This window comes from Haliaeetus leucocephalus, unplaced genomic scaffold (genome assembly GCF_000737465.1).
Source record: "Haliaeetus leucocephalus isolate CR32 unplaced genomic scaffold, Haliaeetus_leucocephalus-4.0 Scaffold206, whole genome shotgun sequence".
NCBI lineage: Eukaryota > Metazoa > Chordata > Aves > Accipitriformes > Accipitridae > Haliaeetus > Haliaeetus leucocephalus.
Window position 1 is genome coordinate 2,164,809 of NW_010972642.1, and position 67,089 is coordinate 2,231,897.

The following is a 67,089-nucleotide window of genomic DNA, read 5'->3' on the forward strand; positions in this document are numbered from 1 at the left end:
TCTCCTGTGACTAAGGTTATGACAGCCTTTGCACAATGAATAGGGTTTAAGTTGAGTGGATTTCCATCCACCTTGTTAGTCACTAGTATATACAGTCTCTCATTCTCTGCTCCCCTCTGGTTTTTTGGAGCACCTGAAGTTTAGAAAAAAAATTCATAACAAGTTTGAGGATGAAACAAACAGCAGCAGATGAGAGACTCTCCAGCTTCCATCCTGTTGTCAAAGAGTGGTAGGATCAAACTCAGTAAAGGTCACAGATCCTGAACAGAAGCACAGGGACACACGTGTGCTCCGAAGGATGTCAGCGTTCAGAAGACTGTAATATCACTGCAGTTGGGGCTTCTGCACACTTACCAGGAGATCCACACTGACTTCTACTTGAATAACTATTTTTCTTGAAAAGCCTCTTTTGTGCATCTGAAGAATGGAATTATTGGCATGTCCTGCTAGAATGAAACAGAGGTACCATTGTCATAGAGCTGCTTAAAAAAATTCCTAGACTGAAAGAAAAACAACTGGAGTCACAGTTGGATCAAAAGCAACTGAAGCTCTTGGGCTTGCATCCATTAGCTGGAGGTGAATTGAAATAAACTCCCCATTCCACAGAGCTTTGGCAACCTCCTGGGAACTATACTCACCTCCAAAGCTATAAATAAATAAATAAAAGCAGCAAGCCCAGACCTCCCGCACCATCCTATTTGACATAATAGTCCACACTTGGGTGGTCCAATTCGTAAACCAGCCTCTTTTATGACAGTGGAAAACATTAAATCATGCTTGCGAAAACTGAATATAGTTCCCAAAAAGATAGGAAAAAGAAACAGAATATAAGCAAGAGTAAAAGCAAGTTAAGTGCTCAAGAAGGAGAAAGCTGAATGAAAGAAGCCATTTAAAATTAAACTTGCTTTGGGCACTCCACACCCCAGTGCATTTTGATTCTTTTTGCCCCCTTCCCTGCCCCCCCCCCCATTTTTTGAAACATCCAAGCCTACAATAATATTGGCTGGGACAGTCTCCTGCCCCCCACTACAGAACCTCAGTGACTCCAGATTTGCCAAGTGTCAAACGCCTGGCATCCTCTGTAAAAGAAAGATAAAATTTCATGAGACCTCTTCTTTCTCCTGCTGACACACACTTTCCAGAAAAATGGCTGTTGCTGAGGGGAGGTGCCATAACCTGCAGTGATCCCGAATTTTTACCTTATCCTCAGGCTGCAGGTAGCACTTTTGCATTTCGCCATTGCCATTATTTGAACAAGGGCTTGTAATTCTCCCTAGAACAACCTACACCTGCAATATGACAGTGCAAAGTCAAAGCATCCCCAAGGCACATACAGAACAAACATTCACACCTAAATAGCTTGCCTATGGTTGCATGCAATTCTTGTTGGAAACAATACCACATCCCCTTCCCAAAGCCTAGAACATAACCAAGGAGTCCTCACACTCAGTTCTCCACTGATGTCTCACCTATAACTGGGAATACATTAAAAAGAAATCATGCATTATTTTAGGAACAAAACCAGTAGCATCCTTCTTTTAGTTCTAATTATTGGAGCACATTTAATATTGTAGGGCTACAGGCTCACCTCCCACTACCAGAGTGTATAGCTAAAAATTGTTTGTAATATCATAAAACAAAACCAAATCTCAGTGCATTGCACAAGAGGAATTAAGTTTATTCTGATAAAAAAGGAACAACAGATTTAATGTTCAGAGCTTGACTTCGCAAATTAAGTGGGGTTTAAAACAGCAGCCCTCAGGGTTACATACAACTTCTCTCTTATATGAACTTATGTGATACTAAATACCATGAGGCTGCCAATTACTCATTTTCACCTGTACCACTGGTCTGAAGGCAACCTTTGTCTATTGACAATTAAGATTGCTTTCAGCTGCTTAATCTTACTACTTACCAGAGAGATAATGCTGATGGATCTCACTTCCACCTCCTCTTCCACATGTGCCCTTCGTTGCCTTCCACGCTCACACAATCCTCTGAAGATCCTTGTGTTCAACAGATGCTGGCCTATCCAAAGGCCTGATTTTCAGATCAGGTCTCAGCTGCCTATGAGAAAGCTTCTCCTCCACGCAAATACCCCAAAATACCTGGTTACAAGCGTGTTAGCTGCAATTAATAAAGTTACACCATTTAACAGCTTACATAAAAAGTCCCCAGTGAAGCTGCACAGAATTTGGTTGCTGGGATTTCTGTTCACATAAATTTTACTAGGAAGATCAGGACTTTCCCTTCACGCTCTTTGGGTTGGGGTTCATCTGTCCTCAAAAAAAAAAAAAAACCTCTCATAAAGTCAAACTTTTGGTACTCTACCAGAAAAAATATGCACTTTCTATCCAAGACATCACATCATGCCATCTCCTTAATTTAAAAGCATTAATCTTGCTCATTCTCATAGAACAACGGCTTTACACTTTGGCACTGAAAATAGAGAAATTGGGGAAAACATGGACTCTAACCAGTAAACGTTTTACCTAGGATGGGATTGAGCAGTCTGACACACAATTCCGTCTTGTAGCTCTACTAAAGCAACTAAGCAGATAGATGGAGAAAGGAAAACCTAATTAAATGAGGTTTTCATGCAAGAAGATTCACAACAAATTACGCAGCCATTGACTACCACTTCTGAAAACCCCATATTACCCTGTTATCTTTAATTTTATCACGCTTAGGAATAGACCTGTCCTAGCAGCACCAGCAGTACATAAGATGTTTACACTAAACAATAGTCTTAAAAAAAAACACACAAAAAACCTCTAAACCCCTAATAAATAAATGAGGAATATGAAAGAAAAGTCAAACATACATGATTTGTTTTTCCTTTGCAGCACAGCTGACCCTCCTGCAGTGTGCAGTTTTAACTGTAATTTCTCATTGGTTTTCCTAAAAATTTATCCATATTATGACATGCATAGTATACTGTTATCAATCAAAATGCCAGAGACACTGATAAGCACAGTATATACATTCTTTGTATAAAATAACGTATATATAATACATATATGGTTTGTATTATATGCAAATAAATACAGAATATCCTGTTCTCTCTTCTATCAACTACGTCATATTGCAAAATAAAGTTTAAGAGATCCATAGGCAGCTTTATCTGTTAGCAGTTTTACAGACTTATGGCTGTTTTGGAAATCCCAGTAGTATATTAAAGCACATCTGATATTCAATTTAAATAATGCATAGTCATTCCTTGGGGGATGATGAAACCCATCTACCTGAAAACACTCTCCTTACTTTAGCTCTTGACTTCAAAGGCATTGAAGTGATATCTAACTACAGCCAGCCTCATATTTTATCTGTTTCATGTAAAATCCTGTACATAGGTCTTTAAATTTTGTCTACAATAAAATGACCAGTTACAGAGCTTGATTTTTGTCATAAGGTCAGGTACACAAAATATGACTTAGCCATATGAACTGTATGTAGGCATGATTATTGTGACTAGATGTTCAAAACCGACTTCTTACTGCAGAAATTTTTCTTCAGACTAAACAAGGGAGAGCAGCAGTTGAAAGGGGAAAATATTTTTTGTTGAATCCTCAGTCTTTTAAACACTTACACTGGACAAGAAACCGAAGTTGAAGGAAAGGGTATAGGGAAGTAAATGGCAGGGCAAGTTAAGTTGTTTGATGATAGTCTGTAAGGAATTTCCATTAAGGACATGTAGTCTAACAGACACTCTGTGCCAACCCTCTGATCAGGTAGGTATGTCATGAACACAACTACACCATCGGGCATGCAGACAAGGTAAGCAGAACATGTTACTAATTAGGTCCAGGTAAGCACCAAACTCCTGGTTACAGCAAAGACTGAAGCTGTATTTTGGAGACCAGTGAATCTTGAAGGAGGGGAGGGTGGCAGAAGTTGACCCACAGAACTTACGGTCCAACACCAATGAAGACACCAAACCTCTGGTAACACTGAGGTCTCCAAAGTGTTTCTTAGCACCACTGACCCATCAGAACAAGAATCAGAAGGCAGTAGCCAGCAGAGCCAAGCAGCTAGGCTGATTTTGGTACTCAAACTAATTCCTGTAAAGGCAGAAAATGAAACTTGGGGCCTTCTGATCTGCAGCTGAGGAACTAAGCATTGTATCACCTTTTAAGAACCTAGACACAAGGAAAAGTTGTGTGCTCTGCTTGCATATATGCTTTCAGTGCAATCAAGAAGACAAGTATCATTCAGGGGGAGAGACATTTATCACAGAACTAACAGTATGTTTAAGCGTAGTTTCTGTTACAACCTGGTTTCAAACGTTATTTGACCTTGTGGTTGGCTCTTATACTACAGGGAGATGCAATTTCCAATGCCTCATATTTTATTGCTATGTTATAACCAGCAGCAGTCTGCTAATCGTTACTAAACGTACCCTTACTCATGCGTTACAGCCTACGTCTTTCATTCACACACGCACACTTCGGACTAAGACTAGTTAATCCATCGCTATCTCAAGGCTGGAAAACTAAGCCTGCACTGAAGAAAACTTACGAAATTTTTCCTTTCACGTAATCGTCTCAAAGGCAGCTGCCTGATAAAACAGTATTAACACAGCGAAAACTTTGTTAATTTAGAAATACTAGTACAGCTAAGTCAAGCATCAGTCCTAGACACGCTGTACTCTTTGCTGCTAAAACAGGACTTTCCGATAACTTGTGTTTACCGAAAGACTCGCTTAATGCATCAGCCCCTGTATTTCTCATGGAACCTTGCTAATAATAGTGAACAGGTCCAGAAGACTGGAGTCATTTGGGGTCATTTATCTAACAGTATTAAACAGACCAGGAATGTAGCAAAACGACTGATGATGCCAGAACCCAGAAGTTCACACAAAGGTAACTAAGAGTCCCCTGACCAGTAGGGCAACCGAGAGGCAGATTAAGGCATTAATAGGAAAATAGGTTGCCATTTTAATATGGTTTGTGGGTGCTTTTCCCCCCTCAGTGATGATACAGAGACTTCTTCAGGTTCTAGCCCTTTTCTGTTTCCCCCTTACCTCTAGAAGTGTCCTTCCTTTTTTAAAAAATTTACAGCGTCTGGACTCACAGACATCAAATATTGTATGGTTTAATACATTTGAACTATAAGCTGCGTTTACACTGAGAAAACAAAAGTTTTACCAGTACAACGCACCAATACAAGTTAAACTCACCTACCAATGTAGGCGCAAAGGCATATTTATCCCAGTCACTTTTCAGTCTGGCTTGACGTCCTTTCTCACATACATCTAGCTGAAGAAAACCCCTGGTGCCACTGCAGAAAAGTGACTACAAGGAATTCATGTCTTACATCAGTGTAAGCTTTTGGGCAAATTCACTCTTCCAGATCCAGATGCACTAGCAAAAGAGGTCCATCTTTAGAGACTACCATTCCAGCCATTTATCACAAAGCATTCAGGGGATTACACATTAATTCTCTTCAGGTAGGATTAGGTTAACCTGAACAGTTAGGATAGTTGATCTCATGTAACAAAGAGGAGGCATTTTATTCCTCTGTCTGTGAATAACATGGAAGTTTCTCTAGTCACTCCTTGATAAAACTGGTTTGAAACAGTACAAAAACCCTGCCCTCTTTTGTGGGAGGCTTAGACTAAATGGGTTCTCCTTCATCGAAACATTTTAGAAAATTAACGTGGAAAAAGCTGTGTATGCTAATCAATAAAGATATAAATTATCAGATGTAGACCATCTGAACATTACTGAAGTGTTGGGTCTCAATTTATTTTAAAGATGGATTTCTGAGGTCAATTGTGCATCAGTGAAGAAATTTCTCACACACAAATCCACTACATCACACTTCTGTTGTATTTCAACACTTGTAAGTGTAGCTCCTTCTTGGTAACACTTCTAAAAATAAAGCAGGGACCCTTTCTGATTTTTGTAGTGTAAAACTTGTGCTAGAATGAAACAACAGCAAAATAATTTTGGATGCTTGAAAACACATTTTTATATCCACTGTTAATGAGCAAGATTAATGTTTCAAGCAGCTGTGGATATAAGAAGGTTGTAAGAAGCATATTCCTTCACTCTTCCCTTCCCCTCATTTTTACTTTGCAATGTCGATCTCGAGACCAAATCTTCACGCTTTTGCTCAGTCATCATTTGGACAGAAATCCTATCAACTTTGGCAAACGTGCCATGCTTAGGTGAGGTGCCCCTATAATTGCCAAAGCAGGGAAGGGTAAGCAACCATTGCCAGCAAGTTTCCTAAACCAAGCAGAAACAGAACCTAGGTCTTCTGCCTCCAAACCCCTTGCTGTCACTGGTGTCTTGGGAAGCCACAGCACAGCTGAGCCAGAGAAGAGGAGTCTGAGGAAACACGGAGGACTGCAGCAGCAGTGAAACATACGGAAGAATTTGGAGTAGCGATATTGTGAGTTATGACAGTCTATGAAGAAGAAACTGCTGGACACCAATGGAGGGTGCATATTGTTTTCACTCTATTCCTCCCCCAACCAGATGTGCCCTGAAAAGCCTCCAGGTAGGGATGATGCTTTAGCACTGGAAATCTAATGAAGGTCAGCTTGAAAGGTCAGCTTGGAAGTAAACTGGCAATATCAGGCCACCTTTTATGCTTCTTACCTGTGAACCATTTGTTCCTTTCCTGTGGGTGCCCCTTTTCAGTGACAAAACAGCACAGCTTCTTTCATGGTAAGAGAGCAAAAAAGCCCCCAAACTGAAACCAAGTGATCTACAAAGGGGGAAAGAGGAAGAAAGCGCACACAAGAACAGAAGGACATGCTGACTTTTGGATTTTTACTTTGAAAATATACAATCACTCAAAAGACACATCATCTGTATGACTGACAGCTAAAACTTTGTCCCTTATTATAAAAGGAACGGATGAAGTGCAGATGGCAGCTTGTGTATTGAGTTGGCTGCTTCATAAACTCTAATTATGGTGGATGCAAAATGGATCACCTCATCCATCTGGAATAAAAATGGGATTATCATTTGGCAATTTTGTTCATATAGGACTGCAAAATATCTTGCCCATCTCTACTCTTCGGCATTGCAGGGGTTTAACAAAGAAATATAGAATAACACAGAGCCCGGACTGTCTTTTATTTACAGAGGTGATAAATTAACCACTGGAAAGATAAAACCTGCCCAAGCAATCATTTCTCCTCACTGACCTCATGCTTAGGCACTGCTTGGAATGAAATCAGCTTTGGAAAAAGTCATCCATAATTGAAAACAAATGGTGACAGTGCACAAGAAAGATACACCAATAACTGACTTGTAGCTCCAAGACAGTTTCCTAAGCTCCATGAAAGCTTGAACCTTTCCTAAATAGGCAGCCAGTATCTAGTGACATACTCGCCACCACTTGCCAGATTCCTGTCACGCGTACATCACACATCAACCAGTGGATTTGTTTGTTAAAACAAAAAAATTAGGAATACTGTGCTCCTTTTAGCTATGCAACTACAACAAAATAGATCTCGCTATGAAGTCCACAGTACATCATACAAAACACATAGTTAAGGACCATGGAAACACACATAATTATGACTCAAATCACCACTTACATGAAATGACATTAGGCTTTGTGACACACATGCAAGTAATGACTTAGTTACTCAGCATTTGCTTGGGTACTTACAGTCAGGAGGTACTTCAGGGATAAACAATGAATAGCTACCCAAGTTATAAAACTAGTGCTTTAAAACCTAAAGATTATTTGTTGATGACACTACTGTTGGGGACAGGGAGGGGAACCACGCAGTGTAAATGCACCTTATGCTTTGGCAAGGAGGCTGACTAGACAGTTTGTAGAAATAGAAAAAACAACTTGCATCATGGATTCCAACCAAAAGACAACCTGATTTCTTCTGTAACTTCTGATGAGCACCTTTCTAACACAAACATGAACTCAAAACCACATGGATCATTAGAAAACAACTTACTTCACACAGACAGACGTGGCCAAGAAAAAAAAAAAAGCTTTAAATCATTGGAAAAAAATCCCCCAAAGCATCTAAATCCAATTTTTAACTGTGACTCATTTACCGCTATCCCATTATTATTTCTAATTTCATTCAGTTAATCATCTGTTGCCTTTCACATCATGGCAGAACAAGTACAGAAATTCTATACTTCTGCTTTGGCAGTATTTTGCATCCATTTTGGATGACTACCGAGTTGAACAGCAACACTGAATTTGGCTCAACAAATTCTTACATAGCTGAGATGTTTGCCAAAAAAATGCAAACTCATGTTTACTCACCATCAAATAAAGAACTGGATCTACAGAAACAGAGAAAAGAGGCTAGGTAAGAAATTGCCATCTTACCACCTTCCCCTTGCAAGTTCTTGCCATAGCAGTAGTGAGAGTTAAGCCTAGGTCAAGGGATTGCCTTCACGTCAGACTTACCTGCCATTAATCTACTCGTATATTTTTAGCCTTCATTGTTGTGACTAGAAACTGGAAAGCATGACCCAACTGTACCCAATGTACTGATCTCTACCTGAGATTGCAAAGAGCCTAACACTATAACCATGTGTACAGTGCACCAGAAGCTTGACAATGGCATTATCAGAATCCCTGGAAAGCTACAGAGAGAGTGATAAGAAGCTGGTCGCTTTCCAGGCAACCACCAAATGAAGGAAAGAGGGCTGCAACCAAAAGATCTGGTATGAAATAAGGCTCAGGTTCTACAATTCCTGGGCTAGGTGTGGAGCACAGCCCATCCACTGCTATGTTCTTCCACATCTGGCCATGCAAGATAGTTTCTGAGATGCCAGCTTAAAATTTCAGGCTTGAAGCACGAGCAAGCAAGACAGTGTATGTCAACAGCTCTGCGTTTACTGCATTATCTTGCACCACTCTTGGATAGATGCAAAGCAATTCCCTTTCCTGCTGGGAACAGAACTATGTTGCATCATCTTTCATTTACTAGAGAATAAAGGTTATGTAGGTGATTACTGCAAAACAGTAGATGCATAGTGAAGTTTGGGGGCATCCAAACAAGAAATACAGTAGAAAGCAAACTGACTAATACCACTTTTTGTAAAAAGGGTTTTCTTCAGAGAAGTTCTATAACTACCAGCACAAAAGGTTTGGTGCATCTTGCTGCCATCATTTCAATGCTGCTATTGGACAATTCTGAGAGCAACTGCAGCTCCGAGTTTAGCAAGTTTGCTTTAATCCTGCCTTGTACATGGCTACTCATTTTATAGACAAAAATTTCATTTTCCCTCTGAAACGACTACTCAGATACAAAAGAAACTGTGATCCTGATTCTAGCAGCATTCTTCTCTCATCTCCTAAGGTGAATAATAATCTGAAAGGTTTTGCAATTGGCAGGAATTGAAAGTTGTTTTGTTTTTAAATCCATGCTGAAATTGCCAGATTTTTTACTTAGGGGAGGGGGAAAAACAAACAAATAAACAAAAAAACCCCCGATCTGACTACCTAAACAAGAAAGTTTGATATGCAACTTACTTGGACAATAAATACAGAATTCCATAAACATCTTGTCGTGTCCCTTTAGGAAGATAATCAGGTGGTCAAAAGTACAATGTTGGGCATCACTGGCAAAGAAAAGGTAATTAAGAGAAGGTGACCAAGCACCATAACTACCCAGCCACATTTTACAGAATTTGATAATGTTCAAACTTTTCAGGTCTTGGATAATGAAATAAAACCTTTCATTAAAGTATTTTCACTTTTACTAGTCAGTTTTATTAAAAGAGAAGGCAGTTTCTGTTCTCTGCAATATCTGAGATACACAACAACCAGTAAGACAGTTAGGAGAGCTGTTAAAACAATAATACATAATTCCACCCTATATCAACACAGGCAACAAACTGCATGAGACTGGTTTAGAAAAGCAACTGAACACCTTTAAGTAATATCACTTCATAAAGTGATGTATTTATGCGTAGTCATAGTGTGGTAGATTGCTGCCACCTTTCGGCTACAGATTGCTATGAAATTAAATTTGTACCTAAAACGCACAGTTAATGGAAATGCATACTGCGACGTGTGGGTTCCTAGCATCTCGGAGAACAGTGGGGTGGGACAGCAACATCGTTTATACTTTCCTTAAACGGCACAGCATGTGGCTGCATCTCTTGACAACTACTTACCATCTTCCAGCTTAGAGTATCTTCTATTGCTGAAATCGGCACCCATTGAAATGCACGTAATGGTTACTAAATTATGAAATACCTTCTAAGATTAAAATTAACAAATATATTAGCCAAGAAAAAAAAAAAGGAAGAGGACTCCAAGGAGAAAAATACATCAGAAACGACAATGTGCAGTTTGCACAGCTTCTAGTAGATTACCCGGATGAGGCATTAACCAAGACAAAGCTTTTGTTTTGCACTTTTCCTCCACAATAATTCACTGCTGAACAACAATAAATGCAGTTTAAGGTAGCGACCACCTTTCACCCCAAAACCAGCTCTTTGGAATTTTTACAGCATACATTCAACTTTATCCTCATCTGTTCATTTTAAAAGCTATTACTAACTAGTCAATGAGAAGTAAAACATGAAAAAAAAAAAATTCCAGCCACCATAGAATTGACCTATGCAGCCTATGTTACAACTTGAGAGACTATGTATATAATGCGTGAGCAAAGAAATCCAGAACTTTACATGAGTCAGATATCAGACTCCAAGATCTAACTGGAACATAAATCCTCAGACTTCAAGTCAATGGCAAACTCTCAACAACTGTAGAGGGAACAGCTACAATGAAACTAACAGATGAGCACAAGACTATTAAAAAAAATCTTCGTATCTATTATCCTCCTTTCTTAAGGGTATACAAGCCAATCAAATGTTATTTGAATGAGGCAGCACATGTATCTGGTCAGTGAGGACATGAAATTCATACGTGACTGCACAGCACAATGAAAAGGCAGCAATACTGCACGATGGCTCGAGTATGGAGGCAGAGCAAAATATTTAATAAGTCATTACACATGAACTTGCTCACTGTCAGCAGAATGTCTCTTGACATCCTTTTATGTTATCCCACCTCCCCACTTGTTTAAAAAGAAAGAATCCAGCTGCAGGCAACTGCTAATTAAATACTTTGGCTTTCAGCTACAGTTGCTGTATGCACACATCTGCTGTGCAATAAACAGTTTTAAGTGTAACTGACATATTTTCAATGCTCTAGGAGAGAATATTTATGACATGAAGAAAGAAAAAGCAAGCAGGGTCCAAGCCTCTGCCTCATATTCACTAGAAAGTAAAAGCTGCAAAGTGTTTAAAATTAAAACGGTTTAGAATACCTTTATTGCTTAAGGGCAGTCTTAAATCTCACATTTCAATGCCTTTCTCCCAAAACAACCTATTTACTAATTTTTTGGCCTTGAAATTATGTAAATCCAAATATATGTTTCAGTGCCTTGACGTGTTTAGAGTGGCTCATGTTGAGCATTTGGCTTAAATGAATCGTAAGTGACATCATATTCCATTTTCCCTGATTTCACAATCTGCGTTTCAGACAACAGATTTGAACAGAGGTAGACAAGTCAAATATCCGTAATGAAGTCCTTCTAAAGTGAAGAGGCATTGGTCAGACTCCGTATGCCTGTACAAATCTCACTGAGCTATGTCAGCTTAGACACAACATGGACGGAACAAGCCAAAAACCACGACTGAGCAATGACATTCAGACAAAGGAGATCTCTGAGTTTGGTCAGTGGCATTAAACGTCTAGTACTATTACAGAATTAGCTTTTGACTGTAAAGTTGTGTGTTACTAGTATTCAAGTATTTCATAAGTCCCTTTGGAACTTATGGTGAAACATCTTTCATGCCTTTTTTGCTGGATATTGTTGAAAGCAGCTGTTCTCACAAACAAGTATTACAGAAGGAGGAACATTTCCATGTAGATACACCTATCTCTCTAATACAGTAAACATCCTCCTTAAATACAATGCAACTATACACTTTCAAGTTAAAAAAAAAAGAAAACAAACAGCAAAACAACACAAAAAACCCCACTGAACAAACCATCACTGACTAAATTTTCTTACCTCCCTTTGTTAGTCAGAAGGGCTACCGACTGTCTCAAATCAGAGGCAGTTCTTCACAGTAAATATATGAGGGGATCTTATATCCTCCACGGAAACTACAAACACAGGCGAAATACTAAGATGAAAGGATATTAAAATTTGACAAAACTTTTGAACAGTATCCAGTAGACAGTACTCAACTCTTCTGTAAGCAAGCCAACCCAAGGGTATGCTGATCAGCAATTATCTCTCCTCTGGGATGAAGTAAACAGATTTATCATATTACTTATTATTTGTTACTCTACTACCAAGGAGGATTTACACAAGTGAAAAGGGGCCATTTTTAGAATTAGTAAAAACAAATAATGTAGCATGAATCACAGCACATTAATCTTCACAAACAACTGCAAGAGTTGAATTTACCCGTACCTGGCTGTCAACCAACAGCCCACTTTTAGTATGCGATCAACACCATTTTATTCTCTTTACACTTCAAACTACATTTCTTTATTCTGCTCTAAGGTACATTGTGACATTGAAGACATCTTGATTTTAACTCTTCTCTAGAAAAGAATTAGAGCATTAAGAGGCAGACAACAGCTTTCCAACTATACATTTCATTAAAATGAAGAAAAATACAAAGCAGTTATTACACAGGATTTTGATAAAGCTACACCAAACCCCAAACACGCATACTCTGTAGATTACCATACAGAGTACTCTATACTGTAGTATAAAAATTAAGACACATGGACGTATAGTCTGGGGAGACTTTTTCACTGTAAGGACAGCTGCTGTTACACAGTAGAAAAACAAATTCTCAGCATTGCCATTTCCAGTCAAAATCCAAAACCCCAAGTTGCAACACTGGTCTATGCTCATCACCAGTTTCTTACCTGGAAGGAGTAAATTCACAGCTCCTGTCTCCTGGAACCAACGTTCTGCTTTAAACACAAAAAAAATAATCTGGCTTTTTTATCCCCCTCCAGGAGATAACCGAAGATTTGACAGCATATCTAGATCTATTTGTTTTTTCTACTTTGTCAGCTATATTCAGGGAAACTTAACAGAACAGACGGCTGAAAAAAAATTTTAATCTTCCAGGAGTATCAGGTTTTATTGTTGGTCAGATTTTAGTTCATCCTACGTTATTAAAAATATTATAATAGAGATTACAAAAGTGAAGCCCTTCAGCACTGTAACAATTCTTCTCATAAATATATTTAGAGAGATTCACCTCTAGTTTTTATACCCAATTCTTCTCATTGTAAGCACTAGGAGACTACAGCTGTATTAATGAGTATTCATTCTTTTAGTCTTGATTTATATAATTGCATGCACACAGTATTTTAGAAAAAGGGGTCTTACTGAAAAGGCATGAAAAAATGGATATTCTTTATTTTAAAATATTTTTTCCCTCGTATTGCTCAAAACAGTAGTGCAGGTGGGGCTTTTTTCCCCCCAAAATGCGTTAATTCAGAAATTTTTATTAAAAGTTGAAGCAACATAGTTTACCAAAGAGTATTCTTTGGTTGGAATAAGTAAACACCAGGATAACTAACAGATCTAAGGGCATCTTTTAACTGACTAAGAAAATCCATGTGATGTTAAGGCCATCTTCTGCTGCTGGAATGTTTTGTTTAGAGTATCTTGTTTCAGGGATCAAGCTGTTTATTTTACTTTTACAGCCTTGTGCATATAGGAGCCATTCACAGAATGTCTGCTTAACAACTTATAGAAAATGACTGAAAGAAACCATAGATTCAGCTGCTTTTTTAAAAGCCAACTTTCCTGATGAGATGATTTTTTTTTTGTTGTACTTGTCATACATTAATGTGACAAGAGAAATGATAGGTTCATACGCAAGTTTAAAATGTCAAGGCAAGAAAGAATTAAGTGAGAATATATCATCTATTTCAGACTGAAGTATTAAATAAGACTGGTCTTCTACGATAACCAATTCACATGCTGCATTGAAAAGCTGAAATCAACCACTTAAATTCCTATTATTAAAACCAATGCAGATTTAAACATAATTAACCTATTTGTTCCCAAATGAAGCTAGGCCAGTTTTAATATGTAAATCGGAAACTACTGATATAATTACTTAATAGAATATAGAAGTAAAGGAAAAAATATACAGTGTTGCATATTATGCAATTTGGCCCCAAACTGAAAAATCACAGTAACTTCAGAGAAACTTATATGCAATATGAGTATTAGAAAAAAACTGATGTGTTTCTGCTCCATCTATTAAAGTGCTTTAGTAGACAGAACGAGACCTAGTTTAAAAAAGTCAGCTGTATACTATGCTCAAATGCTAGCAAGTCTTCCCAGACAAAAATTTCCATCCACTTAAGCAAAAGGCAGACATGTTCTTCAGTCCCAAAACAGCACTCCTCACTCAAAAATCCTGTTATTCAGCTGTAGAAAACTGTAAAATTCAAGCCAACACATTCCAAAAGGACGGGTGATTTTGGGCACAGCTACTTGGGTGCACTGCAACTCCTGAAAAGTGTGACTTTCAAAGAGCTTCATTCAGTACTTCCTCTTTAAATGTGTCCCAGAAATAAGATAACCCAAGACATCCACAAACACATTTGAGATTTCTGAAAATGGTGTCACCTGACAGCGAAGGAATAAACATTCCATCCCACACCCTTTTCTGACCCACATCCTCAAGCATCATCATCTACCTTAAGACGATAGTGCCAGTGTAGTTCAAACATATCGTAGGCCAAACCAAACACAGACTAAAGCCCCAGATCCAAGTTACTGCCACAGCTGATCAGTTTTCAATTCAAACAGCTCCAACTCTAGCCATGATCTACAAACATATGAACAGCTTGCTAATGTGATCTAAACATAGCTGATGTCTTCCTGAGCATGCGGGCTGGAAGAGAAAGCCTGCTTAGTTCTGAATCACAGCAACACAGAACAATTCATGTCGGGAGGGACCTCCAAGGGAGGTCCACTCCTGCTCAGTGCAACACCAACAACACTGAATCCAGAACATGTTGGTCAGGGCTTTAGCTGGATCTTGAAAGCCGTCAAGGACAGAGATTTCTGGGATCCCTTGGAGTAATCTGTTTCAATGCTTTACTATCCTCAGAGCGAAAAAAATCTCCCATTTCAATTTATGACCACTGACTCTCACCCTCGGGCTGTGTAGTTTTAAGTGAGCTGGCTCCACCTTCCTGGTAACATCTTAGGTACTGAAAGGCTGCTGTTCGGTTCCCCCAAAGATTTCTCTTTTGCAGGCTGAGCTTGTCCAGGTCCCTCAGCCTCTCCTCGTGGAGTACACACTCCAGTGTATTTTGCCAGGGTTTAACTTCAACTGTAAAATCAGCCATTTTCTTTTGCTCACCTTCTATAATGTGTTAAAGATAATAAAGAACCTCTAAGCAAAAAAGTATAAATTTACGATATTTATATAGTTACTCATTAGAGCAGTCCAGAAAGACTGCAGCAAAGGGTAAAATAACTACAGGTTTTTCTTGGTGACATTTCTCTACAAAGAAAAACACTCCAGCTGGGAGGGAATGCATTCTGTAGGTTTTTGGAAAATCTATTAAAAAAAAAAAAAAAAAGGTCTTGAGAGACAGGAGGAAACCTCTACATGTTACATGCCGAAAGAAAGCACATGGAACTACTCAAAAGAGGAAGGGCCAATTATTTCATTAACACTTTTCAAGAAGGACAATAAGAGCAGTAAGATATTTTTCAGAATAAAGTGATCAATGCCTCCCAGCAAGCTGTGCCAGTTCCATGTATCTGGTACTCTAACAAAACTGAAATTCATCCAGCGACACATACAAAAACTGAAGTGGAGCTTTAGAGAGGCATGACTGTCATTTGAAACATAAAACACCACCAAATAATTACATAATTTGTAGAACAGAAACAACTTTCAAGCATAAACAGTTTTAGCAATTCACTTTGATAACTTCAAGGTATAAACCAGCCAAAAGTCCACTTACCTTTTACTACTATGGAAAGTTTAATTAATTCCAACATATCCATTTGTTCACAGATATTTTGAATTTAAACTGATTTTTCCTTCCAAGACAGAAGCTGTACCATGAGAACACCAGATAATACGTTTCTCAAACCCAAGAAAAGAAATTCAGTTTCCATGAACAATACATGACTTGAATCCATGAATTCCCCGTTTTGTAAAGGTACGTGTGTTATAGAGGAAATAGATAGTGACAATTTTATATCTATCTTTGAAAACTTCATTCAAATCTTACAATTTTGAAGCTAATGAGGTTTGTTTGCTTTGTTTTATTAGAAAAAATACTCAGGCAAGGTCTACAATCATCTGTCAATTATAAATGACTTACAAGAAACTCATGAAGCAATAAAATTAAAAAAATACAAATACAAACTATATCTGAAACACTTCTATTTGGCAATTTTATAACAAATTCAAAAAAAGAAACAAAGATTACGGATTACTTTATAGGTACAGAAAAAGCAGTAGGTGAAGTGCTCAAGCAAAAAAAAAAACCAAAACACTGCATTTTTTCAAAAATAAAGTCACATCACTACAGATTTTATGAATAATACCCTTATTAAACAACCATTCCAGAACATCTTATATTAGTGGTGCTTTTAATCTGCACTTCATTTCGTTTGATAAGATTTTTTTTTTTTTTTTTTGTGTATATAAGTAACATTTTTAACCCACTGGAGCTAAGCAAGACTCTCGTGTCAGTACCAATGCAGAATGCATTTGTATTATATTAGGATATGCTCACTTCTGCAACCAAAGGGTTACTTTAAGTTTTATTCTATTTAATAAAAATTTAGTGTAAAAACTGCTGGTTATTAGTTTCACTGTAGTAAATTCCTCCCAAATAAGGAGGACTAACTCTGCAGTTTGACTGCATATATCCGTACAAATTTTACATATTAGTTCCTTCCAATAGTAAGGAAAAAACTAATTTCACGTTCACTATTAGAAAGGAGTGCCATGAATTAATTATGGGTACTATTCATCCCTCTAAGATTTCTGGGAAGGATGTTCAATGTATTTTTGTTCTTACAACAGATATTAACAGTAGTATATAGTCCCTTAGGTATGTAAAAGAAGGGGGTTTTTTATTGTTAAGGAAGGTGCTTTTTTTTAAACAATTCTTCTGGCAGCACTAGTGAATTACAATATCCTTCAATATTATTTCTACCGTAATATATACATTTTAACTTTCATGCCTCTAGAAAAACATCTACAGTACATTTCATAATATAAAAATATATTACAAATCTGCTGAAATATTTACAAGCAATGTCCTATTATCTATATGCAACATTTTTGTCTCCATACAAAGACTAACAGGTTAGACACATCTCTATTTGTCAGTTAAAAAAAATCCACGGCTTCTTGCTTATTAAGCAAGAAAATGATTTTACTTTCCTTTTCAAAGCCAACTTTGGTGCATAAAGGATTGAATTTCTAGATTTATTTTTTTTAAAAAATACCATTTTCTTTACATCTAGAAAACATTAGGCCAAATAAAAAAGTATACTTTACAAGTGAATGGGGATTCTAAAGGGTCAAAAAAGTAAAATAAAACACCAATAACACTAACTGCTTAAGTACAGGTTTTTCAAAAACCGTCCATTGATACGGATCACATAAAAGCAGATCTCATTAACATACTATACTACTCCTGAAAAGGGGGTCAGACGTACTGCAACACTCTTAACATCTTTAAACCGTACTATATGTACTCATAGTTGATTGGAAAAGACAAGCATTCCATCAACATTTGTTTAAACATTATAATCCAACATATTTTAGGGATCTGCAAAAGGACACGAGATTACAAATGACAAATGATTACTATCCACCATACTCAAAGGGCAACAGGATAATCCCTTGGTAGCTGTTTTATTGTCTGGCATATGTTATATTTAGTTAACATTGACAAAAAGACTAATAGCTTGTTAACAGTTCTCCTGGGAATTGTGAATAAATGGTGATGGTTACTTTTTCTTTTCATCAAATATAAACTACTGTATTCACTAAAGAAAAAAGCAGCTTAAAGAAGCAAGCATGCAAAGCCTTTTAGTTGTTCCACTAAGTTGCCAGAAGAGTGTTTGCTCAGTCTCCCACTGTACCATTCCATGAAAATGTGGATATACAGTAATATATTAATATATTCCACGGAAGCATCAACTTCATTCACAGAATGTTTACACTAAGCATAAATACTTATCTAAGAAAAAAAAAAAAAAAGGATGGGATTTGACTAATGTGCAACTTTATTTCTAAATCCATTGTCAGTGACTAAGACTGCAGGTGTCCCCACTTGCTTGGTTTTTACCTCTTCAACCTCTTCTGGGGCATTGTTCTGTAAAAGAAAATAGTACAGTTTTACATAAAGACCCTGAGATGTAAATTTGATCAGCTAGTGTATGCTATGAATTTATGACTATTTAAAATCTACTTTCATTTAATTTGATTAAAACTGAAAGCCATTTTAAATGATCCCATATTAGCATACGTTTCAGAGAATTATTTCAAACTTTCTATTGGAGTCATCATTTTAGCATGACATTATAGCTGTCACTGAATTCCCTTAACCACTTTTTTCCCCTTGCAAAGTTTTGGTCTTCAACTTTATTTCTTTAATCTCCCACAGTTGGTCCCAAAGCTCTTTTTAATCACACACTGATCTATACTGCTAAAAATCTGTACAACATTATGTGAGGGGACCTTAATTTTATTTGGGAGAGGTAGAAGGGCTTGCTCATTTTTCTCCAGGGGCTTAATCCCAAAGTCCATTACATTTTTATTTTAAAGGGTTATTTTTTCCTTTTCAAATCAAAATAATTGTCAAGTTCTGCAAAGGTAATCAATATATAAATAATTAACACTTAAATAAGATTATAAAACAGTCACTGTGTTAAGCAGTTTTAAAAAACACAATCCAATTTCCTCATAACTTTTTTATGATTTAATGTTAACATCAGTAATTCATATACTAAAAGTAAGTATTTTAAATACTTACATTTACAAAGATAGCAGATATAGTATGATGATTTATTTTCATATTGTAAACCAAGTTCTCATTAATTTGATTAGTGAAATACACTGAATATTAAAGGTGAACTGAAAGGCTTATTACATATCAAGACCTCAGATAAGTGTTCTAGTTACTCCTTTAGACACTAGGTCACTAGATGTTAAAGAAGAAACGTAGGAACACTGAATTTCTGTTTATGGCAGAAAAAACTTCTTTTTTTCCCCAAACCCACTTTCATGGATTTTTAGTATAAGTCCATAAATATGTATCTTTGGACGTTCAAAAACTTGAAGAGTGAATTAAGCATTTCAGATTACCTTTAAAAACTGTACACACACAGAACTGTGGGTACTGACAATTATGTGAGCACACTAATAAAGGGGGGGAGGAAAATCAGGAGATTATTAGAAACAAGATGGATTAGAAGCCAATCTGAAGTCCTAAAAACACAAATGTGAATGCAGCTTAAAGACAAGTAACATGTACTGTCCCCTTCTGTCCCCCTCTAAAGAATCTCGTATTAAAAAATAACAGTACTTGTATACAAGTACAGATTTCAAGGTAATACTGCATGTATTACAGTTGAATATAAAATATGTAAAGATAAATTTGGACTTTAAAAAAATTGGTATACAAACCAGTATGTGATCTTAACAGAAGTGATCTTTCAGGATTCCACTGTATGTACCTCCTTTACTAGAATTTCTGTACACCAAGCACAAAAAAGTAAAATACACTTGGTAAATACAAACATTCCCCGTTTCTCAGTAACTAGAGTTCAGTTCAAGAAGTTAAGTAATTCTGAAACAACTTAAGACCTCAGAACTTAACTCCTGGACGCTGACAGGATTGAAGCTCCCTGGTCTGGTGTATAATATATTAGCAATCCTGATTTTCCAACGTCAAAAAGTTAAGTGAGGCTTAAGACTATATTTAAGTAAGGAAAGTTTCAAAATTAGGACATTACCTGTATATGTTTGGGTCCAGAAGCAAGGCAGTATCTTTTGGTAGTTTTGATAAATGTACTACTTTAGTTTTTAACTGATGTCGCTCACTTTCATTTACCCACACATCAGGCAGACTATGAATAAATAAATAAAATAAAAATATTCAAAAAAGATCAACCGTTTTTCTTACCATAAAATTATGCGGTAAACTAGTACATATGAAGTTTTTTAAAGTAATCTTCACATTTCACTGGTTAAAAAGCATCTTCACTGGAGTGAGGAAAAGACAGCCAATCTTTACATATTATACTTCAAAGTTTTTCTCTCAGTGTGAGAAAGATACATAACAGATTTTAGATTATTCCAGAAGAATACTAAACTAAACATACAATGATAATGGCACTACATTCTCTATTTTAACAATTTAATGTGAAAATGGGTAGCAGGTAAAACAACAGATCTTTGAAAATACATTATTTAACTGGACATAAAATTCTTTGACACTGTTAAAAAAGCAAGTAAAGGCCACCATATACTGCAGGCACTGAGCTTCAAGTTATACTAAATTGCTTGCTCCAAGTTCAAAGCTTTCAATGTCAAAATGTTCCCACTTTACTGAAGTTAATTGTTTGATTATCTTCTCAGGAAATCCAGACAATCACCACAAAATATTTTGGCTATGTCACCGTTCTCATTGTGAGATGGAATAAAACTCAGTCTTTACACATTAAAGGGAATTGTTGTTTCAGTGCCACTTGCAGTGAAACTTGGGGAAGAGGGCTGGAGATAACATACACAATTGATCCACGTTTCGTACTTCAAGTCTTTGAAACAAAATATGCCTACTTCAGAGTGCCTTATTGCATTATTGCTTCTTTTACTGAAACCACATTGTGTTTTTAAGGCCCTGCTGAGGTTTTCAGGTAACACATTCTTATGAGAGGCACTGGGCTTGCAGAGGTCATGAATGTCTTACTGAAAACACGCTTTCCTGCCTCCTTCCAAAAGTTAGCATTGATCAAGGCTGTGCAGAACAAACAAGTGATCCATTTTGCTTCCACTATTGGAAAAAAAAAAAAAAAAAGAAAAAAAAACAACCCCCCAAGAAAGAAAATAAAAAACAAACCCAAACCAAAAACCCCTTAAGATTATTTTCAGCCCACAAAAAGACTTTTTTTTTTTTTTTTGTAAACGTGACCTAGGAGCCAAAAATTAATTTCAGGTTGGGGAAGAAGTTTAAGTTTGTAGTTAAGAATTCTAATGTTTTAAAACAAGTTTCAAATTGAGAAACTCAATATTTAAGACCCTCTAAATGAAACAGTTCTTTCTCTGACCAAAGTTATATGCAATTTTACAGACTTTCGTGAATTATTAAACTGAATCTCTATTTTTCAGCAAATGAAAGTTAGCTGTAAGTCAAATTCAATTTTTTGGGTAAACCATCCAAAAAATGCAATGAAACAGAGAACTTCTATCCCAGTAGGTAAAGGAGGGGGGGACTACCCAGGAGGCAATCCATATATCTACTAAGGTTTAATATGGATCATGAAAGGTGAAAAAACATCATAAGACTTTTTTTTTTTAAATAAACCCAAAATATTTTTTTTTTGACAAGCAATATTTGGAAGACATTTTTAGTAGAAGCTATATGCTGAAGATGCAAAGCGATACAAACAGCAAATAAGAAAACTTTTCACTTGCAAAGACTATTTGAAATATAAAGACAACAACTCAGTAAGCTAAGAAGTACTGGCACAAAGAATGAACTCCTGCTCTAAAAGTTATTTCCCTCTTGTATAGGAAACAGGTTAAAGACCAGTATTAACTTTTCCTGAAAAACTACTTAATGTACAGATGACCTGGAGCAGTTTAACAGTTTCTCAAGACAACTCAGAGTAGAAAAAGTTAAATCATTATTACCAGTTCCATCTGAAAGGCTGATGAACAGCTCAGCACAATGGAAAGTAATCATCATGACTGTATCCAACTTTTCTAAAGTGTATGTATGTGCAAGTGTCTTACACATTCACTGTGTAAGACAGATGGATGACATGAGCAATGATACCTTGCATTTGCTGTTCTTAACTGTAATAACCAAGATGAAATTGAATCTACTCAACACTCAATAATTCAAAACTACATCATTCGGTACAGGAAATATACCGTCTACCTAACCCAATCAAGAGGCAAGAAATATAAATATAAAACACGTTATTCCTTTGACCTGACAACCAAATCTACATTCTATCAGGGATGTCTTAACATTAGTGAATAACTTGTCTTCTCCAATGCAGAGATTCTAATATTGTATTCATCTGCATGAGCAAAAAACTCATTAGACTCTGTATTAGGAAAAAAGTACTGTGATTTTTTATTTACTTTTCATTTTCCCAGAGTGTTATATGCTTTTTAAAAATGCTTTTTATCTTAAAATGCCATTAACTGTCTTTATCTGTAATATTTTAATAAGAACAATTTTAGAAAGCTGTTACATGCAGTATTACCAGCTGTCCTAAAAGGAAGCAAGAAACTACACTTTTTACTAGAATATTTTAGTTATTCTCTCCCAAACTGAATCGAAACTTGTAGTCTACAAGTGCTGCAACGAGCAGCAAAAGCTAAAGACACTTTAAAATTGCAACAAAATGCCAAATGTTGCTGTGGATAACTTATGAGCAACCCTAGTCCTCTGCAAATAAAAGTTATAATAGATTCACACTGCCAAGTCCACACTACTGCACACAGCTAATTCGGGACACTACAAAATTGAGTTAATTTAAACCACCAAAGCAAAGGTAAATTTCTGTTATGCTAAGGCTTAGGATCACCATCCCACTCACTCACTTAAAAGCAGCACTGAATCTAAAAGATCCCCCTGTTCTAAAATTTAATTGCATGAACTATGACTATTTCATCTGAAGCTTAGATATCCTTACCTAAACAATTCTACCAATTTAGAGATATCTTCCTGGTAAAACTCAAGTTCCTTTTAAGAAAGAGCCTCTAAACCTGCAGGTCCTACCTAATTATGCAGCTATTCACCTCAGCGTGAGCTAAACGTCTCAGTAACTTCCATCTTAATGTGAACTAAACATCCTAGTAACTTCATCTGTATGGAGGACCATGGATCCAGGAATCGGTATGCAGGATTATGGATCCAAGAAATAAGTTCCATTATAATTATTCTTACCTTTAAAAGGAAAGTAGTTAATCACCTTAAAACTTGTGGAAGACATGGAGCATACACCTACTGCCTCTCCTAAAACTACTCTGCCTACTGCTCTCCTACAGCATAGTGGAAACAAAACATTCATTCTACTTTTCCATATAATTAAGATCAAAGTATTTACATAAAAATTCTTTTCTGTGTCAGAAGAAAGATACGAGATCTCAGCTATTTCAAAGAAATAGATAAATTATTTCTAAAGTACATTTACTACTTCACATGTCCCAAGCCTACCCAAGGGAAGTACCTTCATCCTGTATTACACACAAGGCTACCCATTTGGAACGAGGCAGAACTTTGAGGGAGGTGGGCTGGAAGAGAAAAAAAGCAGCCAAACATGCTGGAAGAGTATTCCAAGCTTCCATGGGAGAATCCAAAGAAGCAGCAATATGAGATGGATACCTTAAAGGGCCAACTGTGGTTATTACACTGTTAAATTGTGGCAGCTAGGCAAAGATTCTTGTAGTATTACTGTTACACTGATGATTGTACATTTTTCAGTATCTAAAAGTATTTCAGGATCATGATGAATCAGCGGGTAAAACAAAGTTGTCTCAGTGATAAATTTCCTTATGTATACGGCTGGAAAAACCAACCTGAACTCTTCACTGAATAATTAGAGGACTTTGTTATTAACACCCATAGTGACAAAATGCATCAAAAATACAGCTTCAAATTTACCCGAACTGGTATCAGAGTCTAAAGACTTGAAAGCTAAAGTAAAAATCAATTGAAGCATTGCTTATTATTTTTTAAACTTCTAGATTACTTTCTAAAACCCATTTTTTACAACATGAACTTTAATTTAAATACTCAAAGGTGTAACATAATTTAGTAACAGACAGTTCATTTACCCCACTGTAAATCCTTCCCCATTTAAGTCCTGTATCACTAGCAATATACTCACATGTCCTCTGGTGTCCAATGAAGCAAGAGTTTTATTTTTCCAGAATCTTCTTTTCTTTTAGCTATTACCTGATAATAATTACATAAATCATAATTAAAACCAAATATGCAGATTTGTTCTCAAAAACTGTTGTTCTTCATGTTCAACTGGACATTCATAAAAGCCAAACTGTTTTACTCTTTGAAAGTTCTATTAATTCTATATATAAGTAGAAAGTATATTTCACTACTGAAGCCATTCTTGGCAAGGTTTAATATTTTCCTTTAACATTTGTCTACTGAGTGATCCCTGAAAAAAAAAAACCAAAACCCACAAAACGCATCCTGTAAGTAGTCTTCTTTCTTTTAAAATAGTTCAAATTTTTAAGCAGCTACTCCAAAAGCTTTGAAGAACATACATTCTTCTACAAATATGCTCATGTAGTTCCACAAGACATCTATAGAAGGTGTGAGAAACTGATGCGGCTTATAGTTTAATTATAGCATGGCATAAGGATAAAATTTTCTCTCACAAATGCTTTAACATCTGGACACGTCATACGTATAACTTTCTAATTAACCTTTACTCATTGCTTTTCAATACCTAAACGAAGAACTGAATGAGGCAAAGGCTGACAGATTGTTTAATGCATACATAACAGGGACCCTTAACACTGTAGAGAGTACAATTGCTACTGTTGTTATATGAATGACAAATCAAATGACATGTCAAAAACCTGTGAACAATTGATAGAGTGTAAGCAGAACATACGTACTCCCCTGGTAAGGTCCTGGACAAGAAGTGAGAACTCCTTTCTCAGTTTCTCATACTAGCTCACAGTAGACCAGCACATAAGATACTCTCACAGAGAATAGTTTTCAGGTGAAGGACCCTGAAGCTATACTCCCACCTTTAGCCATGATAAAGTTAGAAATCCACACAGAGAAAGTATAAAAAAGATATTGTTCATTCAGGTACAAATATATTCTTTAACACCAGCATTCAGAAGGTACCCCAATAATTTACAGTATCCAGAAACACAGGGAAAAGCCATTTGCTTCCTCTTCTACTGATTTACCCTCACCTTCTCCTTTACTACGTCACAATACTTCATACAGATTTTCCCTATTTGCTTCAAACACCAATTCTCCCACTTTCCGCACCTCTGAGCATAAAAAGCTTACTAAATCTTTCAACTACACAGTCACTGCAGATACTGTAAACTCCAAAAGTTTACTAGAGAACCTTTAAAGCACAGAAATACAGAAGGGTGGCAAGTGATCTTTACGAAAAAGGCTAAAGTAAAATGCATACAGAACTTAAATACTGAAGTCCATAATCTGCATCAACCAAACCAATTTCCCACAACTAAATATCATGGTATATTAAACTTAGTCATTACATTTCAAGGAATTCACAAATGTGTTTAAAGTTTTATTTTTACAACTATGCAGTGATCCTCTAAACAAAAATGATGCCGAGAAAAGTGACCATGGATTTAACAGCCAGATTATTAATACAGATATATGATATCTGAAGGTATCAATATGCTTGTAGATGAGAACTGGAATATTGGGTTTGCATGGCAAGGCTGGAGCAGGGCAGGGGGTGGGGGAGAGACACCTACAAGGGTGGCGTCTGTGAGAAGCTGCTAGAAGCTTCCCCTGTGTCCGACAGAGCCAATGCCAGCCGGCTCTGAGACGGACCCACCGCTGGCCCAAGCCCGTCAGTGACGGTGGTAGTGCCTCTGGGATAACTATTTAAAAAGGGTGGAAAAAAAAAAAAAGAACAACAGCAGCAGAGAGAGGAGCGAGAACATGTGAGAGCACCAGCCCTCCAGACCCCAGGTCAGTGCAGAAGGAGGGGCAGGAGGTGCTCCAGGCGCCGGAGCAGAGATTCCCCTGCAACCTGTAGTGAAGACCATGGTGAGGCAGGCTGTCCCTCTGTCCCCCTGCAGCCCAGGGAGGTCCACGGTGGAGCAGATCTCCACCTGCAGCCCATGGAGGACCCCACGCCGGAGCAGGTGGGTGCCTGAAGGAGGCTGTGACCCCGTGGGAAGCCTGCGCTGGAGCAGGGTCCCGACAGGACCTGTGGCCCCATGGAGAGAGGACCCCACGCTGGAGCAGGTTTTCTGGCAGGACTTGTGGCCCTGCGGGGGACCCACGCAAGACACAGATGCATATTACATCTAAGTACTAGTTAAAGCTGGGGTTGCTGTCCCTCTATCATATGATCAATAGCACTGCTTCTACAGGGATTTACAATATAATTCATGGTGGTTCCAGAACACCATAGATCTCTGTGAGAACCACCCAATATCGCCACCCGCATTCTCCAACCGGGAGAAAAAAAAAAAAGTACAAACTGACATTAACAATTTCTCATTTTCAGTACAAAATTTAGGAGTCTCCTGTCTTACCATCAACACACTGAAAAGAGAGATATTTGTAAAAACTCAAAAAAAATGAAACACTGATGTGCAAAAGAAATTCAAGGTACAAAATTTAGGGCAATTCAAGTACTGCCTGAATTGTACCACTGCAAGTACCATTTTCTTATTCTAGAGCCCTAGTAACATCTTCAAGCAATCAGTGCTTAAACTAAGGGCTTGAACCAGCTTTCTCACACACACAGAAGTTTGACAGGAGGATAAAGTAACTTTCAGCAGTAGAAAATAAAAAAAAAAAAACCTTTTTCATAACAGAAGAGCTAATCATATATAATACATGAAAACTATGAAAGTTATAGCTAGGATGCTTTCACAGAGAGAGATATACTTGTATCCAATGTGAATTTTGCAGACATTTTCCCCATATCATTGGCTTCTCTTGTCCCTACTAAATTATCAATATTCAAAATCTGAGCAATTCACTTGTTTTTGACTGGGATGGAAGATCCTCTTTCCATATATGGAACAAGCCTATCTTTGTTTAATATTAAAGTAGTATGCTAGCTTTCTGTTAGGCGACAACAGAAATCTGGCATCTATAGCTGTCATTGCTTTTTCCCACATATATTTTGAAATTGTAAAATTTTAAAAAGTTTTAATATAAAAAGTATTCAATTTTATCACAATTAGTGCAATGAAAATTTTACCATACGCTAGGCAGGCTAGAGTCAGAAACACAGCTCTGATGCAGACAAATGCAAAATTGCAAAAGTTTTGCAAAAAGCAATTGAAAAAATTATTTGCTATTTTGACACTAGTAATCAGAGCTTTATAGTCAAGTCTGCAAGAGTTACAAATGAAATGGAAGAAGTCTAGCATGTCTGCAATAATGATGCTTTGAAGACTTAAAAATATTTTGTAAAGAACTCAAGTCCATTTAAGTTTTTCATTTAAAAATTTAATTCAGCCACTAGATGTATGCTCAGTACAGCTTTATTTGAAAAAGACTCTTACTATATTCTTTAAATTTCATGCACTGTCCCAGAAACAAAAGGGAAATTTAATTTGAATTTATCTCTGTGAAGGAAACGTGCATCAGAGTTGTCTCAAATCAGAAATGGAGTTCTGCTGACCTCTTCTGGAAGATGAAAAAAAATTCACCCTATAAATTGGTATGCGTCTTACTTTACTCACTTATTGTGTTTGAAAGTTTCAAGATTTCAAAACACATAAAACTAGTATCAATACATGTGATTGCTGAACTGAAATATCTGAAAAAGCTAAAAACAGTGAAGAACACTTTAGTATTCAAGTATTTTAGAGAATTAATTCTAGCCATTTCAAAAAACAGGGGGGGGCATGGAAGACAGGGTAACCTATAAGCTGCGGTTTTTAATCAGTATAGTATCTGCTCTTTAGGTTAAATGGAAATGCTTGACTTTCTCCATCTGACAATTCAGGGAATCAAAGTACCAAGAATTTGACTCCAATAAAAAAAGCTAAGCAGAAAAAAAACACATAAAGAAGTCAAAGATGAACCCTGGATGGCAAAAAACGTTTCTTCAAAAAGGCTTTATTGATAACTGCATTCTACAGCTTTCCACATCTATAAAGAAAAGGATGAGTTTAAAAGAAAAATATATAAAAGCAGTGCATTTTCATAGGAGACGAAATGTACCTACAGTGATTGCTTAAAAATTATTCACATTAATAATTTTTTACTAGGATATGCATCTTGTAAAATACTGCATCGTGCTGACATTATTCTTATGCTGCATAAAAAAGATAAACCTACATAATTTATGTCAGTTTTCAGACAGCAAGACAATTTTATCTTCATTTTTTTCACCTTTCAAATTAATGCCCCTCATAATTACACATTTTTTCTGAAGGTGGACCACGCAAACTTTATTATACTATTTAGCCCGTCACTATTCAAATTCAATGTCCTAATGCTTTTAAATTGTATAAAATGTGTTTGCATCAGACGTGACCACTAGCTCAGTATAACAGTGTACATCCGCAAGATTGCTTCTATTGCACCTTTTCTTTTTAAAGCAGTTTTTAGGCTCAATCTCATCAATATAGCTGATGTCCAGCACAAGCCCAACGCAACTGTAGCAGCACACGAAAATAGGGTAGCAAAGTGCAGCATAGGGCTGGAATCTTAGAACAGTTCTCCCACTGCTACAACCTCTCCCACAAATGAAGCTGAAGCAATTTCAGATCTAATCAACCCCCTACCATCTCAAGTGACGCATGCATGGATAAGCTAAAAGGATTTTCACCACTTCCTCCAAGTTAATTCGAAGCAGTTTTAGAGCACATTCCTCCCTCTAATTCCATCTCCTATGAATTATTCCAATAGCCAGAGGTGAGCTTCCACAACTGAGTGGTCTGTCTGGATAACCTTTCAGATTAAAGCAAGCTGTGAATTGGAAGAGAATCTGCTTTTCTCACAGCATTGTAAAATCCATGTTGGCCAGCAAAACTAGAATGAGATTTAAATACAGTAACAGCTCAGCCACCTGCAAACCTCCACTTGCAGCTGGTGCTCAATGCACATAAAGTTCAGGAATAATCATTTGGGAAAAATTTCTAATACAGGCCACAGATATTTATAGCAATCATCAGTCTTGTAGAACAGGACGAAATAATTTTCACGCACATAAAATCAACTTTTATTTACGGAAAGACTGACAGTTCAATAGTTTGAATCATGTGTTAACCTTAAGCCATAACTGAAGACACAGCAGTCAGCATTCCTTCTCTGGACAATTTGCAGTTCATCTTGCACTAGTCTGCCAATTTACAAAGCGTGCTCCCCCTCACCCCCCCCATTTTGTCCCATCTCTTCATTTTTTTCTTCAGCTGAGTCTCTACCTTTTATGTGCCCATATCTCCCAATTTGGTTAAGAAAACCTGAGATTACATAGCTTTTTGAACTTCTGATCCCTGTACCCCAATTCAGTGCTTTTTTTTCCCCATTATGAACTTTTCTAAATTAATCCTGATGTCTAGCCTATCCAAACACAAGTGAAATTAACAAAACAGTATGTGGAAACAGGACTAAAGGCCAGTTTCCCACCTGGTACTTCTCTCCTTCTAGCAATTCACTGACATTTTGGTAGTAAGTTTACTAAAAGAAAAGAAAAGGGGGGGGGACAATACACTTATTCAGGATTATATCTTTTAAAGTGAAAACAAGGAATAAAACCAAATTTCAGATCAGCATCTTTAAATATTCGATTATACAATTACCCTCAAAATATTCCTTGTGATAAATTAGCACTGACACTCACAACTATGGAAATGCCGTCTGAATTGCATTCTTATTTAGAAGATACAGACAAATTTTTCTGCAACACATACTTGTTGTTAGATATTTTCCCAAGTGTATCAGACAGGAAATGTTGCAAGCTATTCAATTTGTGAGCTAGAACAACTATTAACACTACTTGTAAAAAGTTAATTTACTACTAGAAATGGACAGATCAACAACGTAAAATACCCACTGTTACTTACTTCTGATTAAATGCCTACTGCAGTAAGAAGAAAACAGAAATCTTTCTGAAGTATTAGATTTTTTAGACACATAGGTAAACAAATAGAATGTATAATATATATACTTACGGTACTATGAAATACAACACTGTGGCCTTTTCCTAAACTTTCTATATGTGCCGAGAGGTTAAAGCAGATGGCTCGATGTCTTATAGCATCCAGTGTTTGCGCATCAAAGAAGTCATGAGGTCTTGCTAGAAAAAAAGGAAAAGAGACCCTTAGTGTTAAACACATTGAAAGCATTCAAACACAGTCAAGCATGTAAATAGGAGAGGTGTCATTAGTAAATCATTTATCATTATGGTAGTAGCACTACCTTGTCAATGAGTTGTAAACATTCATTTAACTGAGGAAGAAATGACTCCAAGAGGGGCACAATTCATTTAAGTTTGGTCAAAACAGACTCCTTGTAGATGAAACAGCTATTTTGACAAACTGAATTACACTCACTCATTTTTTTAAGTTTCAAGTGAATTTTATTCTTTTTTAATCTTCAAAATTAAGAATTCATTAATTTTTGTGAGTACCTCTGGGAACATCCATTGCTATAATCTCTTTAAAAAAAAAAAGTTCCAGTACAAAGAAACTAAATGCAGAACTCATTAATAAATGTGAGTTCTAATTTAATGCAAAACCAGCCCAGTTAGGTTGTGAAGTTTATGGGAACCTAACTGGCCAAGTCACCCTTTCAGCACAGTCAATAGTTTCAATATTGCTGCTGTGACTTTTTGAAAAATAGTATTCAAGTACTTCAAAACATGATAGTGCATACAATCAACATCTTAAAAGCAGAATTGTATCTATACCTTATTTCTTAACTTTACTAAAAACAATCTGGTCTGATCGAATTTACAACCACTGAAAAATCCAGCTATTTCCAGTGAGTATTGGGGTGCTGCAAAGAGATCAACAACAGTACTAAAACCAAAACTGCTTCATACTGCAGTGGAACACAAAGCAAAGTATTAAGTAAGAATTACTGTGAACATACAGAAAACACTAGCTCGTCAAGAAATCTTTTATCTCTACAAGTAATAATGCTGAAAAGTCACATGAAAAACTCCACACTGCTTGATATGTTTCTATGTACAAATTGTCATTCCACGTTCTTTGATTATTAGTAAACAGATTATTTTCTAGCCAAAAAGCACCAACTACATCACACAGTACAATTCAATTTATAATGAGTAAAGTGCAATTAACATCAATCTGATATTTTACAAGTAGTCTAAAACCAGCAGGCACTAATAAAGACCTTTTCGTTTCAGAAAAGGATTTTTATAGTTAAGTGTTTCTTGAACAGTAAAAAATTACTGAATTCTGATTAGGAGTGTAAAGAAGGTCTATCAATTCTACACTAAAAATACTTTAACTAAAAAATAACTGCTACTAGGCATATATTTGCATACTGTTAGAAATACTTCACACAAATATTTAAAAATATACCATATAGTATAGTAGTAAAATTACATCAGCAAATAAAGTATGAATGAAAGTATTCAGATTTTTTAAGCCTTGAGAGCAGTAGTTCTCTATATAACACACTAAAATTAAAATTAAGAATGAGTCATGAGTTGATATTACATTATCGACTATGTATCATCCCATAATCTGCAAAAACAGTGATTCAAAGTTCTGCTGTCTTTATTTAAAACAACATCTATATTCCTTTTCACCAAGATTATCTATCCATTATTTCAAAACAAACTACAAATTCCACTTAAAGGTAGTATTTGCTACACTCCTACGACTAATTGTTGTTAAGCATTCATCCGTACATTATGTCCTGTCCTTACTCTATCTCAGCTGGATACTGCCAATTAGGCAATCATCTCACTGAAACGTTTTCTCACTGTAAGTGGTAACATAGAAACACAGCTCATGCTGCAGGTGGTCAGTGATGCAAGCATATAAATATTTTACAAATAAATATGAGGGAAGAAGGAAGGGAGGGTAGAAAGGAAAAGACAATCCCCAATTTTTGCTTTTGGTTTCACATAGCAAATTTCTTCAGGATTTACCATTGAATAATATTCAACAGATGCAGAAGAAAGGGCATAAATTGTCAAAGGCATATGATTAGTTTTATTTATTCCTTACTGAGTGTTAATGCTGTATCTTCTATGTATCTTAAACCTATTCCCTCAAAATTATTTTCAGAGTAAGATATCTCCCTTCCTGCTTAATACAAGTTCCAAGTACACATCAATTAAGTCAAATAAATTAGAATCTTCATCCCAGTAGCATACTAAATTAAAGTCCAAGTCTTAGATAACTAACATAGTCTTACTGTCAATTCCATGAACAGTTAAGTTGCCTTATCTTGCCTACATTTCTCCAGTGAAATTAATTGTCATGCTTGTTAATAACTATAGCGTCATCTTTACTATTGGAAAAGCAAGTGACAATATTGTAAATATAATCTTAGGTTCTGAAAAATTCTTTGAGGGTAGCTTCAGAACAGCAATACTATTACCTATTTTAGAGACACACACTTTCAATATGTTTGGCTCTATACCTCTAAATGACAGAGTACATGGGGCAGTGAATGTGTATAAGGCTATCCAGAAGAAAAAGCAAGCTACTGACTGGAATCCTGAATTATTCTGGAGCATCAACATTTATATGGCAAATCAGATGGTCTCTATAGCACCATTAATGTAACCAGCTATAAGGGTGTCTATAGTAAAACATGCTTTCATCATAAGAGTACTAATTTCCAAACTTAAAAAAACCCCACATACTGTTAACAGACAGGAAAAAAGAAATCCAAAATAGTTAAGAATGGCAAGATGTTACAAAAAAAAGGAAAAAGAAGAATGAAGTAACAGTAAGAATTCTCTTTATAGTCTAAGTTAGAAGATCATGTTGTCATCACATATAAAGTCACAGTAAAGTCTCCTTTTTTTATTTATGCATTAATGTCTCTCAGAAGAGTGTTAACCTTCAGATATAAAACAGATGAAGCAAATTTATTGATTTGCTGTATTTAAACTATTAAGAATTTATACACAAGTATGCTGCAATAGCAGTATGTATTAGCAATCAATTGCCAATAAATATTTAGTAAGCCACTTTCGCCTTGCAAAAAAAAGCCTGGGTCTAATCAAACCAAGAGGAGGTAGAAAGAACACATTGATAACATTTTTTCCAGGAGAAAAATTGTTTTGTGATGCAAAACTATAATTTTTCATCAAATGATTATTTGTGAATGATTTAAACAGATTGTACACTATCAAATAGCATCTTGCTTGACATCCATTTGTCATAACTTCCTGTAACACAACTTCCAGAGAACCTGGTACGTATGTTCAATACCTCTCCTTTTGGACAATTTTAAAATATCTAAATATAAATCTATGTTCCTAGCTTTATAAACTCTAGACTGCAAATACTTAATGCTGTTATTTTGTTACTTTCTCTTCTTAGATTAAGGTCCTTCCCCTCCCCCATTCTTCTTGAAAAGGCAAAACACACAAACTTCCACTCTTCAGTCTTTAACTAAAACTAAGCTAAGAAACAGAAAGACAAGCTGAATTGTATCAGCCCTTTGTTAAGTTCACCTAATCAACAATAATCCACACAAAGTTTTAAAGAAAAGCTACCAATACTTAGCATTTTCAGAAAATGCCATCAACTCTGGATGTATTTCTGGGTCACATACCCTCTGGAGAAATACGTTACAGTAGTCAGTTCCCAACTCAGTTAGAGATGATTTTTGCCTTAAGGCAAAACTCTACAGCCAGCATTGCATTCATCTCAAGAGGCAAGATGATAAAAAAATTGCTCAAGCAGCTGTCATTTTTCTTCCTGCGCAACACTTGATCAGGACAGCAGAGCATTCAAGTACTAGTCTGGTCTTTAACATTCCCATAATATTTACTACTTACTTTTTTTTGCCATAGATTCATTCAAGAATTCTGAAGTAAATTCCTACTATGACTAGAACACCTTAGCAAATAATTTGAAGTTTTAACTATGAAGCTCTGATTTGAAACTTGTAAGTCAATAATGTTCATCAATTACTAATAAAATGCCAACCTGAAAAACTATTTCTGCATATACTGGGGGGGGGGAACTGAATTAAGGTGCGTTAAATCATCCACCTAACAAAATCAATATGGAGAAGTAAGCTAAGATGTAACTCAGAAATCTCTGAAAGTGAAAATTTTGAAATGTCCAGTCTTGGACATCTATATTTTGTTTGAGTCAACAAATCAAGATAATCTTTTAGGAACCTGCAACTATTCCAAGTAAGTCTCTCATTGAATCCAAGATGAACTAAAAAGATAAAAGCATAAAAAAAAAAACTGAAAGAAAAAAAAAACATAACCAAACTTAACAGTGACTCTTTTAGCACTGAACTGCATAGTTGTCACACAGTGTGGAAGACAGACAGAGGAAATAAACTTTTAGGTGAATTTTAGGTGATACTGTAACTGTCCAGGACAGGCGGCTTTGCATTCAAGGCAGAAACATGACCACTGCTTCACAAATTTCAGTTGCTTAAAACACAGGTGAGGTATTAAGATAAGAATAGTCACAATCAAGTGATACAGACTAATCACTTAAGACCACTAGTATGTGCATCCATTGTTGCAGTACTATTTGAATAATTGGTAACTACTTCTTCACAGGAAGAGAAAGATCAATACAGCGAAGTATTCTGCCACAGAAGAGTTCTGGAAAAATAAGATTGTAATTACTGACCCAGCAAAGTAACACAAGTTTTACAGCACCCCATCACTAAAATCCTACCACCAGCCAGGAAACAGGACTGAAATAATTGCCTGCTTATGAACAGAGCTCCATTTCTGTGGACAGTATGAAATATAACAGGTCCAGTGGTTCATAAAAAAGGTGTCTGGCACTTCTGCCCAATACTGTAAGGTTGCCTTTACACCACAGGTAAAAATTAATAGAAGTTTTTTTCTTCATCTGTTGACATAGCAGCAGGAAAAAAAAAAATCTAAATCAGTTTTTACATGTCTCTAACTGTCACTGTAACAGTTTGAAATTAGTAAATAATCAGTTCAGTACTGGAGAGTTGCATCCAAAGCAATTATAAAACAAAGGTAATGTTTTTAACAAGCCTGGTCTTTCCTAACCATTTCTGTTCTCTAAATAAATTTGACATGGTTATTTAGTCTGATGCTAGGACAACTCAGGAATCAAACAATTGGATCAAACCGGACTAAAAAATGTACTAGGTAAGTGATTATTACTTGCTAGAGGAAACAATTCTCACTTTAAATGATAAATCACACTTCTCAGCACATTGGTTCACATAAAATTAACAAATATCAACTGTGCAGAGCAAGATTTAAAAAATGTAGCAGATCAAATCTGCCCCAAATTAGATCTTGGTTATGCTCATAAAACTGTCATTAAGCTAATGAAATGTGCTCAAAAGAGAGCTTATATAATATGCATTTATCTCTAATTTATATGAATCTGCAATCTCTGTCTGCAATACTGAACTTCAGATCTCATCCTCACTAAACAGAACATTTTCCAACAGTAACATAGTTAGTAAACCAAAAGTGACTCTAAAATGAAAAGCATCTTTTGAATTGTAAATTCAAACTTGCTCACAGAAAACTGATCTTTTCTACTGAACACATAGATGCTTTACCCTAAAAAGGAACACAGAATCTGGAATTGTCTTCCTCCCATCAGAAGGGATGCCAACAATCACCAACTCTATCAGACCCACTTCTGCAGAGAAACAACCACAATGAAGAGGAACTTCCTATCTAAGACAAAACTTTCAAGAACTTCTACTTCTGGAAATACTTACGTAATGATCGTCGTCTCTTGTTCTTTAACTTTCTTCTTTTATTCATTCCAGCTTTAGATGGAGATTCTTCTTTGGCCTTTGGCTGACTGGCAACTTTTGAAGAGTTCTGCTGGCTGAAGTGTGTTGGCACATGACGGGCAAGTCCTCCCTGAGATGCAAAGCTGGCATTGCACCCACCAACTACACACTAATGAGAAAAGAACAGAACAACTGTATCAGCATGTTATATGGCACTCATTCATAGGAGTTTGATAGATCTTTCAGCTTGACTTTTCTCGCTCAACCTCCAACACACTAAAAGGAAAAGAAATTCTTAACGACCATGCAATTCTTAAAAACAGAAGCATAACCTGAAATAAATTTCTATCTGAACTTTAGAACTCTCAATAATTATTCCATGGTATAATAATTTTTTCTATGCTATATAATATTCTATAATATTGTATAGCATAAAACCAATCTCAAACAATGCACTGACAAACTCTTACCACAGAAAATAAATGCTTCTGAATAACTTTCCCCTTCACAGACCAACATCCCCTTGTCTTTCAAAATACTGCACTGTTATTCTGTATTTCTCAACAGTTCTCCAACATCCTCCTTTCTTGTGACAAGGCAGAAGTAAAGAAACCATACATCCTTACCCACCTTACTTACTCACATTAAATCTGAAACAGCTTAACGCTTTTTGTAAATGCTATACAAAGCCAATAAACAGTTATCTTACAGTTCTGTCTAAAACTTTTAACTTCAGTAACTTGAAAGTTGTATTAATTATTTATACATTTATTTTGGGATGCTACTATTACTTCAGAAGTATTTAAGAAAGTTCTCATTTAAAGAAAATGGCCTCTCCTTCTCAAACAAAAAAATAAGAAAAGGTCCAACAATAATTAAGCAGAAACACAGAAATCGCAAGATACATGCAACTAAGCTAGTACTGGCTACAATGATTATTGGTATTTTTATAAGTATTTGGTTTATATTTACAATTATTTCATTTGCAAAATGAGTATTTAAATTATACAGTTGGGGAAGGAGGCACAAACTTTTTGTTTTGTGCTCTGACCTTACAAGGGTAATAGAAAAGTGATTTTAAGATACACATTCCATCATTGGCTGCAATGAATTATGTATCCACATGATTGATTTTTCTTCTTATCCAGAGAATAGTAGTAGGGCAAATGAGTTGCCCAGCCAGCAGCACAAACCGCATCACCACTCTAAACCATTGGAAACTTTTTCCCACATCTGTTCTGCTCCTCCCCCTCCTTCCCATCTTCCTCAGCTCTTCCATCTGTACCCGTCCTGGTTTCAGCTGGGATAGAGTTAATTTTCTTTCTAGTAGCTGATATAGTGCTAGGTTTTGGGTTTAATATGAGAAGAACGGTGATAACACACTGATGTTTTCAGTTGTTGTTAAATAGTGTTTACGCTAAGTCAAGGATTTTTCAGCTTCTCATGCCCAGCCAGCAAGAAGGCTGGAGGGGCACAAGAAGTTGGGAGGAGACACAGCCAGGGCAGCTGACCCAAACTAGCCAAAGGGGTATTCCATGCCATGGGATGTCATGTCCAGTATATAAACTGGGGGGAGTTGGCCTGGGGGGAATCACTGCTCAGGAACCAACTGGGCATTGGTCAGCAAGTGGTAAGCAATTACATTGTACATCACCTCTTTTGTATATTCCAATTCTTATTATTGTCATTTTATTATTATTTTTATCATTATTATTTTCTTCCTTTCTGTTCTATTAAACTATTCTTATCTCAAACCACAAGTTCTACGGTTTTTTTTTTCCTTCCCCAATTCTCTCCCCCATCCCACTGGGTGCAGGGGGAAGCAAGTGAGCAGCTGCATGGTGCTTAGTTGCTGGCTGGGGTTAAACCACAGCAACCTCTCTTCTGTAGCAATTCCCATCAAAGCAAACTGATGAGGCAGCTCCAACAGGAGTTTGGGTACAAGTAACGTTGCAACTATGTACGCAGTGCTAAGGTTTCTCTGAAGACTAAAGATGAATTTGCAAGCTCTTACAGTCATCTGCCCCAAGGCTGCAAATTTGATTGAAAGACGAGAAAACAGCAGTAGAACACCACTCAGCATGTTTTGTCCCTAAAACCCAGCTGTGCTGTTTTGTCCCTAAAACCTGTGTTGTTTTCCAACTGTGGCTGCAGAATTGAAAAGTCTATTTTTGCCTCAGACCTAGCAAATTATTTTCCATGATCTTCATAAAACAATATAGTGTCCATGAAGAGAAAAACCTGTGTTATCCCCAAGGACTAAATACTTGCTATAGGACTAAAAATATGTACGTATATTTCAAGACTGTAAAAGACAAAAAATAGGAGGACTTTTTTCACATTTTTATTCTCTCCTCCCCCCCCCCTTCTTTTTTTAAGGGAAGTTAAGGAATGTTTTCTAAGTACTGAGCTAGCTACAAACATATAATTCCCTGGCAAAAAGCTTTAGGATCCTTCACACCGTATTTGTTCCTCCCTGTCTCCCCCACTAATAAGTATCTTAAGATTTGTGAAGATTTTTAGCAAAAACCTACCTACGCTTTTTTACCTTGCCCTATAATTTCCTATGTTCCAACAACAGCAATATTGTATACTTACACTGTAGTGACTCACCATGCTAAGAAATCCCAGCACATCTATGAAATTCAAAACATTCAAGATCCAAATCTCATTTACACTACAGTAACCTCAATGCAGTATTTATTACTTCAAATTAATAATGAAGATGGAAATTTATACTTACAGAATCATAGAATGGTTTGGGTTGGAAGGGACCTGTAAAAATCATCCTGTTCCACCCCCCCCTACCATGGGCAAGGACACCTCCTACCAGATTAGATTCCTCAAAGCCCCACCCAACCTGACCCACTTAGTTGTATTAAAGATGATCAAACTCACCATCAACAGATACAGGTAAAATACATGTGTGCATTAGTTCAAACAATTTTTTATTCTCCAGTTTTTAAGTCCTTGAAATAGCTGTCTTGCCCATAAAAGCAGTTTCATCAAACTAAACTAAGCAACTAAACCTAAACTTAGATCTGACAAACACTGACACAAAAAACATGCAAAACCCCCCATATCTTGAAGTTCAATCACACTGAGAAATTAAAATTTCAGTCTTGCCAATGCCTGCTAGAGGTCAAAAATAACCTGAAGTCTCAGTACAGTGCATGCATTACCACATTCCAAGTTTATTACAATATAATATCAAAAGGCAATACCTTCTGAAAACAACACATAAACCTTGTGTCAGGCACATTTCTAAAACTTTTTAAAACACAAGTTCATAAGGCTTAATTGTATTTCTTGTCAGATGGGAAACATTGTTTTATGACAAACTGCAGTTTGACTCAGTGTCATAACTTTTGTCTAGTTATGTACAAAGAAAACACAGATACTCTATATGGATTACCTACAGAAGCTACCACTTTTCTTGCTCTACCCAAGTTTTACTTTCAAAAGCCCCAAACCAGCATCCTTAAATCTTCAACATATGTAACTTGCAACTAGAAATGATTATTTTTCCAGAATGCCTATTTATAGTCTGCAGCCACAGTATGAATTATTTGCAGGAATCATTACATTCAGATATTGTGTAGTTTGAGACTACCTGATCACGTCATCAAATAACCAACAGCTGATATAGCAAAGATGACACAGAGTGCCTTTGTAGTAGACAGGAAATAGTAGAAGAGGAGAAAAATCTTACCTGGTTTTTTCTTTTTTTCTCTAAAATAATATATCCAGCAATCCGTTACTAATGGGTAAAGTCTCTTCTCTCCAAAGATAAAGGAGCAGTTCAGGCTGTCACTTCAGGATCTCTGGACGGTAAGTCACACCAAATCAGCTTCCCACCAGATAATTATACAGATCTAGAGGGCTTCTAATAAATCAAACTCAACTATTATGCACAACTTTAAACCAATCTCTTCATTTTTCCCCCAAAACCTAAATCTCAAAATTTTGCATTTGATTTTAAATATGACAGATTGGGTCCGGATTGGTGGATATGTTACTTCAAGAGAAAATAAGTCAACACATAAGAAGTTTAATTTCTCCAGTGTACCCATACCCACCATTATTAATGGGCAGTAATGACCAGTGACTTTAACAAACAGGATATAAAAATATCTAGCAATACAGGTTTTTTTCCTAAATTCAAAATAACCAAATCTCCTTTTTAGAATATTCAATATGCAATTTTTCCAATAAATCTAAAAGCAATATTTTAGACATCTGGATAAACCTTCTTTTTGTCTCAACATCTAAGTGTTCAGGCAGAATGCCTTTACATTTTCTATCTGCATCTGCAGTGCTCTAATGGATAGAAGATATTCTGCCAAGAGAGTTAATAGACATGAATTCCAAATGAGGACTGAAGCTGCTTGTCTGTGTTTTCTATGTTTCAACAAGTGTTACTCTGCTGAGAGTCATACCAAATACAGTCACCCCTTAATGAATTCTGGAAGTTACAGGTGGTAGAATGAGCACCAAATTTCATTATTAGTTTCTTCCCCCCTTCTAAACAAAGGATGAAGGACTCCAATGAACTTGTGTACTGTCATTCAATGTTACTGAAAGCATTTACTCCTCATGAGCAAACCTTGCATTACTAATCTTAACATTAAGAGCATACCCACTGGAATCAGTATGTGAAAGCAGTTGGTAACATACCCACATGCAGTCTTATATTTACAGAAGATTGCTATATGCAATTATTTTGCATAAAATCTCCCACTGTTTTGTGCTCACTCTACTATTTGTCCTTTCATTGTGCCTAACATCTTGTAGTGGTCACCTAGACTACATTTTAAGAGTTTATTTGATATTTCTTCAAGTAACTTCCAATGCCTTGTACAGCAACAAGGCATGGCAAGTAGTACTTCTTTTGGGGGGAGTGGGTTTTTTTTATTATTGTTGGGGTTTTTTTGATTGGGTTTTGGAGGTGTTTTTTTCCCCAGTATCAGAAACCATGCTGGAAAATACAGGTTGTCACAGCACATTAACTATTCAAATACTTATTAAGACAAGTAACATAGAATTTCTTCATTCACTTTTTCTCAGCTTGCCAAAGACCGCTACCAGCATCTGTTTTCTAACTCAGTGGATTATTCCTCTAGATTCACCTGCCTACATGCTCTGAAAGCCTGAAAGTTTTTAAGTTGCTGAAGCCTTGACAAGACCACCACTACATGTTGATGATACTCTACAATATTCCACCAGTTTCTAAAAAGCCGCAAAACTTACGCAACAGCAGAACTAAAAATGAATGATGTTTATGTTTTTCTCTCTCAACTCTGAATGCAAAATCATACACAAACATGAACATACTAAATGTCTTCAGAGAAACAATTAACATGCTCTGAGAATACCTATATTAAATGAATCTCTACAATGACAAAAAAAAAAATATTAAAGGATGGCTAGAATCAGACTGCAATAAGCAAAGAGAAAACTTCCAGCAGCACAAGAGCAATGAACTTCAGGTATTAAGAGGAGCAGAATAACTTCAGAACTACCTAACAGTGGGCCAAAGAAGGCCCGTAAGTTCTCAACCAGCACAATGTTCTGCAAGACCAGTTTGTTTGTTTGTTCCTCTTGACAAGAAAAACAAATCTAGGAAATGGTGCTTATCAAAAGTAGGATTGGAAAAGCATGCTGCTTTGCAGAAATCTTATTTGACTACAGACTGAGAACTAGCTGCAATGGTAACTATGTCTCATTTGATGGACACTTTTTCTTTGCTAGAGGGATTGGTGGGTGCCCTAGGAAAAGACACTTTATCAGTAATAAAATTTAGTGATGATGGCCTCAAAAAAACAAGCAAAAAAAACATCCATCCATGTGTTCCACAAGAAACCCAAGGCCATCAGTATTAAAAACTTAGAAAAAAAGGGAGGGGATACACAGAAAAGCAATATGATGACTAAAGGGGAACTGAGGTACTGAGCTCTGCCCAAAGATCTAAGGTATCTCCCCCCCCGCCCCCCTTAGTTCAGCAGATGACTCAGATATAAAATGTCTCCTCCTTATGAACTGGACATACGCTACCAGGAAATTGCCCCATATAAAAATGGAGATAGCATAACAAAGGTCTCAAAAACAGGTATTCATAAGGAAATTTACCTTTTCTGTGACACAGGTATTGCATGCAATATTATTGCTGAGGGGGACACACTAAACCACACAAACAGAAAAAAAAGGAGAAACTTAGAAAAATTTGAAACTTTTTGCCGTTGTAATTTAGAATTTAGTTCATTTCTGTGACAAATTAATTACACAGTCACATAGTTTATATGAATGCAAGGAAAGGGCAGGTAAACCCACAAAGACCTTTCAACATGAAAGCACAGCAGCTCATTTACAGCTGGATAAACTTTTAATCAAAGGACAACACCATGTGTATCACAAAAATAGATAATTAAACCCAAAATGGGCAACTACATAAAATGAGTCCATTTGCAAGCAAAAGGGTGACAGGACAGGGACATATCCTTCAACAGAGTAGTTACAGTGCAAAGGAAAGCTTTATGCCTGAGACAGTCCCCAACTGCCTTTCAATTTAAGAAAATACTTTTGTCTCTTATTTTAACTAGAAATATGAGAATATAGCAACCTGCCATATATTTATTACTCTTCTCTGGTCATTATACGATTATAGTGTTCTTTCACCTTCACAAAAGTAAATTTTCCATGCTTTTAATTGTCACTTTCCTAGCTAACATTCTTTGCTTTTCTTAAAAACATTCTGACCAGCAGTTCTTCAGACAACAGCATACACCCATACTATTTCCATCACTGTCTTTTATGGCTTTCCTCAAAAATCCTGACATTCATTTACTTATTTTTTAAATAAACACTGAATGAAAAGGTATTTTCAGCAAGTTCTCTAAAATGACAGATTCCTTCCTCCTATGCTAGAACTCAAGTATATTCCCACAAGGAAATAGAAATTTCATTTGTAATTTAGGTTTTGGGAGATAACTTGTCTGCAGTAATCATCAAGAGGTCCTTAATCCAACTCTGACTTGAAAAAATTTGGCTTTTCCTAAAAGGTGAGCAATTAAGATTTATGAGAACAGCTAAATGCACCAAACAGAAACATTTGCTCTGTTTTTGAATGACTGCCGTAAAACAACTAGTAATGGCTGTTCTTGGACCGATCCAAGACTAATATCCAACACTTTAAGTGTTTTTGTATCGGACTGTAGATTTCAAAAGCTTGTAAAAGAAAAGAAGCAAGTGAGGAAAGGGGGCTAGTTAATTAATAGGTTGCTATCACAGACACTTACATACTTGGCTACCTCATATGAGCCCTGAAGCCTATATTCAGCATAAATGGCAGGGGAATAAAAGAGGTTGCAAAATTCTACTCAGACCACAATTATCCTCCATTCAAAGCCCCCCAGGAACAGACTGAGAAATAAAGAGATAAAAAACAAACAGTGGGACTAAAGACAACAGTAGGAAAAAATGCTGAAGTGACACACACTGAGCCATGATGATTAGCTACTGCAATCCTAGCCTGTGTTTTGTTCTTTCCCTTAGTGTGACCAGAAAGTACAGAAAATCAGCTAGTGAAGTAACACATGTTTAACACAAGATGATTATTATCAGAACTGATTGTTTTAGATTTTAGGCCTCTAGCTGTAACCAGCCTAGCTAAAAAACTGGGATACCAACTTTTACTGACTTTGCCAGGTAACTCTAACAGACTCAAAAGTACTACTGGTATTTCTGAGCTATGCCCACCTCTTTTAAACCCAGTGTCTCTAAGACTGAGTTTCTTTGATCTAGACCAAATAAGTATACAAATTATCCTACTGAAAGACTTTCCTTCAAGACAAAAGCTTGCCATTATACTGTAAGGTAAGTAAAATATTTAATTCCAAAATGAGAAGACCTAAGGTACAAGTTTCCTCTGATAACTGTTGTTTTTATTTTATTCAGGGATTAGCATTTAAGATTAGATCAGTTGCTGGAACAATCACATCTGCGAACTTTCAGGGATCTATGATCCTTATGCTATGCTTCCAAGAGCATGCTAACCTTATTCCTTTGAACAAAGGGTATGATAACCTCAAGAACAAGTTTCCTGTTCACTCTCAGAGACTTTCAAATTAAACTACATGGTTCAGTATGGAAATTAGTCTAACCTTTATTAATAAACTTTTTCACGTGCACTGTACTATTTTTACTCTCTAGGTTTTGAGTTTAGTTTTGTTTTCTGTCATAACTACTGTTATAAGCTACACAGAAGTAACTTCTGGAAGACATCACTGTAACAGAAAAGTATTTTTTAGTAATAAAGCTGCCTTAAAAAAAAACCAAACAAAAAAACCCCAACCAAACAAAAATCCACCCACAAACCAGAAGATATTAACCTGAGAAGAAAGAGAGGAAAGGGAAGCGGAGAAACAGTGACTAAAACTTGGTGGGGTTAGGGGGTGGGGGAGAGGAAGGCATAAAATGCTACCTAAACTTAAAAACCAAACCAAAACAAAAAGCAACCAAAAAAAACCCAACCCTAATTCATTGTCATATCCTACATGGAAGGAGAACTTCAGTCTGAAGTAGTGTGGGTGGGACTTACCATCAAGTGATCCAGGACTGACAGCTATGAACTGCCCCAACTGTATCCATAAGAGGATGAAGCAACTCATTAATAACGGATTGGTGGATATGGGAATGATAAACACTACTATACCTAGAATTGCAGGTACAGATTAGGGGGAGAAAGAAAGAGAAAGTTAGAAAATACTATGCAGGAAATACAGTCAGCTCAATGGTCCTGCATTCCTGACTTCCTTATTATTCTCAGAGAGGTTAACCATAAATAGTCACTGACTGTGTTTCAAATGAATTTTCTTAACAAAATCAGCCCTTATTCAAGCACAGAATGTGCACCATCAGGCATGATCCAGAGTTTAATGTGGATGTGTAAAGCATGGGGCAAAATATCTCCCTGTTACAGAGTAAGCAGCTCAACTGGAAAATGCACAAAAAAATTGATCTTCAGCACTATTTAGTTTTACACTCCCCTACCATTTATAGATTGAAAGAAACAGGGATAGAGAAGCAATAATGGTATCTTCACCTGTTTTCATAACAGAACAGGACCTTTAGGGACTATTATTGCAAAGATGAAGGCTCAGCTCATTGGATGCTTTTTAAGAAATCCTCCTGCGATGGCATTTTTCAATTAATATATTGTATCAGGAAAAATAAATAGGATCATTTTTAAAATAAGGGATGATATATGTTACAATAAACCTTACCTTGAAAGGTTTGTCCCCACTGTGTGTCAGCATATGCCTCTGCAACCAACTTTGACTTGTTGAAGGTGTATTATATACTTTGCAACCTTTCCACAAGCAAACAAACACCTAATAGAGTAAAAATTCAGTAAGTTTACACAAGTCAAAGAAAACAGTAAAAAAAAAATTTAAAAATCTGATTAGCAAAGAAGCCTGTTTTCACAATACAAAGTACTTCAAAGAATTTTGAACAATAACCATTTATTTTGCAACACAGTTCTCATATCTCACCAAGGAAAAAATAATTGCAACCACAAGTATTCCAAAAAGCTGGTCACCGGAATAAAATACCAAAAAAAAAAAAAAAAAGATACTCCTGCAGATAAACACAATTGAGAGCTACAGCATCCACTGTAAAAAGTTTGTGTTTGTACCCAATATCTGTATCTGCCAGATATTGAGACAGAAGATTTTTAAATGACAAATTTACATTTTCTGGGTAGCAGATATAGAAATTAAATAATTTACTCTCATAAGCAATTAATAATTTTATTCTTTCAGAGTGAAAAAGTGAAAACTCTTAATTACAATACAGTTGTTTAGATACCAGAGTTTTACATTATGGAATACCAGATACCTCTAGTTAGGGACTTATACTCAATTCCTGATGAAGAAAGTTACAAGTTCTCACAGGATTCAAAACCTATGGGTGTTTTGTGTTTCCAGTGTACAGATCAGTCACATGCACTATAGTGCAATTACGGGAGTAGAACTTACTCATGCTGCTTTTCTCTCTCCTGTCCTTGTGTCTGTCTATAACCAAGAGAATGAAAAAGCTCAATGAACTTGCCTTTCATTAGAATTTCCTCAACAGGTCTGTGTGTGAAGGGAGGTGCAGTCCTAATCTGTAGCAGCAAAATACAATCCCCAGGAACAGCACTGTCGATAATACAAGTTTTCAGAACTGCAGGAAACTGATTGGATTTGAGCTTCTTGTTCTCTTTTAGAGATTAAAAAACTCAGTCTTCAAAAGATTGTATTTTCAAAACAAAAGAGCAGCCACAGGAGTGCTATGTACTTCTTATATAATATATAGGTAACCCAGCTTACTAATACAAAGCTGGAAAATCCTGCATGTTTGTATGACTGATCCAGACCTACTGACACACAAGGCTCAAGCCCCTAAACCTTTGGTGTCTGCCACTCCTCAGTTTTGAGATGCCCCGGCAGCCACAGAATTGGAATTTCCGAGATTCCTGGCTCTGCAACAGCTCTGTAACTGTCCCAATATTTCCATCAGGAACTGCAGACTGTGGGGCACTCAGCAAAGGAGTATTACTATGAAGTTACAGACTGCGGAAATGCAATCCCTCCAAAAAACAAGCACTTGGTTTTACAACAACCCATCAGAAGTCCAGGCGAGGCTTCTTGGGAACCTTGTCAGAAGGCTGAATCCGAAATATTTCTGAAAAAAAATTTTGGGGAAGTAAAACTGTTTTGTCAAAAAGTTTCCTGGGCTCTTCATGGATCTATCTGGTTTGGAGCCATTATATCAGTATTAGGTTGAAAATATACATTTTACCATACAAGGATGCTTATCACATTGCTTTCAAGTTCGCAATAAGCAGTTACTACCTTCACTTTTCTTCAAATTTATAGTCAATGTAGTTAAGCAATACCTGAAATCCAATCAAAACCACAATATAATTTCTAACACCACTTAAACACCTCACCAGCAGGTGGCAGGCAAATCCTTGAAACAAAACAGCCACGATCAGTCCCCTTCCATAGCATCAAGTTGAAGAACTTCTCAAAAAATAAACCAACTCCAGTAGGGGGATAGAAAGTGTGAACTGAATGCAACAGTTATTAGACACTTGGTGCTTCCAACAAACTCCTCTTTCAGAAAGACAAATACAGTCTAACATTTTCTAAATAAAAATATCCATAAATCACATCACATGGAATGTAAGTGAACAGAAATCCAATTTAAAAAAAAAAAAAACCACAAAAAAAACCACCCTGAAAAATCTTCCAGTCCCTTTTTAAGAAATTAAAAGGGTTCATGGATGGCATAACAATGATCCCCAGAGATGCAGTTATGTGAAAACCCACAGGATACCAATTTATCTCATCCATTTCGTTGTTTCATCCAGGATTCATATTAACACTTTTATAAACCTATGAACAGAACTACAGAAATCATCTCATGGGTGGCTAAAAAGCCAGCTCACTGGATGGATGATTCTGCTTAGAGCTTAGACTGAAAAAAGTCACCAAATATGAAGCTGAAAGTTCAATCACACCAAAAAAAATTAGCTAAATACAACCAGAGTCACAGCTGTCTCAGTGACACAATTACATAATAAATTAAAGTAATGCAAATTAGCATTTTATTTAAGTCTCTTATTCACTCAGAGAGTAATGGCCAAAACACTTCACTTCTGGAGAAGTCACAGGACAAAAAGACAAAAGGTAATGACTATTCTAGGTTAAGATTTGATATTAGCTCTCCAAGAAATTGAAGAGCTGCAACATACAGCACCGAAAGCAGGCAGATTGCTTGTGTTAATGTAAAGGTAGTTTACACGACATATTCCAGGAATCAAAGGTAATTTGGGAGGTTGGGGAGGGCCAGGTAGTAAGTACAGAGTTGAAATTACTCTATTGGAAGATGTTTTGAAACATTGAAATTGTGAGACCAAAGGAAATGGCACCATTTGACCAGGGATTAGACTGAAATATACATGATTATATATGCACCTCAATTTAAAAAAAAAAAACAAAACAAAAAACAGTAGATGCAATTATGTTGAGGTATACTTGCCATCAGTACTACTGAGCTGTTTCGATAAGACTTTGTACTCTCAAGTCAATGAGTCTTACATCTTCCCTATTATACATTCTGTATATATTTTACCTCTACTGAGACTCCATTTGTAAAAATAATTAAGATATGACTTCACCTGAGTTCACTGTAGTAACACATACACTAATAGTTTTAAGAAAATTAATTCCTAATATAAGCACTTAAAGATACACTAACAGCTTCAGGATGTTTAGAAGTTAGCACATCCATCAAAAACCTGATAGCCTCAAATCATTTACTTAAAAGAACTTAGTACATTCTTAAAGTTCGACATTCAATCAAAAACACAGAATACCAAATCAAGTGAACTATGCAAAAGACAATAGCTGAATTCCTAATACCAGAATGCTGAAGGCCCAACCTTAGTTGTCACTAGCTACAGAACTGATACTTTAAACCATAAATTTTGCTACTGTCATTAAAGAGTAAAATATTGGCAACTAAGAAAGATGGAGAAAACAAAAAGTAACACCAACCCCTCCTCGTTGACCATCCACATGTATGGAGCGAATGTGATCTGCCAAATCCGGGCTGGAGCTGAAGCAAGCATGGCAGTGGTCCCAACAACAGTTATAAGCAATGCTTTTTGCAGAGGAGGCAGGAACTCCTTGTCCATTCATCATAACCGGAGTTGAACGCCCACTGGAAATTGTGCTGTCTACATCCATAATAGTGCTGCTTATGCTGCAAGACAAAAAAAAAGTTCACACTTGTTGCATTTTAACAGAACAAATAAAAATTGTAGCTCTTTGGGGTTTTGTTTCAGATATATTAAGACAGGTTGAAAAGAAAATCTTACACATTATTTACTGTGGTTCATCACTTTAAGTATAATAAATGTACAGTCAGGAAATAGCTACTATTACTCAACAGTATAACTTCTTCTGGACACTGGCAACAAAACGGAGGGATGGAAAATTCTCTCCTTCACTGAGTTGTCAGAAAGTTAACTCTCATGTGATTAACACAGTCATTTTTAAACTACATTAAACAGCCATTCATTATTTTTATTTTCCAGAAGGGGGGGGGGGGGGGGGGGGAAAAAAAAAGAAAGAAAAAGGGGTCAAAAAAAGGAGTAGAACGAAAAAAAAAAAAAGGCATGCTAGGTCAGACCAGAGCTCTATCTAGCCCAGCATCCACCGCTAACACTAGATCCTTAAAAAGAATACAGCACTAAAGTTCTACAGAAGGTTTAAGGTACTCCCACGCCTGCCCCAGCATGGTATCCGTCACATGCATGGTCTAAACTAATGTTTTTTGTTCTTTTACAACCTTCCAGAGAAGCCAGAAGCAGCAGTGGGAATACATGGCCGGCAGGAGTCATTTTCATCAGCCATTCTGCTCTGTATCTCAGCAGATACAGCGCCAATTATCAAATTGGACCAGAAAAAAAATTGCATAGAGTGTCCTCTCTTTTCATATATAAGCAAAAAGTATGGAAAGAGATCAATGTTCTTCCCAGATAAACATTAAATAGCTACTGATATACCCTTTTTTTTTTTTCCTTGTGAACCTGTTCACTGCCTTTTAGGACCTGTATGTTTTTGTCTTCCACAAAGCTGCACCATTACAGAACAGCTGATCTTTGAAAGGACCTCAGAAGATCAGGTGGCCAAACCTCCTGCTCAAACAGGAGCAAGTGAGATCAGATTGCTTGTGGTCTTGTCCGGCTGAGTTGTTAATGGGTGTCTTCAACGACTGGAGTTTCTGCTACCTTTCTGAACAATTTTCCCAATGTCTGATTAACCTAATTATGGGGGAGAGGGAAAATTTCCCAACATCTCATCAGAATTTCCAGTGTTGCAACTTCTGTCTGTTGCCTCTCATCCTTGGCAGCTGTAGGGTTGAGATGACTCTGGTTCCTCCTTTGCTAAACTTCCCTATCAGGTCACTGAAAACAGCAATAACCCTGCCCTTCTTCCCCCAAAACTGAAAAAACCCCCCAGTCTCTCAGCCTCTCCATGTATAGCATTTGCTTCAGCCTTCTAACCATCTTGGAGACTCTCCACCAGATCCTCACTAGTATGCAAGTATGTGGGATGAGTCCCAAACCCGACACAGTAATCCAGATATAGTCTTAATGGTGCCAAGTAGAGGTGAAGAATCACTTCTATTGACTGTACAGATACACTTCTGCTACTACAGCCCGGTATGCAGCAGTAATTTTTACATGGGTGTCTTCACATACTCTTCTGATCAAAGCGCAAGGAAAAAAAAAAAATATCTAATTACATTACTTTAAAGAAAGAAAATAATCATTTCCTATTCAGTTCTATGTAATGTTTATAATTTCCTAACTTTTATCACATCCCTTTTCTCCCCCACCTCTTGCACATAATTTCTATACTAAAGCATTTTGCTTTTAAAGGTACAGATGCTGTTCTGTATTTTTGACCATCACTGTTTACATACCCATTATTGTTATATTACATATTTGCAGATGGCTAAAACAAAAATTACACCAAATTTGAAGATATCATTAGCATATTTGCTCTTTTGCTCTAAAAGCATTTACTTGCAATTTCTCACATTATCTGTATCTTTTTTAACCACTACCGTGCTAGCAGTTTTTTCCTGTGATAGATTTTTGAAATCATCAGGCATCTGCCTTGTTTAGATTCCCCCCTCTCACCCATGCAGATTCCACTTCATTTATCAATAAAAAAAATGTCTTGCCTTAGTCAAAATAACAGATTCCCTTTAGCAATGCATTCCAGTTAAACTTTAGCTTTAACTACCCTAAGTAATTTGGTTTCATGAGCAAACTCTGATCTGAGAGATACCAGCAAGGTAACATAAATGCTGACTACCACATTCCAAGCACAGAACCCTTAAAATATCTTCTTCCAACCCATTAGTCTCCTGCTATTATTAAAACTGACCAATTATTCTTAGGCCTTTGTTTTCCAAATTAAAAAAGAAAGTTTTAGGGACCTTTCCAATAATAAAAGTATATCAAATACATACTTTCTAAATGCTACACAAATACCACACACTTTTTTCACCATCCCAATTTCAAAAAAGATCAAACAATTTACAAGGCATGACTTCTACCCACGAAAGTCATACAGGCTTTTTGCTGCTACACAGCATTTTTCCATGTGCCCACTATTTTTATTTTCTTCCCTTTTCTATACCCTGAACACACATAGCTTTCCATGATCCCTCCCCACCTCCTCCCCCCGCAACCACTCACTAGTCTTGGTTCCTTTCATGACATACAAGCTTGCAATCTGCAACCAGCAAATGAAGAAAAGGTGGCCAATAGAAGCCTATAGAAATGGTTTTGAAGCTGTTCCAGATTGCTGCCTTTCCCAAAAAGCTTATTTTAGATTCATCAGAAACTTCCAAAAAAAGCTCAACTAGCACTGAGCTGAAGCTATCAGTCCCAACAGTGTTAACAGCCACTAACTACTGGGAACAGTAGTTTAGGATCCCTCTAGGGAATTGTCAGAAGCTTTAAGTGCAAAAAATGTTGCAAGCAATCCCAGTTTTTCCACCACGCCAGGCTCACAATAGATGCAACTAGGAGACTAACATTCCCTCCTTCCTCAGCTGATGCCTAAGCCAAAAATTATCCCCAAAAGTAAAAGCTGTAAAACTGTATTATGAAAGCAAAGTTTACCAAAAGGATGATAGGAAAATTGAATAAATAATTGTGACCCCCCCCACCTGAGTTTGAGTTATCCAAATACAGTTCTCAAAATCAGTACTTAGAAGTTTGAACACATACAAGATGGCACATAGCCTGACCACTTCTGTCGCATACAGCAAAGTTACACAGATCAGTGGTTCCAACAGGAAGTTGCTTAACCACGGATGGCAAAGCACTGCAGATACAGCACTAATGCAATAGCTGCCTCAGACAATTTCATGGGGATAAGTAACCCTAACTTTCCCACAGTTGAAAGGTACTAAAGTACAGTACTTTATAAACACTTTAAGGAGTAGTTCAAACTTCCAAGCTATTTACAGTCAGTCCGAGTTTCTACATCCACTGACAGCATTAGTACCATTCTCGAAAACCCCACAAACAGGCATAAGCAAACTTCTGACTAAGAGGAGGTACAGTGCTGGTGACCACAAGGACAGACTATGAAGGGATATTTAGCATAGTTCTCTCAAGGGTTCCCTGTTTTTACAGCCAGGTCTTAAGCAGGAGAGCAATGAGAAAACATAACCCAGAATGAGTTCTGTGAAAGAACTGGGGAGGGGGCAGGAGGGGCAGGGAAGTGCACACTCATGAAGGTGTGCGTGTGGTTCCTCCGGTTCACAAGCATGCAATCTGGTTAATTTCTCTAAGCAGAGATGAAAAAAATCTCAAATTGATGAACCTGTAGGATGACAGTTTATTTCATATCGCAAATGCAATGCAATATACCTTGACCACCTTCTGATACAAAATCGCAGGTCTCTAATTTTACAGCCTAAGGAATGCAAATACTTAGGCACTTTTTTTTTTTAATATCTTATCCTTCCTGTAGAAAATTACTCTTGGTTTTGGAGAAAAATATGTAAAAGTCAACTACTAATACTGAGCCAGCAAAAAATATTCTGATAAGTAGGGTTATTAATGACATGAGAAACCAGTAACACTTAGAAAGCTGATTCAGCTATAATAGTTTAAATGTTTGCTTGGTTTGGTTCTAAGAGTCTAAGTGTTTGTTAAGGGCTAACAGATTAGAGTTGCATACACAGTATCAAAACTTACTATCAGAGGAACTGGAATAAAAAAAGGTTGCCCATAGCACTTAGACCAAGTAGTAGCATATAAAATTTCTTGGAAATTGAGGATGACGTGCTACATTGGACTGTGATTCTAGAATCTATTCAAGATATAGTCTAAAAATGGAAAAAAAGAAGTAGTAATTCAAATCCAGTTAAGTGATAACAAATCAGTATTTTAAGAGGGAATGCCTTCCTTTCTTCTAGTTTGAAGAACTTCGTGTAAGATGTTGGAGAGTACAGTTGTAACAGGACCTACTAGAGAAATAGCTAAACTGCTTATAAAACAAAATGGCTAAGAGTCACACAACAAGAGACTGCTGTTTTCTGATAGTTCTCTTGATAGGCTCCACCAAAATGCAAGAAACTCATTGCCCTGACACATTCCTTCTCTAGGAATAACCCATTAAATAAAAACGTAAAATGCATTTTTCTTTTTTTTCCCTTCTGCGCCTCCAGATATTTCAGATATGCCTCCAATATATTTCAGGTGATGAGGCGCCTCACAGTACTGAGAACCTAGAATTAGTTTCCGTCTTTCTCACTTAGTGAGTTCTGGGTCACCCAGGAAAGAGGTAAAGGCTGCAAAGAGAATTTGTAAAAGACTAGCAACACCTTTCCTCTCTGACACAGTGCCCTGTACATCTCAAGCATGCGCACGTTTTCTCTAGTCTTCCATACACTGAGAAAGTAACAGGAAGCTTTTCAAAGGAAAGTTTGTAGTATATATAGCATCAGAGAAGCCACTGACTTGGGAGGTCTCTTGCCCTTGACCTGCCATTTCAAGATGAAGCAGGAAGATGATGGTAATTTTTATAGTCAGAACTGCGGTTACCGCTAAGTCTGCAAAGACTTAAATGCAACACTGTTTTTGTTAGACCTGCCAATTCACCCACTTTTTTGTTTCTTGGGATTTCAGAAAGGGTGTGAGGGCAGGACATACAAGTGGGTAAGATGTGCACACACACTCCACCATCTTATCTAATCCGCTTGAGTCTTTTCCTGACCAAAGAGTGGAAGCACGTCAACTCAGCCCAAGAAGGGATGGACTACTAAAATAGTGTCTGTATATCTTTCAATCTATGAATGGGGCTTTTCAATCCAATCTCACTTTCTATCTGCTTGGGATGATCCAAGAGAGGGAAAAGTTCCTTAACAAAGGGAAGGTAGTAATGGAAATTACATCCCTCTGCTTTCTCATCTGAAATCCATAAAGCTTGTAAGTGGGAAAGTAATAATGTGTATCAGAGGAGAAAACAGAACAAAGTAAGGAAAACATAGACATTCTGGCAAACTACTGGTAACAAAACAAAGACATTGAAACAAATTTTTAGCTAAATAAGTTAAAGCAAGTTTTTCTGCCTTTTTCTAAGCCCTTTTTCCTCAGCCAGGAGATCTGTTTAAATCCTGACTGCCACTATCAAAGCAGAATGACACGAGTAGAACTTAAGCGCTTGTGGCATTTCCCTATTGCTAGTGACAGACAGGTTTGGGTTTGCTCCCAAGCTGTAAGCAGGCTCCAGCTCCATTGTAATGGATCTATAGACCATAGCCTGATGAAGAACATTAGACATTTGAGTTTCAGGGAGTTCAACTCAGGGGTCATCTTAAACAATAGAGCATCAAAAACAGTCACTGCTGGAGAGAGCCTGCATACACAATAGCTGTTTTTAAGAAGCACCATTCAAAAGACTGACTAATTACTAAAATTTAAAACTGTTACAGCAAGCACAACATAGTCTTCAAGCTTATGTTATCCCTGCTTTCATCCTGATCTGAGCACCAGAATCAACCTGAAGAAAAAAAAAAAATCACAGCTCTAGAGGCAAGAACTGAATGCCTTTCTAAAATACATTACTAAACCCACACCTCCTTTTACCAAGTCTGCAAACACTGGCAAACAGTGCCTTCCAAATGCAGCAAGGTAGAACCAAAACCACAGGATCTTCTCAGCAGAGTCAGACCTTCTTCCCTCCTCCCACAATTTTTCCCTCCACCCAGAAGGATCAACAGCTTTGAAATGATACTGACATTTAAAGTGTATTCATTAAGCAACAACACTAATGCAAGCTTAAAGAGAGGAATCATTACCTCAAACACACTGCTTCAGGTCTTATTTTTACCTATGCCTACTTTACCTTTAGCTAGAAATAATACATCTTCATAATCAAGATGATTAAGATTTTTTTTTAGCATCACTTTCACGTTAAAAGGTTACTACCTGTGCAATCTGTACGTGCATGTGAACCAAACACATCTATCTGGTTAAATCCAGTCCAAACTGTATTTAAAAACAATCCTGAAACTGAAACAAAAAATAGCTAAAAACTTAGAAGAACTTGCAAGTCATTTGTGCTTTGTAGAGAACAAAAAAAGTTCTTCAACCATTTTTAATCCTGGATTATTCTTTTTCTTTAAGGATCTGAGCAAAATTAAGCCATTGTTGCAGTCATGTAAACATGAATATGTTCTATAAGGACCAAAAATTTCCAAATTATTCCCAATTTAAAATACACACATTTCAAACCATGTATTTTACCACATGCACGTTTGGGCACTAATTGTTGTGTACAGTTAAATGCAAATGAAAATATAACAAGCCTGTGATTTAATGCATTAAAGAAAATGGTGTATTGCACATCATTCCTGACACACGCTTGGCTCTCCAAGGAGATCAATTTCGTCACTACTGCAAGTAATCCCTTCCATTGAATTTAATTAATGGAATGGCCCAAATTTTTTCTTTCCCTTTTTTTGTTAATCTTTCAGAACAACAGGCAGTAGGAGTCTAGAAGGAAAATCAACAAAAACAAAAGAACAGCAGCATAATTTCGTTTTTACTTTCCAGGAACCCCCATTAGCAACTGTCCACTTGAAGTAATAGTAGAGACAGGCACTGAACACATGCACAAAAGCCCAATCAATTTGCTATTATACTTTTAATGTCTGCTAAACGCACTCCCTCTAGACCTTAACTGAAGTAACCTTCCCTCAGGCAAAATTCAGACCTAACAGATGGGCCTTATACCATGCCCTTGAGGGTCAACAAGCACTGCTTCAGTCTGATCAACAGGAGCTCATTTCAGAGTTACAGTACCTCCACCGAGAATGCTGAGCTTCCAGTCCCCAGATGTTCAGTAGGTAAGCAAAGGACCCAGCTGATTTCAGCTAACACCAAGGGAAACGACTGTGACAGATCCTATAATAAATAACCTCATCTTGTAAAAGCATCAAATTAAAAATGAGCAGAGATTTCAGGAAACATACATTGCAGGGTCGCTAAAACCAACACTACTGAGCAGCCATCAAGCTGCACACTACACAAATTAAAGTAAGGAATCTTCAGAAACAGTTTCTTCTAAAGTACACAGTGATAATTCAGTCATAGAGCATCAAATCCACAGAATATTGTCTCCTACTAGATGAAAAGAATAATTAACATTCAAGAATCCAAACAGTACAAACCTCACTGGACATAGGTGAACATTTTAAGGATAAAAAAAAAACAAACAAAAAAAACCAAAAAAAAAACCCAAAAAACCAAAACCCGATGCTGCTAGTTTCTTTGGCTTTTACTAGTCAGCGAAATGCCCTGTCATTTCTGCATGGAGCTTCAGCTACATTGTTCCAATCCATGAGGGAAGCTTAAGAAAGAAAACGGAACCATAACGCTCAGATAAAACAAACTCAGAATAATGGAAACACTGTGAGTGACAGTCATTTCTTACAGCAACTTCAAGGGGTAAAACCTAGAATCCAACAGAAAATCTTTTACCACATGGAAGACTAAATCACAACTAGGTACTAATCCCAAAAGAAAGCAAACAGCTTCAATCGCAATCATTCAATTACAAATGCCAAGTCAAAACAGAACAAAAATTGAAAGGAAAAAAAAAATTGCATGCCTAGGGACATACCCCAGCACCTCATTATTTTCATTTCACTAGCAAAAGTCCAGAGTGAAAACAAAAACTTCACAAGTTTCCCCATCACTCTATTCCTTTCCAAGACAAGGGGTGGAAAACTCTTGTGTACAGTTCTGGCCAATGGACTAGTTCATAAAAACAACAGACCACCTAGCAGTTTTACAGGTTTTTGAGGCAACCAAATTCAAAGTGATTTACACTCACTACTTCCTAATGCAATCAATGGTCAAACAAAGACAAATCCTCAAAGCTTGAAAATGATCAAAGTATCAACCCTGAGCTCCCATCATTCATCAGGAGCTCCTACATCTGTCCTAGGAATTATATCTTTTTTATACAATCTCCATCACTTCTAAATGTGGGACCTGCTGTATCTTCTCCAAGAAGCATTACGTGATTAACTTTTACTTTTTTACCTCCCACCCAGCAACATGAACTGCAGACCAATGCTGTTAAAAACTGAAGTAGGACAAACATCATTTCTAAGAGCTAACAATTTCAATGGTGCAACTGAACTTGATACAACTGATTAGTAACAGAAATTGCTACACTGGCTCCTAAATGAAAGCAGAGGAAGAATAAATTCATATGTTTTTGTACTAAGATTTAACTTCTGCTGATCCTCAATGAACATTAAGCAAACTTTAATGCCAACCCCTTTATGAAGTTACTATCAGAACATCTGCATCAGGGTACCAGTAGGCAATAAAATGCAGTGCTCAAGGCAACTATACACAGGTGTCCAAGCAGTTTTAAAATAATCTTTGCTTTACGCTCTCCAAATGATCATGCCAATTTAAAAGTAAGATTAAAACAGATCCTAAGAAAAATTAAGAGCTCAGAAAACATGAGCAACCACTATGAGGCAGCAACAGAGCAGAAAAGTTTAACATTTGCCTGATCTTTTTTGTTCCTCTCCCCATCTTTGGTGAATTTGGTATTTTATGATGCATCTACATTGGTAACAGATATACTCCTACTACTAAATTTCCATGATTTATCAATTTAATTCCCTAAATAAACATTTATGTTCCACAAGCAAAACTTTTTGCCTTATTTTAATGGATGTAGTTCGATTGTGGCACACAAACGGCATAATGCTTTAGAGCTCTTACAATATCTTTTTATCTAACCAGCAAATAACCCAGAGAGAATTTTCAAATTAGAAAAAAGAATAACTTCAGCTACCCATATTTCTAAGAGTTTTTTTATTATTTTCCTGAGAAAACCATTTGTCTTTAAATTAAAGTATCCAAAATAATTTCATGACTGATAATGATCAGTATCTGAATTCAGGAAAATCTACCACCACCACCACCAGTAAGAAAAAAAATAGTGTATGCAGATAAACCACCACCAAAACAAAAACAGATTGCAGAACACTAAATGGCTGTCAAAGAGAAAGGTAATTCACATGGCAACAAAAAATTAGAATATCTGCATCAAAACAATAAGCCAGAACTACATGAAGTGAAAGTCCACCACTGTATTTTAAAGGCAGTGCCTTTCCTGTTCACATCTGCTCTTGCAGCTCCTATCCACAAAGACCCCTGATACCAGACAACACAACTGACTCCATGGCTCTTCAGAGGCAAGGGAGCAAAAGTAGGATAGGCAAGAAGTGCATATGTCAGCAAAGTTACTTTGTGAAAGTGAGGGAGAATGAACCTCACAAGTAAAAGATATAATACTAAAAAGTTAAGAAGGATAGAGAAGGAAAATAGCAGTGTTTGGTGGTCTAGCATTTTCCAGAAACACTTCCAGGTTCTTAATATCATTTAAATAAGTAAAATCAACATTAAGGCAACTTCTAGGTAAAGGAAAAAGACCATGATTTCCAGGACTGCATGATTTGAGGGCACCCACTCACTTGGAAGCACTTGTGCTTCTGAATCACTTCGGCATCTTTTTGGAAATCAAACCTATGCTTTACACAGATCAAGTTATTCTAACAAAAACTTTTCAAAATGAACAGGACTCAAGAAGTATTCATAAATCAATCTTAAAAACAAGGCTGCATAAACTCTTTATTGAGTATCTATACAGCTGTGACGACTAAGAAATCAACATAGTGGAAGAATAAAAAAGTCAAGGGAGAATTTTATACAGCATGACAAGCAATAACATTAAAAAACTTGTTTTGAAATTCATTTTGAAGCAATAACTTATTTTGGAGTAAAGCTGCATCTAGATTAGGTATAATACCTAGAAAAGGGAGCAACACTGCCAACACTTCAGATTGGCAGTATAAAACCAGGGGAAGATAGAAAATTTCTTCAAGACAGAGAAATCGAAGGAACTTAAAATAACAAACATGCACAGGAAACAAAACAAGACTGAGAAAGCATGTTATGAATCACCACCTCTCTAGAGCTGTTTCCACTCTCCTGGATCACTTACTTTGATTATTTAGATTGTTAGCCCTAGAATATTTGGGCTCATAATATTTACATAACACAAAGCCAGGTTATCACTGGGTTTGTAGCATACAGAGAGGAACAGGTAACACAATAAAGAAACTTGGAATGCCAAAATATCAGAAGAACAGTGAGAGAGTAGAACAGGTTAAACGTGCATGCCTTGTGCTATGACAGCACAAAGACTACATATGCAAAAGGATTACACAAATCAAGAAACTGTAAGTGGTTCTGCCTTAAAGATACAAATAAAACCGACTTTCATTTCTGGGAACCACATTATCTTCAACTTGATAATCTCCTTGGAAAGTTAAGGAACAGCAACAAGTGGTTCATAATTTTCAATCTTTACTGATAAAACAGTATGTTTACTAGCACAGCTTAAGACAAGCACAGAAGAAACACATTGAGCCATTAAAGATTTTTTGAACCATACTTTCCATTCTGAGAACCATAATCAATATGAAGTAATCCGCACTGGAAGTCAACAGCCTTCAGGCACGGTGTCAAGGAAATTTCACCTGCTATAACTATTACTCTCCCATTCTCCCATCCTCAGGATACCTTCCCTTACCACACCCCCAGAACAAAACCTCAGAAAACGAGAAGAAAAAAATGACCAAACGCAGATGCAAAACTCCCAGAGGAGACTTAAAAAACCCCTCCAGTTTCAGTTACTGTCATGTTAGGTTCAACTTAATAGAGAATAAAAATACATAGATAGGATAGCATTCTATAAAGTAGCAGCTTTGCCTACTCATACCTCAGTGAATAGTTGCTACTTCAAGCATTAACCAGGCACCAAAAGCAAAGAAACCAGCAAAGTAAAACTCCATAACTGACTCAATTCATAACAGAAAGGTCATAAATTAAGGTCTGATTCCTGTTCTGCTGGACACTGAACTACTACTTGTACAAATTGTCTAATCTACAACTTGGTGTGCAAGTTAGCCTAAGGAAGTCTTACTTAAAGACATGCCAAAAGTAGTTTTATTTCAAATGAGAAAAAAAAAGTTTACATTTCTCTGTTTACTGTGTATATAACTAAAATGTTTTCTTTGCACCCTTAAGATATTTAATATTTGGAATCTAAGTTATGATTACAGCACAATAAATTATAATGATCAAAATAAGGGCTTTACTGCAATTTTACAGGGGAACTAGTAATTTGTACAAGATGCTGCATGGAACAACATTAAGATTAACAGTAAGGGAAGAATCTTTACGCCATATTGTTATTTAGTAAAGTATATTTAATAAATGATACTACCACTATATGTGCCAAAAATTTTGTCTTTTACAGGTCTCTCAAACAACTTAGGTTCATTCTATCCCCTCTGACACTACACAAGCTATTTAAATTACAGCACTCTCCTATGGTGCATCAGGATGACAACAGGACTTTGAAGATCATAGCAAATCTTTTGCTTTTCAATCACTATCAAATATCTTTGCATATACCTTAAGCAACCCTCTATTAAAGAAAGTATGCATTAGCAAATGAAGTTTAGCGAAAGATATTTAAGATCTTAAATTCTAGTACAGAGAAGAAAATTAGATATGGGAAAAGAAATCCCTGGTCTTTTTTTTTTTTTTTAAACCACCATTAAGGGGAAAAAGTACACTGGGATCTTGAGTAAGAAGCTTCAAATTTTTTCCCCAACTATTTTTTGTTTTTCAGTTTTGCAAAATCACAATCTGAGAATGGTAAACACTATCTTAGCACATCACAAACCCAATGATAGATAGCAAGCATAACATGGAATATTTATATTTCATTTTCTAAAACAAATTTATTTGAACACATTCATATTCTAAACACAAACAACTCTGGGCAGAATGTATATAAAGTTATAAAAGGAACCAGTTATACAGATAGATAACAAAACAAAGAAATCTCTACCTCAAAGAATCTTCCAAACCTACAACTTTCATTTTGCTGCAAGTCATGCCACCGTATTTTTTTAATAGCCACTGGGAGAGTGGGTAAAACTCACTGTTCAAACAAAGGAGTTCCTTACTCTCTTCTGTTCCCTTCTCCTGCACAAGTTAACTGGAGATTACATTCCCACCTGTTTCAAGGATTCCCTGCAATTACTTGGCTCCTTTACGGCAGAGACCACTTTTTCACTTCCTTTGGGTTAAGATCTTGCTTTTTCCTCAGGCTATTAGACATATCTCATTCCCTATCATACCAAAAGTTTTCTGTATGTATTTCGCATCTCCCCTTGTCAGAAACCTCTATTCCCATCTCAAATACTCCATCTGCTCCCTTCTATGCCATGTCCCCACTTTCCTACCCAATAATAGATTGCTCTACAACTACCCCAACGCAACAGGTTCTATGTGTACTTCCACATTGCCATCTTCCATGTTAGCTCTGCATACTGCTCGTTCCCCCACTATTATTCTCTAACTGGATAGTTCTGGGAAAGCTGTGCAGATTTGAATAAGAGTGGCTATGGTTGAACATTTCCACTGCATCATCCAAAAAAGTTAGGTTTATCTGTGACCAACTCCAGAAATGCATGATATCATATCTCTGCCAAACGGATGTTCAGGCTGCACATAACACCCAGTTTAACTTAACTGCAAAGTGGAGGAAAAACAAACAAACAAACACACACACACAAACAAACAAAAAAACCCAAAAAACAACCAAGACAGTTCTTTCCACTACTGCCTAGGAAATTCCCTGAAACAACCCACCAATCAAACTTCATATTCAGAAGTTACCAGACTTAATGTCAAAAACTTAAACAAAATGCACATAGACCTGTGTGGATGTATAAATCCAACATAAAAGCAATACCATTTATCTCTTACACTGAATGGGAAAATGTTTTTCTCGAATTCTATGAAGTATATTTACATCTTACTACAATAAGTATAACAGCTCATTAAACCAAGCTCTTTCATCTAGTTCACAAAAAGACCTCATGTTAACCACTCAATTATACCAACCAACAGCTTTATTACTAAAGATACTCACCATACAAAATATCTGGGCTGTTTTGTCTTCCCATCAAAAGCTATTTTCTTCAGTGCCAGAAAGGCCTGAACATAACCATCACAGAAATAAGGGGTTTATTTTGCAGTTTGAAAGCAAACAACAGCAACAATAAATGCAGTCAGAAACGCCGAAAATGTAATTTTCAGCAGAATTTTGGAAACTCAGGTAATCTTCCATATAGCCCACTCTGACACGTCAATATTACACACACTCTAAAAAAAATTTAACAAGTTAACCACCTTGCCATAAGTGCTAATGAATGATTCCTCACTTCCTGGATAGGAACAAGTGAGACTACGCAGCAAAGAGAGGCCTGAAGCACTTTTTAATCTGGTCACATGGATACATGAAGCATACCTATTAGTACCATATGCCTTCCTGATCATATTTCAAATTTACTATTCTGCCTTCATAAATATCACTCGTACAATTCAGATGTCAGTGCCTAGTCAGTCTTGAAAATTCTTCACTTTAAAGAGTTTCAAAACCCAGATAAAATAAAGACTATATTTAAACCTTTAAATAACTAATATTATAAAATCAGCACACCTATTAGATTTTGAGAAGGCCTTCATTTTAAACAAGACTAAAAAAAACGCAGCCTAGGCCCTGGATTTTTCATGTCTAAATCTCTTATCTTTCAACGTGTTAGTTTCACCCTGCCTCATTTCACTGGATAAAATGAACAAACCTGACAATCTGAAGCACAAAAAGGTTTATTATTGAAAAACTTCCTGAAACATCTGTTCTCAAAACTGCTTACCTATTACATGGGAACAGAATAATAGCATTTCTAGAAGTATTTTACATGTCTAATATTGTTAAGATAGCTAGCGGTGTCCTTGAGCATTATAAGTATTCCTTGAATCAGTCCCTCTCAATAACCATTTCTGCTGGTGAATAACAGTAAACATGAAAAGGCTACAAAAAAAAAAAAAAAAAAAAAAGCAAGCCTTACAAGTTACATGAAAATCATTAATTAGTGCTGTGTGTGAGGGAAATAGGTCCGATGACAACCTGTTACATTTGGCCCACCAACTAGTTAATCAGCACTTTATATACCAGTCAGCAAAACAGCTGATACCTCCAGCTAAAACATATTTTTTCAGTGCTTCTTGCCTAGTCAGTAAGAGGAGGGAGCAAAGGATAAACTGCTAAAGACGGGTAAAGATGATGTAAGAACGGAAGACCAGGCGTCACTTCTAGGTGAGAATACAAAGATGCAAGACAAATTCACAAGGGTGAACAAAAAAGCCCTTCATATAGGTTTGCTACTTTTCTGCTAAACATGTTATTACAACTGTGAGATCTACCACTGTTCTCTAAATCAAACAAAAATCTGATAATGAAATTATTTTCAGGTTCAAATATACTTCCCTAATAAACTCTCCAGTAAACAATATTTAAATTATTTCAGTAATCTGACACTAAGTGTTTGTAAGTAAATACTGTAGTTCAGCAATAACACATCAGTGAGCTGCAGATGCATGTTCCCTGCATTCAGATCAGCTGATTTATACCCAAATCCATGCATCTACTTAGGTCTAGCTTCATTACCTGTGGCCCAATGCTAAACTTGGTTACTGTGTTTATAGTTAACTGAACCATTATTTTTTCCTTTAAAGTCATATCAAATGTTTCTCAGCATTGTAGTAAGACTAGCAGATCCAGAGAACTTTGGAGAAACACATCCATCCTTTCAGCACATGTCTGAAGTTAGGGAAAGGCACAGGAAAATTACCAGCATTCACATGCTGATAGTCTTTGTTCTAACTGTAAATCTGGAGGATAACTAGACTTGAATGCAGCCTACTATTATCGAGCCAACTAATCCGAGCTTGCTCAAAAGTCATAGACAAACTTCAGTACGGTAGTGGGAACTTCGCACAATTCCCAGGAAACACCTGGAATGATTACACATCAACAAGACACCTACCAGTCCTACAGTTATTGCACTCAACTGTCATTACCAATACCACTGATCTGAAAATGCCACCTGGTTATCCTAGGTATCAGTTTGGGTTTTGCTTTTTGGCTTCTGGGTTTTTTGCAGGGGAAGGTAAATATGTTTTAACAAAGTACAAAGTCTGTCTATGTGTATGGAAATGATTAAAATTTACCCTAAGTTTCAGGGCACTGATATTCAACTTTATATTTGTTTCTTGTGTCATTATAAACACTTACAAATTTCCTACAGTAATGCCCCAAATTATTTATTCTGTTAGCAGATACTCTGAAAATACATTCAAAATGTTAGAAGTTGCTGAACAGTAGTTATATTTTGATCATATGCAAGATTTTCCTGTTCAGCTGTTTTATTTGTAGTTTATTTTATATTTGATATCACTAAGCCAAAAATGGAAGAGATAACACATAGATAATTGTGGCAAATGATGAAGACCGTACACAGGGAAACAGGAATTTGATCACTCACGGAATTCAGGCCCTCTCACCACACCCTCTTATTTATTCAAATTTTCTAAAGAGAAAACAAGAAAAAAAATTCCAAGCCTAGGGGCATGATCTGAATGTTACCAAACCTGCCTACAGCAGGAGAATCTTTACCAAGCGTACCCCTCTACCAGCTTCCTCTTGCTTAACCCAGGGAATGTAAATTCAAGTATGTTAGTTCAACCTCTCTCTTTCCTTTTCTCTCTCCGCTCTCACCCAGGTAATCTTACTCTACATCACACTGTGAGATGAGACACCAAGTTTCTTATGACTTCAGAGACACAGGTAGTCAGCAAAGGTCATGAAGTACTGTCCAATAAACCATTTCATATAAAATATCACTTAATAGATATGGTATGATTCTCTAATAGTTACAGAACTTACATTTTAATGCAGAGGTGACCAAATCAATGAATAATTAAATCTTTAAGGATTTTAACATATTATCATAAACCTGTACCTCCTCCTATAAGTCTAAACTGTTCCCAGCTCTTCCCTAGTATTTCACCATCCCACCTCACATACTCTTTAGCTCTTCAGCATATCCCCTACATTTTGCAACACTCTGCTTATCTATCTGATCATCTAAAAGGCACAAGATTATGCTGTAGCCAGCATCCAAGCAGCAGCAATCATTTGGATCCTAACTAGGTCAAGCAAGTGACTTGCTAGACTACACGTAGCAAAAATAATAAAGCATTCTACCATGCTGCAGCAAGGGGTGCATACAAAATGAAATTTTGATCATCAGGAGTAACAAATGGCACTCTCGGTAGCATTGCTCTTTTCCTACCCAACTCAACAACCAGGCTTTGAAATTACAGCACAAAATTCCCTCTCAGCACCCCAAGTTTTTAGCCTGCAAAGTTTTATCTTGAACTGCCAAAGATTAAAAGGAAGGCGCAGTCCTTATTTAAACCACTAAACGCAAAGAGTCCCACTCCTGCAACTGAGTCTGTACCAATGGTACTGGAAAGGAGCAACGATGAGTACGCACATGGATTTAACTGTGTGACTACAGTAAGAGAACTGTAAGAACAATGACAGAGAAAGAAAGTAGCACACTAACTCTGGAGTGCACAAGCAAGGCATAATGACACTATACTTCCAGAAAACCCCTACAAATTATTTCTGTTATTTCCTCAACCCACAAACTGACATGCACTCAGATAAGATCAGGATTAGATTTAGATTTTAATTCGATGAAAAACAAGAAACTATTATCTTAAAACTCCATTATGTACCTCTTGTTTTTCCAGCAGTCTACTCCCATACTTATGTGATTTCACATAAGTCTCAGCTTTTGAAAAAAAACCAAAACCATATCCAAACGCCCACCCCTCCTTTCCATCTTGCACTAGTTTGGAAGAAAGAAAATGTGACTCCTATGATTCTCAAAAGTCAGATGGAAACCAAAGAACGGAATTTTTTTATCTCATCTTAAGACTTTTAGGCCAATTACATGGTTTTGGGAAACTGACTCACAAGGGTTTTGTTTGTTTGTTTTTAACACTTCAGGTTAGATCTAGTGATGCCCCACTTCTGAAACAGGGTATTTGTATAGCTACACAGAATTTGATCTAACATATATTCAAGTACATTTCTGGACCAAACCACATATTTCTTCACACTTAACAATGAAACTGCCTCAAGAAAGTACAAACAAAATTTTAATTGTTGCTTAGCTGTAACTCTAAACAGGGAAGTCTGATACGTTTTAATGCTAAACTTACATTAAAAAAAACCAGCACAAGTTTCTTAAACTATTTGAAAGGACTAATTAGTATAGGGACCTACAGCATTTTAAGACCGCTCTTATGTCCGTTTTTTATCCTATTTTCAGTTTGTCAATTAAACCGTTGCACACAACATCCATGAAAGCTACTACATAAGCCATGTTCTTTGAAATGCTTGACTTCGTAGGCTAAACCAGAGCTGAAAGATTGAATTCAACCATGTGTGAGAATTTGGTTGTGCCTTTCCACAAGAATCAAGCTAAAGTCTTGGTAAAATGAGATGTGTAACTTTAATATACAAAAATCTACGAAATAATCTTTACATTTACTATTACAAAACTCATCCAAAGATGACTGAGCCTCAGATTACCGGGCCTCACTTAATAGTGTGCATGTTTATTACTTGGGTATGCCTAATACGGAAAAGCTGGTCCCCTTTTTTATTTTAGTAAACTAGATTATTCCCCCCCCCCTTACGCTTTCAGAGGTTACCACTCAGCTTTCTGCTTCTAGCGTACAGACCCTGGTGCGAGTGCAGGAAAACCCACATCCACTGATGATTTCCCATCCCGAAGCTTTGGCACACCCCGCCTGTGCGTTAGCGCAAGATACGACCCTAAAGAAAACCAAAAGCACCATCTGAAAAAACTCAGCGGCTCCTGAGGAAAGCGGCAACCAAGTATCTTCACCTGAACAGGCAGCGCCCGGCGCTCGGATCGCAGCGGCGGCCGCTCCGGGGCTCTCCGTAAAGCGCCTAACGGCGACGGCTGCAGCTCCAGCAGCCCCCCACGCAGCCTGCCGCCCGGGGCCGGGCCGGG

General features: G+C 36.7%; 1 protein-coding gene across 3 annotated transcripts; it reads right to left on the reverse strand.

Moving 5' to 3' along the window:
- Window positions 1-16,277: 16,277 nt before the first annotated feature.
- On the reverse strand, window positions 16,278-48,684 carry AEBP2 (AE binding protein 2). 3 transcript variants are annotated; one of them, XM_010566108.1, is made up of 7 exons: window positions 48,480-48,684; window positions 35,857-36,043; window positions 30,126-30,250; window positions 24,125-24,192; window positions 20,012-20,125; window positions 19,683-19,749; window positions 16,278-18,369 (listed from the first exon to the last, which is right to left on the reverse strand). In XM_010566108.1, the coding sequence occupies exons 1-6, from the start codon at window positions 48,669-48,671 to the stop codon at window positions 19,695-19,697; spliced, it is 741 nt and encodes a 246-aa protein (XP_010564410.1). In that variant the 5' UTR covers window positions 48,672-48,684; the 3' UTR covers window positions 16,278-18,369; window positions 19,683-19,694. The 3 variants fall into 3 exon arrangements, with proteins under 3 accessions (XP_010564410.1, XP_010564411.1, XP_010564409.1); XM_010566109.1 differs by lacking the exon at window positions 20,012-20,125 and adding an exon at window positions 45,156-45,263; XM_010566107.1 differs by lacking the exon at window positions 19,683-19,749 and adding an exon at window positions 45,156-45,263.
- Between the last annotated feature and the right edge of the window lie 18,405 nt (window positions 48,685-67,089).

Coding starts and splice junctions, on each gene's coding strand:
- AEBP2 (XM_010566107.1), bottom strand. CDS start 48,671: ATGGATGTAGACAGCACAATTTCCAGTGGGCGTTCAACTCCGGTTATG. Junction 45,264..48,479: donor TGGATGGTCAACGAGGAGGG/GTTGGTGTTACT, acceptor TTACTCTATTAG/GTGTTTGTTTGCTTGTGGAA. Junction 36,044..45,155: donor GTGGGGACAAACCTTTCAAG/GTAAGGTTTATT, acceptor TTTTCTCATTAG/TGTGTAGTTGGTGGGTGCAA.